Source organism: Schistocerca nitens, chromosome 4 (assembly GCF_023898315.1).
Source record: "Schistocerca nitens isolate TAMUIC-IGC-003100 chromosome 4, iqSchNite1.1, whole genome shotgun sequence".
Taxonomy (NCBI): Eukaryota; Metazoa; Arthropoda; class Insecta; order Orthoptera; family Acrididae; genus Schistocerca; species Schistocerca nitens.
In genome coordinates, this window is record NC_064617.1 from 767,424,046 (window position 1) to 767,496,134 (window position 72,089).

Sequence of the window (72,089 nt, forward strand, 5' to 3'; positions counted from 1 at the left end):
TGCGCGCTCTAATCTCTCTAATTTTACATTCGTGATCTCCTCGGGAGGTATAAGTAGGGGGAAGCAATATGCTCGATACCTCATCCAGAAACACACCCTCTCGAAACCTGGCGAGGAAGCTACACCGCGATGCAGAGCGCCTCTCTTCCAGAGTCTGCCACTTGAGTTTGCTAAACATCTCCGTAACGCTATCACGGTTACCAAATAACCCTGTGACGAAACGCGCCGCTCTTCTTTGGATCTTCTCTATCTCCTCCGTCACCCGATCTGGTACGGATCCCACACTGATGAGCAATACTCAAGTATAGGTCGAACGAGTGTTTTGTAAGCCACCTCCTTTGTTGATGGACTACATTTTCTAAGCACTCTCCCAATGAATCTCAACCTGGCACCCGCCTTACCAACAATTAATTTTATATGATCATTCCACTTCAAATCGTTCCGCACGCATACTCCCAGATATTTTACAGAAGTAACTGCTACCAGTGTTTGTTCCGCTATCATATAATCATACAATAAAGGATCCTTCTTTCTATGTATTCGCAATACATTACATTTGTCTATGTTAAGGGACAGTTGCCACTCCCTGCACCAAGTGCCTATCCGCTGCAGATCTTCCTGCATTTCGCTACAATTTTCTAGTGCTGCAACTTCTCTGTATACTACAGCATCATCCGCGAAAAGCCGCATGGAGCTTCCGACACTATCTACTAGGTCATTTATATATATTGTGAAAAGCAATGGTCCCATAACACTCCCCTGTGGCACGCCAGAGGTTATTTTAACGTCTGTAGATGTCTCTCCATTGATAACAACATGCTGTGTTCTGTTTGCTAAAAACTCTTCAATCCAGCCACACAGCTGGTCTGATATTCCGTAGGCTCTTACTTTGTTTATCAGGCGACAGTGCGGAACTGTATCGAACGCCTTCCGGAAGTCAAGAAAAATAGCATCTACCTGGGAGCCTGTATCTAATATTTTATGGGTCTCATGAACAAATAACGCGAGTTGGGTCTCACACGATCGCTGTTTCCGGAATCCATGTTGATTCCTACATAGTAGATTCTGGGTTTCCAAAAACGACATGATACTCGAGCAAAAAACATGTTCTAAAATTCTACAACAGGTCGACGTCAGAGATATAGGTCTATAGTTTTGCGCATCTGCTCGACGACCCTTCTTGAAGACTGGGACTACCTGTGCTCTTTTCCAATCATTTGGAACCTTCCGTTCCTCTAGAGACTTGCGGTACACGGCTGTTAGAAGGGGGGTAAGTTCTTTCGCGTACTCTGTGTAGAATCGAATTGGTATCCCGTCAGGTCCAGTGGACTTTCCTCTGTTGAGTGATTCCAGTTGCTTTTCTATTCCTTGGACACTTATTTCGATGTCAGCCATTTTTTCGTTTGTGCGAGGATTTAAAGAAGGAACTGCAGTGCGGTCTTCCTCTGTGAAACAGCTTTGGAAAAAGGTGTTTAGTATTTCAGCTTTACGCGTGTCGTCCTCTGTTTCAATGCCATCATCATCCCGGAGTGTCTGGATATGCTGTTTCGAGCCACTTACTGATTTAACGTAAGACCAGAACTTCCTAGGATTTTCTGTCAAGTCTGTACATAGAATTTTACTTTCGAATTCACTGAACGCTTCTCGCATAGCCCTCCTTACGCTAACTTTGACATCGCTTAGCTTCTGTTTGTCTGAGAGGTTTTGGCTGCGTTTAAACTTGGAGTGAAGCTCTCTTTGCTTTCGCAGTAGTTTCCTAACTTTGTTGTTGTACCACGGTGGGTTTTTCCCGTCCCTCACAGTTTTACTCGGCACGTACCTGTCTAAAACGCGTTTTACGATTGCCTTGAACTTTTTCCATAAACACTCAACATTGTCAGTGTCGGAACAGAAATTTTCGTTTTGATCTGTTAGGTAGTCTGAAATCTGCCTTCTATTACTCTTGCTAAACAGATAAACCTTCCTCCCTTTTTTTATATTCCTATTAACTTCCATATTCAGGGATGCTACAACGGCCTTATGATCACTGATTCCCTGTTCTGCACTTACGGAGTCGAAAAGTTCGGGTCTATTTGTTATCAGTAGGTCCAAGATGTTATCTCCACGAGTCGGTTCTCTGTTTAATTGCTCGAGGTAATTTTCGGATAGTGCACTCAGTATAATGTCACTCGATGCTCTGTCCCTACCACCCGTCCTAAACATCTGAGTGTCCCAGTCTATATCTGGTAAATTGAAATCTCCACCTAAGACTATAACATGCTGAGGAAAATTATGTGAAATGTATTCCAAGTTTTCTCTCAGTTGTTCTGCCACTAACGCTGCTGAGTCGGGAGGTCGGTAAAAGGAGCCAATTATTAACCCAGCTCGGTTGTTGAGTGTAACCTCCACCCATAATAATTCACAGGAACTATCCACTTCTACTTCACTACAGGATAAACTACTACTAACAGCGACGAACACTCCACCACCGGTTGCATGCAATCTATCCTTCCTAAACACCGTCTGTACCTTTGTAAAAATTTCGGCAGAATTTATCTCTGGCTTAAGCCAGCTCTCTGTACCTATAACGATTTCAGCTTCGGTGCTTTCTATCAGCGCTTGAAGTTCCGGTACTTTACCAACGCAGCTTCGACAGTTTACAATTACAATACCGATTGCTGCTTGGTCCCCGCATGTCCTGACTTTGCTCCGCACCCGTTGAGGCTGTTGCCCTTTCTGTACTTGCCCGAGGCCATCTAACCTAAAAAACCGCCCAGTCCACGCCACACAACCCCTGCTACCCGTGTAGCCGCTTGCTGCGTGTAGTGGACTCCTGACCTATCCAGCGGAAGCCGAAACCCCACCACCCTGTGGCGCAAGTCGAGGAATCTGCAGCCCACATGGTCGCAGAACCGTCTCAGCCTCTGATTCAGACCCTCCACTCGGCTCTGTACCAAAGGTCCGCAGTCAGTCCTGTCGACGATGCTGCAGATGGTGAGCTCTGCTTTCATCCCGCTAGCGAGACTGGCAGTCTTCACCAAATCAGATAGCCGCCGGAAGCCAGAGAGGATTTCCTCCGATCCATAGCGACACACATCATTGGTGCCGACATGAGCGACCACCTGCAGATGGGTGCACCCTGTACCCTTCATGGCATCCGGAAGGACCCTTTCCACATCTGGAATGACTCCCCCCGGTATGCACACGGAGTGCACATTGGTTTTCTTCCTCTCTCTTGCTGCCATTTCCCTAAGGGACCCCATTACGCGCCTGACGTTGGAGCTCCCAACTACCAGTAAGCCCACCCTCTGCGACCGCCTGGATCTTGCAGACTGAGGGGCAACCTCTGGAACAGGACAAGCAGCCATGTCAGGCCGAAGATCAGTATCAGCCTGAGACAGAGCCTGAAACCGGTTCGTCAGACAAACTGGAGAGTCCTTCCGTTCAGCCCTCCGGAATGTCTTTCGCCCCCTGCCACACCTTGAGACGACCTCCCACTCTACAACAGGTGAGGGATCAGCCTCAATGCGGGCAGTATCCCGGGCAACCACAGTCTTAGTCCGATCGGGGGATGCGAGGGACGAGCTGGCCGTCCCCGACAAACCCCCATCCGGACCCCCACAGTGATGCCCATTGGCAACAGCCTCAAGCTGTGTGACCGAAGCCAACACTGCCTGAAGCTGGGAGCGAAGGGATGCCAACTCAGCCTGCATCCGAACACAGCAGTTGCAGTCCCTATCCATGCTAAAAACTGTTTTGCAAAGAATGTCTGAACTAATCTACAGAGAGCGCAAACAAATCGACAAATTTTAAACGGTTATTAAAATACAAGATTGCCTAGTAAATGCAGTAATGCTGCTACTTGCGCACTGCTGACACACTGCTCGGCAGCGGAAGGAGACTACGCGATTTTACACTATTCAGGTACTAAAACGCGATGCTACAACTCTCAAATACTATAATACGCCCGAAATTTATGTATGAAACAATGCAAGTACCAAAAACACGCAAAGAAATTAAGAATTAAACTATGTAAGAAATGAGTGAGCTAGGAGTATACGACTTGCTGCTGCAGCTGCTTATCCAACGGCGGCAGGGAGCACACTGACTGTGACCAACCGACACTGGCCGTTCAAAACAAAAACAAAAGACAAACGACTACGCGAATTTACACTATTCAGGTATTAAAACGCGATGCTACAACTCTCAAATACTATAATACGCCCGAAATTTATGTATCAAACAATGCAAGTACCAAAAACTCGCAAAGAAATTAAGAATTAAACTATGTAAGAAATGAGTGAGCTAGGAGTATACGACTTGCTGCTGCAGCTGCTTATCCAACGGCGGCAGGGAGCACACTGACTGTGACCAACCGACACTGGCCGTTCAAAACAAAAACAAAAGACAAACGACTACGCGAATTTACACTATTCAGGTATTAAAACGCGATGCTACAACTCTCAAATACTATAATACGCCCGAAAGTTATGTATCAAACAATGCAAGTACCAAAAACACGCAAAGAAATTAAGAATTAAACTATGTAAGAAATGAGTGAGCTAGGAGTATACGACTTGCTGCTGCAGCTGCTTATCCAACGGCGGCAGGGAGCACACTGACTGTGACCAACCGACACTGGCCGTTCAAAACAAAAACAAAAGACAAACGACTACGCGAATTTACACTATTCAGGTATTAAAACGCGATGCTACAACTCTCAAATACTATAATACGCCCGAAAGTTATGTATCAAACAATGCAAGTACCAAAAACACGCAAAGAAATTAAGAATTAAACTATGTAAGAAATGAGTGAGCTAGGAGTATACGACTTGCTGCTGCAGCTGCTTATCCAACGGCGGCAGGGAGCACACTGACTGTGACCAACCGACACTGGCCGTTCAAAACAAAAACAAAAGACAAACGACTACGCGAATTTACACTATTCAGGTATTAAAACGCGATGCTACAACTCTCAAATACTATAATACGCTCGAAAGTTATGTATCAGACAATGCAAGTACCAAAAACACGCAAAGAAATTAAGAATTAAACTATGTAAGAAATGAGTGAGCTAGGAGTATACGACTTGCTGCTGCAGCTGCTTATCCAACGGCGGCAGGGAGCACTTCATGTTTATCTTGATTTTAAATAAATTTTCGAACTCTGATATCGACTTCCATTTATGAACCCTACTTCCTACAACTCCTCCCGTGATTATGTGACCCTTATTTAACAAATACAATCAGGAGCGAACTAGCGTACCGTTTCAGTGTGATGGTTTCACAGTCGTGTGGAGCAGCTAGATGTTTAATGGAATGTTGCATAACATAATGGTGACGAGTGGGTAACGCTTACAGGATTTTATCCCATAGCCTAAAGAGTTACTAATGCAGATTAGTTTCAGAAGTGCGATAATTCGTTTTCTGCATTTGATGTGGAACAATGTTGAGTTGGTGGAAATATACGATAGCAATTGATCATTATATTCCACGGTTACCGTGGGTTGTGTTTAACGGAACTATGGTGCATGAATTTCAATTACATTCCTATTCTCTTGCAATTTACTCTTTATTTATGCCTATGCAACTTGTGGTTGTTCCTTTTCTAGGCACATCTCAGCCTCTTACTGTATGATGTGGTTCTTGGTAAAAGAGTTTTACTTATTAAAATCGGTCCCCGTTAATTTGTGTGTTTAATAGTTCTACATTGACCATGAATCAATTTAGGATCGTACGGAAACGCTTTACCTCGGACCAACAAATTTAGTGCAGGAGAGGAGGGGGTAACCTTTTGATTATTCATGGCCATTACTAAAATTTCATTTATTTTGCCCCCTAAATGCTACAACAACTCGTTCAGTAATCTCCTAGTTTATCTTCCAGACCATTCTTTACAATGGAGTTGAGAAAACTCCTTAAAAATGGTTCAAATGGCTCTGGACACTGTGGGACTCAACATCTTAGGTCACAAGTTCCCCTAGAACCTAGAACTACTTAAACCTAACTAACCTAAGGACATCACACACCCATGCCCGAGGCAGGATTCGAACCTGCGACCGTAGCAGTCCCGCGGTTCCGGACTGCAGCGCCAGAACCGCACGGCCACCGCAGCCGGCAAAAAACTCCTTAAATTGAAGGACGCAAGGTAGTGGTAATTATGTTATATCGTCAGCAAATCGTGATTTGTTACAAGTATCTACTTTTATTATCCTCGAAAAAACTTTCAAAATGAGGTTATGTAATATAGATTCTTGGTACAGCAAACACATCGATCGTTACGGCTCCAGATAATGAACACAATCAAGATTTCCTTTTGGTCTCCTATGTACGAAAGAATTTCGCTCACACTTCAGGAGTGAGGTATGGGGTGCTTTCACATCTTTCATTATATCAACATACAACATTCCCGCATTGGCACGCAAATATAGGGCAAAGGTAGGAGGGAGGCTGGCGTGGTTAATATTGAGACTAATTGTGTCAGCTTACACTGTCGGGAAACGAAGTAAAACGGAGATTCTTAAGGGGCCTTATGCAATACTCATTGACTGATACTCAGATTATGTTTTTCGCCAGTGGAATGGGGCACCGTATCTGATATTGTTCCCGTAGAGAAGCAGGAGTAGCTTGGCTAAGGAAACAAAATAATATCTTACGTGAAGTTTGAATCATAAATACTTAAATTAACAAATTTAGTTTGGATTGGTCATTTTTTCATGCCAGGGGACTGAAACAAGTAAGCAAGGTGGAGATACGGCGCACGTCAAGTCCGCTGGTACCCACAAAGAGAATTAACCGAGAAATACTATACCGTTACGTGAAATGGAGCTGAGGGCTATCAAAATCAGTATATGAGACTGAGATTCTACATGAAGTATTGCTGCACAACGTGGTCAGATCTTTCTTGCAACGAAACAAGTTAAACTTGAACGAAAATTCTCACATAAAGTTGTCTCAAATTTCTCTGAATCACTTTTAGAAATCATTAAAACAATTTACAACAGTTTACTGCCTTATGAGGACTTGAATAGATTTCACGTACAGACCTGGGAAGCCCTGTGGCTTCAGCAAAAGTTACAGAAAGAAAATCACAAAATAACAATAAAAATGATCTTGCCTCGCTTCTGTTCCCTTCAGCAAACATTTAGCATGGCTAAACATAAGCAGAACTTTGAATTTCTACTCGTTAAGTTCTACTCCCACAAAATGGCGCTAACAAGTGGTCACACCCTCATTACAAAGATACTTGCCTAAAAATCAATTTTATCCCGCAATAATCATGGTTAAAATTCAGCATCATTTCACGTTCTGTCAGACTACCAAATTTCACCCGTAAATATTAACGGAATAGAGAGAAGATCTGATGGCTGTCACCACGGTCACAACTACGATTAGTACTTCACTTAAATCATTAAAATCATCGCAATTAAACTGTCAACACTTTCCTGACTATATTGACTGTAAAAGAAACATTGCGAAAGCTATCGACGATGACAGAAATCATTCTGACACCTTTCTCTCGCCATACCAACAAGAGCTTAACAAGAGTGTCCTCAGGCCAACCAGTTTAACAGTGCAGAAACATGGTCTATGTCTAGAGACAACGTCCCCTTGTTCAAACTCCAGGGAGGCAAACGTCTTCTGTTGGCTGTGACCACCTGACACACTCGATTCTGTCGATATTTTACGAAGCCCTCAAGCAATCTCTTTAGTTGCCTATGGCCACAGGTTTTACTTTGGCAAAACCACCACCCTCTAACTACCTATGGTTAATCCCTCACCCTTCTGTGTCCCACACACTCAAACTCCATGGAATCACTCACTCATGGATAGGTACAGACAGGAAATTTAAAGTGTGATCCATTAAATGAAATCACAAATGTGTCCATTCTCATATCCAAAGGACGTACTTCATGAGTATTAAGTGGAGGAAATTCTCCTTATAACACGGAATACAACGGCAATCAATATAGTTACACTCAAATAATACTGGCAAGCAAGAGTCAGGTGGAGAGTACTGACAGTACCGCTTCAGTATCACGCAGTGATTACACCGAGGTGACAAAAGTGATGGGATAGCGACATGCACATATACAGATGGCGGTAGCACAATGCGTTCACAAAGCAAAAGAGGGCAGTTTATTTGTGGATCTGTCATTTATGCCCAGGTGAGTGATGTGAAAAGATTTCCGTCGTGATTGTGGGCGCAAGACGTGAATTAACGTATTTTGAACGTGGAATGGTAGTTGGAGCTAGACGCATGGACAGTCCATTTCGGAAATCGTTGGGGAATTGAAAATTCCGAGATTCACAGAGTGAAGAGTGTGCCGAGAATACCAGATTTCAGCATTACCTCTCACCATGGACAACGCAGTGGCAAACGGTCTTTACTCAACGACCGAGAGCAGCGGCGCTTGCGTTTAGTTCAAATGGTTCAAATGGCTCTGAGCACTATGGGACTCAACTGCTGTGGTCATAAGTCCCCTAGAACTTAGAACTACTTAAACCAAACTAACCTAAGGACAGCACACAACACCCAGCCATCACGAGGCAGAGAAAATCCCTGACCCCGCCGGGAATCGAACCCGGGAACCCGGGCGTGGGAAGCGAGAACGCTACCGCACGACCACGAGATGCGGGCTGCGTTTAGTTGTCAGTGTTAACAACCAAGTAGCACTCGGTGAAATAACAGCAGAAATCAATGTGGGGCGTACGAAAAACGTAACATTAGTACAGTGTGGTGAAATTTGGCGGTAATGGGCTATGGCAGCAGACGACCGACGCGAGGACTTACATGAACAGCACGACATCGCCTCCTGGCGCCTCTATTGGGCTCGTGATCACATCGGCTGGACCCTAGACCACTGGTCATGTGGATCCCGATTTCAGTTGGTAAGAGCCGATGATAGGATTCGAGTGTGGTCCAGACCCCACGAATACATGGACCCGTCAACAAGGCACTGCGCATGCTGATGGTGGGCTCCATAATCGTGTGAGCTGGTTTTGCATGGAACAGTCTGGGTCTTCAGGTCTAATTGCACCAATCTGACTGTAAATTGTTCAAAAAATGGCTCTGAGCACAATGGGATTTAACATCTGGGGTCATCAATCTCCTAGAACTTAGAACTACTTAAACCTGACTAACCTAAGGACATCACACACATCCATGCCCGAGGCAGGATTCGAACCTGCGACCGTAGCAGCAGCGCGGTTCCGGACTGAAGGGCCTAGAACCGCTCGGCCACAGCGGCCGGCTGGAAATGGTTATATTTCGCTACTTGAAGGCTAATTGCAGCCATTCATGGAATTCATGTTCCCAAACAACGATGGAATTTTTATGGGTGGCACAATTGTTCATAAGTGGTTTGAAGAACGTAATCGAGAGTCAGTTCGTGCATAAAATGCCGCACCGGCAACGCTTTCGCTTTTATGGACGGCTATAAAGGCGGTTTGGCTCAATATTTCTGCAGGAGACTTCCAACGACTTCTTGTGTCCACACCACGTCGAGTTTCTGCACTACCCCGGGCAAAAAGAGGTCCGACAGGATGTTGGGAGGTTTCCCACGACTTTTGTCAACTCAGTGTAGGTGGCGCAGGCACTTCCAGTGTGATCAACCAAGTCTGGATGATGAAAAACTGGCAGATCATCTCTGAGAATCATCGGCAATCTCAAGAGAAGTGGAGGCTCTGGTAAAGACCTGAATATCAGAAACGAGGCAATATAGAAGAAGCTGAACAGCAGTCACCGATCAGTTTTCAACATTTTGCACAGCATCTACAACAGTACATGGCCGCCACCACTTGTCTTCGCGACTGCTCACACCCCTTCAGAAAGCCCGATTCACTGAAGCAGCGGAGCAAATGTTACAGCTGTGTCATGCCAGTCCAGATGACTAGACACTTCCCTTAGCCGCTTAAATACGGTGACGGGTGTTGAGTGTACCGTTATGAGCGGGAGACAAAGGAGGAAAGCAAGACATGGATTAACCACTTACAGGAGAAGACGAAGCAGAGTGTTTTTGGGACTGCTGCTATTATTCTATAGATTACGATAGCAAGAGGAAAACAGTCACAGCAGAGTACTAGTGAAAACCTCTGACGAGGCGTGAAAGGCTGCCAAGATTAGGCGTCGCGGAAAGCTGTTCAAGGCGAACGATGCAGGTACCCACTTCCAGTCATGCGCATTAGTTTCTCCTTTTAGAGTAAGCCGCAGCTGAGTTGTACCTCCAGAAAAAAAGATGCATCGCTCTGTTACGATCAATTTACCAGAATGGTGTTGTGTGGCTACACGTGTTTCCTAATTTCAGTGATACTGAGAACATCTGAAACATGTGACACAAAAGAAAGGACAGAGAAAAGGAAGGAATGGATCACTAATGACCTACTAAATATGATGGAAGAAAGAAGGAAATTAAAAAATTCTGTGAAGAGGGAAGACCAAGAGAAATACAAGAGTCTGAAAAACAGAATCAACAGAGAGGCAAAATAAGCAAGGGAAAGTACGTTGATGATCTCTGTATTTCAGTTGAGGACAACATGAGAAAGGGAAATATTGACAAGGCCTATAAATGTGTGAGACATTTCTTTGGAGACAGAAGAAACAAGCGTAGGGCTGTAATGGATGAAAATGGCAATATCTTGGATGACGATGATGAAGTTGCAAGAAGATGGAAACAATATATAGGAAAACTACACAGCGGACCAGAACTGTCTGAAAACATCATGGAAGAAGGAACAGAAGTAGATGCACACAACATAGGTGAACCTATATTAAAGGAATACTTTGAACTAGTCTGAAAAAATTGAAAAACAACAAATCGCCTGGTATAGACAATATCCCAGCTGAACTTCTGAAATCTGGAGGAGCAAAACTGAATCAGGAGTTGTATAACCTTGTTTTCAACATATACGAGCAGGGTAAATTCCTACAGACTTTGGGAAAACATTATGATCCCCATTCCAAAGAAGGCAAATGCTACAAGATGTGAAAATTATAGGACGCTCAGCCTACTTACTCACGCCTCTAAAATAGTAACCTCAATTATCCTAAAACGCATAGAACAAAAAGTCGAAGCTATACTCTCAGAAGACCAGTTTGGATTCCGGAAAGATAGAGGAACCAGAGAAGCAATATTTGCTCTAAAAGTAATAATAGAGAAACGACTAGATAAGAACCTGACAACATACATAGCTTTCATAGATGTAGAGAAAGCCTTTGATAATGTTAAATGGGATAAGATGTTTGAGGCACTCAAAAAAGTAGGAATAGACTATAAAGATAAAGAAATGATATGGAACCTGTACAAAAACGACACAGCAGTTATCCGTGGACGGACAAAACAAGAAGAGGTGCAGATACGGAAAGGTGTCCGACAAGGTTGCACACTATCACCTGTTATCTTTAACCTATACATTGAAGAGGCGCTGAAAAAAGTAAGGGAAAATTCACAGACAGGTGTAGTAATTCATGACCAACGAATAGATATGATAAGATATGTCGATGATATAGCTGTCCTAGATGAAAGTGAAGAAGATCTGGTAGTCCTACTGAATAGAATGGATAAAGTTAGGGGGGAAGAATATAATATGAGAATTAATCGAGCAAAAACAAAAGTAATGGCATGCGACAAAAAAGATCAAGTGAAAGTCCAAGTTCATGTAGGCAATGAACTGCTTGAACAAGTTGATAAATTTACTTATCTGGCAGTAATTTACTTATCTGGCAGTAATTTACTTATCTGGCAGTAATATTACCAGGGATGGAAGGAGCAAGGCAGAAGTGAGAAGTAGAATTGCTCAAGCAAAGGCTGCCTTTAACAAGAAGAAAAGCATCTTAACATCTAAGAGCATCAGCCTTGAAATCAGGAAAAGATTTTTGAAATCATATGTGTGGAGTGTGGCATGCTATGGGTGTGAAACATGGACTCTCGGGACAGAGGAAGACCAGAAGCTAAATTCTTTTGAAATGTGGTGCTATAGACGCATGCTCAAAATAAAATGTATCGACAAGGTCACAAACGAAGTGGTTCTGGAAAGAGCAGGTGAGAAGACAAGTTTCTGGAGTTTCATTGTTAAAAGAAGAGTGCAATTTACAGGTCATCTATTAAGACATAAAATAGGACTCCTCAACACAATCATAGAGGGATATGTCGAGGGAAAAAGACCAAGAGGAAGACCACGGCTGAGGTACATGGATCAAATCGTGAAAGATGTGGGATGTAACACCTATAAAGAAATGAAGAGAAAAGCTGAAAGACGCACAGAATGGAGACAAGCTGGCATTGTAGCTGTTGCAAACCAGTCCTTGGATTGACCACTACAGAAGAAGAACAAGAAGAAAAAGAAGAACACATCTGGGACGAGAGTTGTCATTGAACAATACGTACATCCCTTGGACCCTGTTCTCGCCAATCTCTATAAGCTGTTGGCCGTGAGTGGCCTAACGTTCCCATGGTGTGGTGGATGGATTGTATGCGGAATGAGAGGCTACTAGAAATGTGTCCCTATGCGATTGATCATCAGTGAACGTCACACTGCTCTGAATGCAGTACAACACACAGAATGTTTACTAAGCAAAGTTGCTTCTTACTGAATTAAGAGATATTCCTGCTGTTCTTCCGGTGAAAGCAATCGCTTTTAAGTAAGGACTGTAAGCCTACACTGCCTGTCTTGTTCTGAAAGTAGATTCTATGCAACATAAGCAATCGCAATGATGCTGTAGGTATGCCCGGTGTAGCGAAGCAGCTTAAATTACTTAATAAAGGCAAGTCTTCTGGTCCAGGTAGCGTACAAGTTAGGTTCCTTTCTGAGTATGCTAATACATCAGGTCCATCCTTAACAATCGTTTACAACCGCTAGCTCGACAACAGATCCGTACCAAACGACTGGAAATTTACACAGGTCACGCCAATATTCAAGAAAGGAAATAGGGGTAATCCACTGAATTACAGACATATATCACTGACGTCGATTTGCAAGAGAATTTTGGCATGTATAGTGTGTTCGAGAATTATGAAGGTAACGGTCTATTGACGCATAGTCGGCACGGATTCAGAAAATATCGTTTTTGCAAACACGGCTAGCTCCCTATTCGCACGAAGTAATGAATGCTATCGACAGGGGACCTCAAACTGATCCCATATTTCTAGATTTCCAACAGGCGTTTGACACCGATTCTTACAAGGCAGTTTTAATGAAATTGCGTGCCTATGGTGTATGGCTTCATTTGTGCGGCTGGATTCCTGGTTTCCTGTGAGAAAGGTCACAGTACGCACAAATCGACGGAGAATCAAAGAGCAAAACAGAAGCGACATCTGGCGTTCCTGAAGGAAGTGCTATAGGGCCTCTGCTGTTGCTAATCTATATAAACGATTCAGAAGACTGTCTGAGCAGCCGTCTTAGGCTGTTTAGCAGATGATACTGTCGTTTGTCGTCTAGTAAAGCCATCTGAAAATCAAAAGGAATTGCGATATGACTTAGACACGATATCTCTGTTCTGCGAAAAGTAGCAATTGTCTGTCAACAAGAATAAGTGTGAGGTCATCCACACGAATACGAAAAGAAATCCGTTGAATTTCGGTTACAATGTCAAACCATTCATCACTGTGGCCTTTACAATGCATTAAACAGACCAGAACATTTCGATATAAATAACTGAAACATTTGTTACCACAGGCAGCCCAATTACATAAAGCATAAGGGAAAGCGCTTATACGCTAAACAAGGACTGCATTAGTGGTAACTGTTACATACAATAGCTACTCATTTAAAACTTAACAAAAAACGACCAATTTAAGGTCGCGAGACCGTTCAAAAGTTCACAGGAGAGTAAACACATCACTCGGAATTCAAATGTAGCCAGGGCGCGGGAATAGTACAACAAGCATAATAATTCTCATTGGCTTCTGGAGAATCTGGAAGAAGTGAGACACCGCACCGTAACTTAGCTCTCAAGACCAACTAGAAATAACATCGTGGTCACAAGCTGCCAGAGTGAAGCAGAACTGACAAGGCTCCTGTAACACTCCCCTCTAACATCACCAACTCACTCCGGGCTCCACAAGACTCCGCGCCACGAAATTCCAGAATGCTACGGAGCACCTTGACTTGTTCTTCGGGATGCCGACAGAGCCTCTACCAATCACATAGTGGACCACGCTGTTACTCAAGAGACGGCCACATTGAACACACCTGTCACTCGCGGCCAAACAACCCAGGTGCTGCAATCCAAGTCTCTCCAACGGCAACGCGCACGCGCCCGCTCTCTGCACAAGAAATCGTCTGACGGGAAGTTTCGAGAAAACAACAGAACCAACCAAGGAGGTAGAAGGCGCAGCAAAACCGTCGCAAGAACGATTTGCTATAAGCTAGGCGCGGACGACTCACCATGTATGTTGAAAGGGGTGTTAATAGATGTTCACTTTCAACCTCCCTTATAACTTGGATACCCAGACGGCATTCGCGCTTCCTTTGTTTTTTCAGATAGCACGCAACGTCATCTGCGATACTGCGCGTCTGCAGTAAAATCTCTCCCCCGGCCTCTCGTCAAGGATGCTAGTCGTAGAGACAGTCCGCATCGTGGAATCGTAACCTGAGCCACCGCTGAGTAAGCAACATAGCAGGAATGATGAAAATTTAACTTTATTTTGGAAACTGATTTTATAATATGGTTTTTGATATCTTTACTGCGATAGAGAAAGATCTTTTGATTGATTCGAAGAAGACTTCATGATAAGGTAATTATTACCTTTCTTTGTTTTAATTGCACCTAAACTACTGCCTGCATACCATTATAACAATTTAGTATCCAACATAGAACTTTCCTCCTCTTCTGAACTAGGTCAAATTAGCGACAATTCAGGATTTACTCAATTAATGTAAGTTTTTGTAATCAACAATAAACGTATATATTTTGTAATAATTCTTTGAACATGACACTGTTGAACGAATAACTTTAAAATATTATCAGAATTTGTTATTTCTTTGCGATGAACAATACTTTTGTAAAGGGACTTTTTTAAATTTGCCAGTACACCTTTTAAAGGAAGCAGCATTAACGTAATTTACCAAGAACGTAATTTACCACAACATCATAGATTTCCCAATCTCTGTCATTCACTAGATAAAGTTTCACAATTGTAATTTAAAATGCAATCGCTTTACGTGGACTCATTGCGCACGGAGTTCACGTGCACTTAGTTTGCCGCCCTGTAAATGAGACGTGCCTTTACAGTACCTTTCAATAGCAACAGCAGTTTCCAGTTGCCCCAGCGGTATTCATTGCAACAGGTAAGCCAAAACAGAAAAAGAAATATTGCGTTTCAGATTTCGACTTCCTTTCTTATGACCAAAATTCAGTTAAGGCCTTCTCAAATTTCATGTCAGAGAAGTAAAGACGTATAAAACAGAGTGTTACGATTTTTTAAGGAAACTTGGTTAGAATCTGGTTTTCTTTGTTAGGTGACTCAGTACACGTTCTTGGAAACAACGCAGTCAGATTAACGTATGTTTCGATTCATTGTTTGCAGTAGACGCAACGTCTCAAACAGCCTTTCAGGCATTTCAAGCAAAGCAACTGCGAATGCAATATCAACAAAAGGAAACTACGAGTGAAAATAAAAATAATTTTTTAAAGAAACTTTCAGTGCCAATACATTCAGTGACTATTTGCCTCCATGTCACAGTGAACAGAAGAGTGAATTCAATTGGAATGAACGTTTAATAATTTAACATCCATTATGTGATGAAAATCTCCGCAGATATTTATAAAATATATCGGGCTGATGCTTCATGGTGTAATACTGCCTTGCATTGTCTTCAGTGTACTAACATTATCATTTCTAGCCACTGGAATTTTTGAATCTGTATGCAGCTGTTAAATTACTTTTAGTGAGTGGCGAGGTGTGCTTCTCGAAAACAGGAACAGAGATCTTGACATCGAGTTGAGCCTTTCTCTTATATGAAAGGTACAAACGCTAGTCTCAGACCGCTCACCAAATCCTCAGCGTTTCCTTCCTGCTGAATAACTGCACTCTTCACCGTCCTCAGGAAAAAAGGCCATCAATTCCCTCGGCTACACAGCGGAGCTCTGAAGGCCGGATCCATGCCTTACGTCATCACAAGCACATATTCACGGACGACGTCTGTTGATCGAGTATAGTATGATTCTCAGCTTTTCTTTTTCAGCAGTGGGAGAGGCGAGGATTAATCTGATAGCATCGGGTCATTACCCAGACAGCACTGGCTAACATGGACAACTATTGACCGGGTACTTTTACAGTTTTCGCCTTCAGTAATCACCGAAAAACTCAACTGAATTAACTCAAAGTCCCTTCTCACTAACACGAACACCATTTGCGATAACTTACTAGAGCTGGATAAAGTAGTTATGAGGTGGCTTCTAGCGCCTGTTAATTCAGGACGTTCTTAAAGTCAGATGCCACCCAGTTGGGTAAGGAGCAAAATGATTCGCAGTCCGCCTCCTTAAATAAGTAGTCAGCGTGTCTGCTAAGCGGAGAAACTGTGTTCGATTCCCCGTATTGAAAGGGGCACTCTCAATCTCGAGATGCCAACTGAGGAGCTACTCGCATGAGTAGCTGCTCCAAGATCTAGGAAGCTGACTACATGTCCCTTCACCACACATAATAATGATATGCCTGCCGATCGGGATCGAATGTCACAACAGCGCCAATATACTAAGCTTTACATACTAGTTACGTATCCAAAACGTCTTAAACCTTTCAAATCACAGTTGTACCTGTGGCAGAGGGTCGTAACACCAACGACCTTGCCGCAGTGGTAATACCAGTTCCCGTCAGATCACCGAAGTTAAGCGATGTCGGTCTTGGCTAGCACTTGGACTGGTGACCGTTATGAATCTGCCGAGTGCTGTTAGCAAGCGGGGTGCACTCAGCCCTTATAAGGCTAATTGAGGAGCTACTTGAATTGAGACGTACAGGCTCCGGTCACGAAAAGACAACGGCCAGGAGGAGGTGTGCTGACCTTATGTCCATCCATATTAACACCTGGTGACGCCTATGTCTGAGGATGACATGGCGGTCGGCCAGTACCGTCCGACCCTTTTCGTTTTAGAGGGTCATAACCCGCCACTCCACTCCCCCATCAATCATAGACCTTTCGGTGGTGGGGAGGCGTGTGTGCCTCAATGATACAGATAGCCGTACAGTTGGTGCAACCACAACGGAGGGGTATCTGTTGAGAGGCCAGACAAACGTGTGGTTCCTGAAGAGGGGCAGAAGCCTTTTCAGTAGTTGCTGGCGCAACAGTTTGGATGATTGACTGATCTGGCCTTGTAACATTAAACAAAACGGCTTAGCTGTGCTGGTACTGTGAACAGCTGAAAGCAAGGGGAAACTACAGTCGCAGTTTTTTTCCCGAGGGCATGCAGCTTTACTGTATGGTCAAATGATGATGGAATCCTCTTGGGTAAAATATTCCGGAGTTAAATAGTCCCCCATTCAGATCTCCAGGCGGGGATTACTCAGGAGGACGTCGTTATCAGCAAAAAGAAAACTGGCGTTCTACGGATCGGAGTGTGGAATGTCAGATACCTTAGGTAAGAAAATTTAAAAAGGGAAATGTATAGGTTAAAGTTAGATATAGTGGGAATTAGTGAAGTTCGGTGGCAGGAGGAACAGGACTTCTGGTCAGGTGAATACAGGGTTATAAATACAAAATCAAATAGGGGTAATGCAGGAGTAGGTTTAATAATGAATAAAAAATAGGAGTACGGGTAAGCTACTACGAACAGCATAGTGAACACATTATTGTAGCAAATACGGACACGAATCCCACACCTACCACAGTACTACAAGTTTATATGCCAACTAGCTTCGCAGATGACAAAGAGATTAAAGAAATGTGTGCTGAGATAAAATAAATTGTTCAGATAGTGAAGGCAGATGAAAATTTAATAATCATGGGGGACTGGAATTCGACAGCAGGAAAAGGAAGAGAAGGAAAAGTAGTAGGTGAATATGGAATGGGAGTAAGGAATGAAAGAGGAAGCCACCTGGTAGAATTTTGCACAGAGCATAACTTAATCATAGCTAACACTTGGTTCAAGAATCATGAAAGAAGGTTGCATACATGGAAGAAGCTTGGAGATACTAGAAGGTATCAGATAGATAATATAATGGTAAGACACAGATTTAGGATCAAGGTTTTGAATTGTAAGGCAATTCCAGGGGCAAATGTGGACTCTGACCACAATCTACTGCTTATGAAATGCAGATTAAAACTGAAGAAATTTCAAAAAAAGTGGGAATTTTAAGAGATGGGACCTGGGTAAATTGAAAGAACAAGAGGTTGTAGAGAGTTTCAGAGAGAGCATTAGGGAACAATTGGCAAGAATGGGAGAAAAAAATACAGTAGAAGAAGAATGGGTAGCTTTGAGAGATGAATTAGTGAAGGCAGTAGAGGATCAGGTAGGTAAAAGGACGAGGGCTAATAAAAATCCTTGAGTAGCAGAAGTCGCGCGGTTCCACACTGTAGCGCCTAGAACCGATCGGCCACTCCGGCTGGCGAGAAAATATGTAAATGCAGTAAATGAAGCAGTCAAAAAGGAATACAAACGTCTCAAAAAAGATATCGACGGGAAGTGCAAAATGGATAATCAAGGATGGCTAGAGCACAAATGTAAGGATGTAGAGGCATATATCACTAGGGGTAAGATAGATACTGCCTATAGGAACATTAAAGAGAACTTTGGAGAAAAGATATCCACTTGTATGAATATCAAGAACTCAGACGGAAAACTAGTTCTACGCAAAGAAGGGAAAGCACAAAGGTGGAAGGAGTATATAGAGGGTCTATACAAGGGCGATGTACTTGAGGACAATATTATGTAAATGGAAGAGGACGCAGATGAAGATGAAATGATACTGCGTGAAGAATTTCACAGAGCACTGAAAGACCTAAGTCGAAACATGCCACTGGAGTAGACAACACTCCATTAGAACTACTGATGGCCTTGGAAGAGCCAGCCCTGGCAAAACTCTACCAATTGGTGAGCAAGATTTATGAAACAGGCGAAATACCTTCAGACTTCAAGTAGAAAATGATAATATCAATCTCAAAGAAAGCATCACTGAACTATCAGTTCAATAAATCACGGCTGCAAAATACTAACACGAATTCTTTACAGCCGAATGGAAAAACTGGTAGATGCCGACCTCAGGGAACATCAGTTTGAATGCCATAGAAATGTTGGAACACGTGAGAAAATACTGACCCAACGACTTATATTAGCAGATAGATTAAGGAAAGGCAAATCTACGTTTCTAGCATTTGTAGGCTTAGAGAAAGCTTTTGACGATGTTGACTGGAATACTCTCTTCCAAATTCTGAAGGTGGCATGGGTTAAATACAGGGAGCGAAAGGCTATTTACAATTTGTACAGCAACCAAATGGCAGTTATAAGACTCGAGAGACATGAAAGGGAAGCAGTGGTTGGGAAGGGAGTGAGACAGGGCTGTAGCCGATCCCCAATGTTACTCAATCTGTATATCGAGCAAGCAGTAAAGTAAACAAAAGAAAAACATAGAGTAGGAATCAAAATCCATGGAGAAGAAATAAAAACTTTGAGGTTTGCCGATGACATTGTATTTCTGTCAGAGACAGCGAAGGACCTGGAAGAACAGTTGAACGGAATGGACAGTGTCTCGACAGGAGGATATAAGATGAACATCAACAAAAGTAAAACGAGGATAATGGAATGCAGTCGAATTAAATAAGGTGATGCTGAGGGAATTAGAAAAGGAAATGAGACACTTAAAGTACTAGATGAATTTTGCTATTTGGGGAGCAAAATAACTGATGATGGCTGAAATAGAGAGTATATAAAATATAGACTAGCAATGGCAAGGATAGTCTTTCTGAAGAAGAGAAATTTGTTAACATCGAGTATAGATTTAAGGGTCAGGAAATCTTTTCTGAAATTATCTGTATGGAGTGTAGCCATGTATGGAAGTGAAACATCGACGATACATAGATTAGACAAGAAAATAGAAGCTTTCGAAATGCGGTGCTACAGAAGAATTTTGAAGATTAGATGGGTAGATCATGTAACTAATGAGGAGGTACTGAACAGAATTGGCGATAAGAGGAACTTGTGGCACAACATGACTATAAGAAGATATCGGTTGGTAGGACATGTTCTGAGGCATCACGGGATCACAGTTTAATATTGGAGGGCAGCGTGGAGAGTAAAAATCGTAAAGGAGGACCAAGAGGTCAATACACTAAGCAGATTCAGAAGGACGTTGGTCGCAATAGTTACTTGGAGATGAAGAAGCTTGCACAGGATAGAGTAGCATGTCGAGCTGCATCAAACCAGTCTCCGGACTGACGACCACGAAACACAAGCTACTTTGTAAAAGAATTCAGTGGTCGGAAATTAACATTTAGCTTTCTTTTACATAAACAACTTAAAACCAGAATAGCATCTTAATCTGACAGCAACTCTTCAAAGTAGTGGTCGCCGATCTCAAAGCACGCATTACAACGTCGTTGGGTAGCACTGAAATCTGGTTTTAGAATCGTTTGACCTAGTCGTTGAGGCACTGAGAACCAAAAGAGTCCAAAGCACAGAAACGAAATTTTCTGAAAATCAAATTCGCAGGCAAACCACTAGTCAGTTTTAAAACAAGGCCCCAACAAACTATATATCTACCTCAACAGACTAAGATAAAAATGCGAGTATCCAGCAGACAAAATGTCAATAGCAACAGAAAGAATATACCCAGGAAGGCACACAGGTAATAAGGACAATAATAGAAGATATAGAACTACCAAAACACCTACTGGGTGGTTATAATTAAACTGACGTTGTTCCGAGTGCTGTAGCGCCGGCTGTAAACGTCACAGGACACTGAAACATCGTAGGTATGTTTATTAATCGGAGTATGCTGAAAATATAGTAGTTCCCCTTTCTTCCACCCAGTGAAAATATGGCGCTGTAATGAGTGAGAACGCGGTGTGGGTGCAGGGGAAGGGACAGAACGATCAAACGCATGATAACGTTGTCTGCCGTGTTTATTAGGATATGCTCACAACATGTGTTCACGACTCAGCAACATGCTGTATCCATAACATGGCATGGTCGACAGTTTCTCGCAGCAAAACCGATGTAGTCAGACTGATATGTCGTCTTAGTTCAGGAAGAGTCCGGATACATCCCCAAACCAGAAGTCACATGGATTTAGGTCGGGAAATCTGGACGGCCACACATCATGAAATTGCGGTCATTACCGAAGGTTTCTCAATAAGATCTTTCACCTGGCAAGCACCATGTGGTGTCAATTGATCTTGCATGAAATCAGTCTTGTAGACACAGTTACGTTCTTGCAAAACCAGAATCACGTGTTGCACAAAGAGGTCCTTATAACGTGCAGATGTCACTGTACACCTAACAGACCCACGAGGTGTCATCTCCTCAAAGAAAAACGGAGCGATAACGAAGGAGCTTGTCAAACCACACCACACAGTCACATAAGTTGAGGTCAGTGGATGTCCCTGCATAACATCACTGCCACAGTTCTGTGCATTCACGGCACCGTGCAGAGCAAAATGCGCCTCGTCCGTCAAAAGCATATTCCCAGACCACATGTCATCCACTTCAATCCGTGCCAAAAAATGAAGGACAAAATCACGGCGTTATAGTCTATCTTGGGGCTTCATTTGATGCACGTTCTGAATCTGGCGTGGATACCAGTGTAAAATGCGCCGAAAAATATTTTGAACTGTTGACCAGGGAGGAGACAATCCTGTGACACAGCTAGAGTATTGGCTGCAGAATTTTATATGTATGCTGGACGGTCGGTTGTAGTTACAGCAGCTTCATCAACAACTGCCGTGGGAATGGGCCACCTCACTCTCCCAACTAATTCACCTTTTTCTGCAAATTTCTTGACCATATTCCTCGCCCATTTATTGACAAGGAGCCTTTCCGCAGCTGTTTCTCTCGACGATATTCGAGTAATACAGCGCTGCTATTGCCGCCGTTCTGATAAAAATAAATAAAATAAATTAAACTTTACCAGGAGTGCACTGTTTTTCTTCTCAATAGCCTTAGTGTCTTGTACGGAAAACTTCAACCTTCTTAATACTTTACACCAACATTTACTTCACAAAAGAAATCAACATGAGTCGCCAAGCGACAAACAGCACACTGATGATAAAATGGAAACATTTCTCATTCTGACTACTTATGGCTCATAGAGTCACCTGGTGGTAGAAAGTGGAACTATTATTTTTTCAGCATATTGCACGATCACGCTGATTAATGAACAAACATACGATGTTTTAGCGTCCGGCGAAGTATACAGTCCACGCTGCAGCACTCAGAACACAGTTTAGCTACAGATATCCGATACGATTACAATAATGTATAAAACGAAAGGAAAGAACAAAAAACGAAAATCGCCCAACTCCGGCTAAAGTTTTAGGGGTTACCTCAACTGTAAGGCAAATGCCCAAGTTGTGTATATCCCGCCCTACCCCCCCCCCCCCCCCCGTCCCCAAACCAACAAAGAAGAAGTAAACCAGAAAATCACAAGAAAACCAAAGAAAATGACGAGATCCCTTCCAAAATTTCCAAAATAAAATGTAAGATAAGGCTCCAAAGGGAATTTAATCCTCCATGACACGCCCCGCCCATCCGGTATGTGGAAAGGAAAACCTCTCTCTACCGCTGGCCTTCGCCCACTATTTCTCTTGCCCAATAAATGTTACTACGTCTATGCGCTTATCGCCTTCGGCACAGTCCCTCTCGATATGCTTACCAAACTTGCAGTAGTCGGCACGCTTGGTCCAGTAAAATCCTTTCCAGACAGCTTCTCAGTTCGGAAGCCAGTTTCATTTCTTGTAAATTACACGAAAAATTATGTGCCACACCACCTAGTGTACTTTAGGAGTAATTCTCTTTAATGCAACAACAATCCTGCGTTTCGGAACACAGGCATCCACATTACGTTTCTAAAATTAATTACCTTTGAGTTCTCTTTTTGATGCCCTGAGTACTATAGAGACAGTGAGGCTTATTTTCTAATGTACATTACACAGCGTTGCACAAGGAGTACGCCGCTTTCAGTTTTAATTAGCGCATGCAAAGCTTGTAGTATCTGCTGTGTGGCGAGGTGATTAACTACTGACATTTACATATATATGTTGAGTAATTCCTCTCTTCTTTCCGACATTTCAGTTTCACCTTCCCATGAGAGTGTGTTATTTGAAAAACCTTCACCGAAAATACCACAACTAAATTAGTGAAACAAAGAGGTAGTTGGTTAATACGTTATTTTCAGCCAGTCACTAGGTGCGTTCCTGGTAAAATTACATTTTGGGTGGCTTATTGCCTTTTTTCGTCTTGTAGATGACTTTTAATTGAACTATCTAAACGACTTTAAAAAGTGTTTGGGAGTGAAATAATGTGTTATAGATGCAAATGGAATGAAGGAGGGTAAATCAGTTTTTGTTATTTAAGCTTTGTGTTAAACACCCATATATTATCCTTAGTCACTTTCTAGATAGGGTACTATTCCAAGTGCTACCATATTTGCGAGCATCCTATTTTATTGAACTGAAAAGTAATTACCTTCCTTAACAAAAGCTAATAAACTTTGTGGATTAGTAAATTTTATAATTACTAAGTGGGCTTTATGTTGGAAGTACTCAACATATTTTTCATAAAAGGATATTTATTCACCAAAGTACAATTACAAAGTATTCAGCTTCTTCTTACTGATATCTCAGTTCAGTATCACAGTTACCTGCGAAAACTGTAGTGGTTTATAAGAGCTGCTGGCTGGTCGATTTGGAGGGATAGAGTAAGGGTTAATTATTGTGCAGGTTTGGGAGTAATAACGTTTTGATTTTATTTGTATATAGTTAATAGCGTTTCTCATATTGTGTTCTGACTAAAATTTCAGTCTTGATCTGAGACTACTGATAGATTATTTTGCGTCACCATTCTAATTGTCTAGCCAGACTTAAATTTCATATTACAACTACGGCATAATGAAGTGCACTTGTCAGTCTCTAACATTTGTGTGCTGTAGTAAGCAGCTGGCTGCAACCATTCGAACTATACTAGATCCAAGTTCCACATATCCCATCTAATCTAAATAGTATAAGGCACTGAATGCTTCCTTAGAACATAAATAATAATCAGTAAAAATAATAGAAATTTCTGAAAACCATTTCAATGCCAGTTTTTCCAATAATTCAACTGATAAAAGAACCTCATGTCCAAGTTAGTAGTGCTCCACCATAAGCAAATCTTTTACTTGTGATGACCTTTGTCTTGCTGCTTTATTGTACAAATAGTAAGTGTTATTGAGAGCCAGTTGTTGCAAAAACGGTTAATATTCCTGCTGTGTTGTTGGTGCCAAATTACTGTTACACTGCTTGTTAAAGTGTACTACTGTCTTCTACCAAAAAACAGAAATTCAGTGCCAAGTAAAGTCAACGTTAATAATTAACCTTCCTTATTAACAGTGTTAGTATAATTTCCATCTGACAGCTGGATAACCATCAACAATGTCACATGCCCTCACTCCAAGAGACACTTGGGAGAGGTTTGGAATTTAAAATTTAAGCCATGGCTTTGGCGCAAAGACTGACAGTCAGTGACTTTATGCCACCAAGTACAATTTTGCCTAGTTAGGTTGGCGATCGTTCTCCTTTACATGACTGCAGTTTAGTTATAACTAATAAAATCTTGTTTCGAATGTCGTTTGTTCTGCTATTGCTTCCTTTCGCTAATAATTGCTTCACAGGAGTATCATTGTCATTATGCTGCTAAGTTAGTAATAACCGACAGTGTTCTACTTGGGTTTTCCCGAGACAGGACTAACACCTCTGTTAGGGCAGAATGTTATACATAGCCGCCGACGGCTGCCAGCGGTCAGAGAACTCTGGTAACCGTGCACACTCTAGCAACGGCTGTACACCCTCCCCCCCGTCACCACGAACTGCTTTTCGGCATATGCTTGTTTACTAAGATTGGCTTCTACGTGATGCGTATGGTCTGTGCATTGTTTTGCAGCATAGTGAGGGGCGATCTATTAGCATGGACTCATATAGTAAACCACTCATTTACGAGCTGGGCTCGGCATACGATTTAAATGCCATAACAACTACATGCGACCACCGCTCGTCATTTGATGCGATTTGGTAGACGTTACCATTGAGCGAGTACGTTTCTTCAAAAATTGGTGCAAATGGCTCTGAGCACTATGGGACTTAACATCCATGGTCATCAGTCCCCTAGAACTTAGAACTACTTAAACCTAACTAACCTAAGGATATCACACAACACCCAGTCATCACGAGGCAGAGAAAATCCGTTCCTTCACCCCAAGTGACGTTTTGAAACTGATCGTTAGGCCGTTTCTGTAAGTGAATATCTAGTTGTACTTCTATCTTCATCTCAGAAACAGATACACAAACAAAAGAAACACAACGGAGTTGGTACGATTGCATGTACCGCATTCATCTGTTTACATTAATGTGGGTGATTTTAGGAAGGTCCTCTTGTCATAAAAACAAGTAACAGCTGTGGAAAATAAGCAATGGAACAAGGAAACAGAGCGATTTGTGCGTCTAGGATTGGTGAGAGGAAGAAGGCGAGAATGAGGAAGACAAGAAATAAACATATGCGGGCTCTAATTCCACAGGGACACATCATAAGGACTTGTATATTAGGAGTGTTTCTGCTATGTCAGCAGCAGAGTTTTAGGGAAAAACTTCTTTAACGGAAAATACGATAAAACGTCAACATATAAGAGTTCTCGATTTCATTAATGATGTGCTATTCCGGCACGGTCCCTAGAATTGGTAGAGCAGAGTACGTGGTGGCTAATGTTACAGCTGTCAATTACTACATTCCTGCGTTTGACAGTATCTAAATGAGTCGCTGCGGCTGATTTTGCAAGTGACGCAAATAACCCCACGTTACAGAGTTATACCGTGGGTGGCATCGAACGGAATGTGTAATTCGGTTGGCACCGCTCACCGGAGCATTTAATGCCTACGCGCCACCCACACGGAACAAAGTGCAGTCTCCGACTGCTCTGTAGCGGTAGGCTGTTGATTACTTTATACCAGTTAGAAGCGCACAGAAGAAAAAAAAAAGAGTGCGAATGCTAACCTTCGCGCTACTGGGAAAATTTTTCACGCTGAGCAAGGTGCTACAGAGGTATGAAACTGAACATGTTGGAAACTTTGTCAGATTGTCTTAATGGGTTTCCTATGATATCTACGACTGAACTTAGCGAACTCTAGAGACATTAAAAGTGGCGTTTCCTTGCTCAGGTAAATTGAGGCACTGACACGAGAAAGGTGGTAGCTCAAGCCGGCCGGTGTGGCCGAGCGGTTCTAGGTGCTCCAGTCTGGAACCGCGCGACCGCCTCGGGCATGGATGTGTGTCATGTCCTTACGTTAGTTAGGTTTAAGTAGTTCTAAGTTCTAGGAGACTGATGACCTCAGATGCTAAATCCCACAGTGCTCAGAGCCATTTGAACCATTTTTTGGTTAGTCAAAATAAATCATTTTTTAGTTTTTTTTATAGAAAAGGTAGTAAGACATGACACCAGTGGTACAGAAGTAGCAAAATGTCAAAGTTGCAAGCGGTTGTGTTCTTACAAATGGCGCAAAATGGCACTTGTAGTAACATCACGTGAGCTGACATGGATATGGGAATAAGTTAAAAAGCCCCCGAGTTACCAGCTTTAACTCTGTGACTAATTGGTGATTATTGTAGCACTGATTCGATGTTAATGTTACTAGGAGTTGTTAGTACGACAAAATGCCTCCGAAATCCGTTTCATGCAAACTGGTACGTCATATTTTCCGTCTCCAGTGCCATTTACTTGATTACATTCAGTGGTAACATCTAGTTTTGCGTTTTATTATTACCTAATGAATTTGTATACTTCCTTTGTGCAGCATACTTGTAAATTCAAATGTAACTGCCGTAGTTTCGAAGAGAACGACGCACGGAAGCTGCACTCAGAGTTTTGGAACCAAAATTTGATAATCCAATTTTTTTAATCGGCTTAGAGAAGACAAAACAAAGAAGGCTGCGTAATATCGACGATCCTGCTTTGAACAAAAGACAAATAACTGTCACTGACTCTGAGTGTGTGGTGTGACAACTGTGCCAGCGAAAACAAAAACAGGATGATTTTAAAGGCTTTAATCTATGCAGTGGTAAACAGTATGGTTGATATCGTCAGTTTGATATTCCTGGTGTAAGGGTATTCGTACATGCCTTGTGATCGAGGTTTCCCCATAACAGAGAAGAGAAAGAGGATTTCACAGTCAGTGACTCCTCACAAAATAGTTGATGTGATTGAAGAAGCAAAGAATGTACAACCACTCAGTGCTGTAAAGATGACTGAGGAAGATTTTTTGGTCTCTCTCGATACGTGATACGTTATTGCATGCCGCACTAGTGAAGATCAGTTCCACAGCTTGGATTAGATTGTGAAGGTGTAAAGTAACGCGCAATTAGGCGACATACGGGCCGCCCAGAATTGCTACGAGGCAAGGTGTATTTGACGTACGGCTGGACGCTAATGGTCCCAGGTCTCAGGGCGCGCCGCGGCAGTGCTGGCTTCCGGTTATCTGACCGGTACGAGCGAGTCCAGGTACAAAGAAAAGCAGCGTCGCCGGAAATGAGGAAATCCCAGTACGGAGAATTTTGACGGCTGTCGCTCCTATGGCCTTTGTGCAGGAGACAATGGGCCGAGACATGGTGGGAGTCAGACAGGCAGAAAGATATCTTCTCACAGCCCTTTGAGAGTCTAGAATAATTGACATCATGTAATAAAGCAAATCTGAATACATCGGCGATCTCAGATAAATGAGCCGCAGGCAGTGACACAATAATATTTCAATATGTTTAGAACTACAGAAGTTAATAATTCATAATGAATAAACATCCACACAATGGACCATTAAAGTAACAACTTCACATCACTTCATGCGATTTCTACAAACGATATCTCAGATGGTAGCATTGCATCATAGCTATCAACACTGAAAGCTACAAATTTGCATCTATTTTATTTAATGATTTGCAACGTCTTATATATCTTCTTCATTATGCAAATGTCTGTCATATCATATTCTCCACATATAAACAGCAAATGAACATAGCATCAGTACCTCATATTTTGTCATATTTGTGTTTTTAGTTAATGAGCAGTTTACTATTTTGTCAGTAACTTTATTTATATGTTGATTCCAAGTGATATTAAAAAACTGTACTAATTTGAAAGCGGTCAACAGCATGTGTTAGCAGAAACCATAATTCAAGAGAGACCCAAAAGATGCTTCTGTCAAGAAGGCACAACTTATTATTTAGGTAATATTGAACTACAGTTAGTTGTCATTTAACATGAGCGCACTTGCGAAAGAACACCGGATATTTACTCACGGAAAAATCTTTGTTGTTGTTGTGGTCTTCAGTCCTGAGACTGGTTTGATGCAGCTCTCCATGCTACTCTATCCTGTGCAAGCTTCTTCATCTCCCAGTACCTACAGCAGCCTACATCCTTCTGAATCTGCTTAGTGTACTCATCTCTTGGTCTCCCTCTACGGTTTTTACCCTCCACGCTGCCCTCCAGTACTAAATTGGTGATCCCTTGATGCCTCAGAACATGTCCTACCAACCGATCCCTTCTTCTAGTGAAGTTGTGCCACAAATTCCTCTTCTCCCCAATTCTATTCAATACCTCTTCATTAGTTATGTGATCTACCCATCTAATCTTCAGCATTCTTCTGTAACACCACATTTCGAAAGCTTCTAGGAAAAATATTTATTTATAACTATTGTTTATTATTTGAGTGTGACCCAATGATTGTAACATTTCTTTACTTAAATGTTGTTGTAATATATTAGTTTAGTCTGGGAAGCGGATGAGTTAAATCATATCTAGAACGACGTATTTTTGTTGAAGATGGCCTTCAGCCAAAGGAAAAGCAGACAGTAGCAGACCACTGGGCACTTCGAGCGAAGAGCTCAAGGCAGTGATTTGACACTTTTACGTTTGTTCTTGAAGAAGGCAGACCTGCCTGTGATATAGTGCTTTATACGGTCTTGTCTGGGCGGTGAACGACCGCTACAAGATTAACTTTTATGTTACGTGTCGAAGGAGGAATAGAGGAAAAAGGCAGAGCTGCCCATGGTAACGTGCATGATTCAGTCGTATAGGTGACTGATACTGGGCGGTGAATGGCCGCTACAATACTCTAACTTTTGAAAGAACTTTATACTTAGAGAGATTTGACTGTGCTCCAGAATAGGACTATCTTTTTCCACTTGTATTACGGAACTGAGGACAGAGTACGAATTATTATTCTTTGTATCACTGTGATAATTTGTGACTCAACATGTTGAACTCTCAGCAGTTTTGAGCTGGTGAATATTTCATGTATTTTGTTTACGAAATGGACTTAGTTTTCGATTATCTCTTATGACTGTTTAGTTTGGGAAGTTTGCTACCATTCTCGATGTAACTTTATTGCATTTGATAAGGGTATTTTCTGTCTGTACCACTTCCCGTTTATCCGAGCTATCCTTTCTTGAATAGACATTATTCAATATAATCCTCTGTCGTCTGCATCGAGAACCATTTTTATTAAATTATTCATTCAACTTCTATTTTGTATTTCTGACTATTTCATTAACTCGCAATTCTAGCCAATGCACAGATTATTTGACTGCAGGATCACAGGCATAGATTATTATTTGCAGCGTGTTAGCAGCAGGACATGAAATCAGACGTATATGGTTCGACCCTATGACTACATCAAAGTATTCTTTTTAAACAGAACCTGGCATAGCCCAAGTACCTGAACAACGGGTACCGAAGGCAAAGAGGCAGCTGGTTTGCTGGTATGGACTGCTCTTTAGAGCAGCAGTAACTCACAGCAGTAAACGTTAGCTGCACATCATAGAAGTAAAAGATTAATTCAGTGCAATGGAACCATGGAGGGATCACACAATTCTGAAAAAGGGAAAATCTGTGAAGAACATGTCTGTAATTCGTTCTCTATCATCATCAGTGATAGTGAAAAAAGACCACCTGGAGATGTTGGACTACATGGGCATCAAATACCATGCTTTTCACCCCAGTCCTTGTACAGCATAATAACATTTCTTATATAAATGCGACAGTTTGCAGTAAATATATTTGTAAAGTTAATTTGGAGTTTCTGTAACCATTTTGTAAATACAACTTCATATTTCGTAGTGTCAAAACTGCTTTTTTGCTTCTCGTATTAAATTTGGTTTTCATGACTTGCTCGATTCCACGTCAATGCCTCAATTACACTCATACACGTAACACCAGGTATCGTTTTATATCTTTGCTTAGCACAATAGACAGTATTATCCCAGAGAGCAATTAAAAATAACTCCAACCCTCTGTTTCTAACCAAGGTTTCCGAAAAATTTTTATTTATTGTAAGGCAAACTCTGATTTAGTCACAATTAGGAATCTATCTGCCCAACTAACAGCTCGTCTTGTAGTTGCCTGAAAAGAACCCCAACTCCATAATGCGACAGGTCTCAAACAGTCCATTCTGCTCTGTTTAGTAGACGATGAAAGGTTCAAAGATTCCGGGGTTTACCAATTGCAAGACTCTGGCAGTGGTTGCCAATTGTAATATTCTGGCAGTGATTGCCAGTTGTAAGGTGGTGGTTTTTCTCGTCAACAACTGCAAGCTGTTGCTGGGCTTTAAAGGAGAAGGATCTGACTGACAGGGTGCCACTGAAAATTAATACCTCAAATAAAAATAATATTCTTGCTTATTAATCAAAATATCAAAAAAATGTTAATGGGTATGTTCAATATGATTATGATTGAACTTTGGTTTTTGACAAATCCATGACTTTAATACAATGGCAAAGGTAATGTAAATCAGAATACTGGGAGAAGTTGTAGTCTAAATAACAACTGATTTATTCTTTCTTTATCTAATGACATTTTATCTCAGAATCAATTTCAATAATATGCGGTCTATGATAAAAATGTGATCAGCTGGGGATCAGCATACCCACACTAACCAGAACTAATCGCTTTATCTGACTTCATAAATGTGATTCTGTGGTATGGCCCAAAAACTACGCTACTGTCAAGCATCTGTACTCAACTGTTGCACAAAGAAAAACACGGTTCCAAGGAAAAGGGGTCTGAGAAGCATATATTAGAGCCCTACGCCATAGCAGCGAGTACTCTACCCTTGTGCAGGAGAGGACAGCAAAGCACGACGCGCTCTCCGAGCGCAGTCGCGGACAGCGGCGGTCTGTTGTTAAAGGCGAGTGCCACGAAATATGCAAGTACGCGGTCTGACGTTCGGCTGCTTCGCAATGTTTCATTAAGAGAGCCTCTGAAACCCCGGTGCATTCCAGTGTGCAGGTGGGCACGGTTGCTGGTCTGCCAAGCCAATAACGAGCTAGAGTTCGGCATTCGAAGTTGGGAGACCGCATCCCTGCTCTGCATACAAAGATTTGACCAACGAGCGACTTTAAAAATTAATTGGGAGAAAAAGGAAAAAAGATTCAGCTTCGCTCCCTCTTTCCCACGCATTTACGCTGTGTCTCTGCTAAAAGCATGATCTGGATGGAACCACAGCCCTCCATGAAAAGATCTCCCCTGTTGCGTCCATTTCTAACTTTCTAAAGAATGGCCATAAACTCGTTCAAAGCCTCGTGCCTTCACAAATATGTTTTGTAGCAGAATCTGGACGTCTGGGCACCACTACCCTGTCGCCCGGAATTCGTAGAACTCTCGGCCGTATCATCCGCTTTCTACCTAACAAAGGCCCATACTCCGTTTTATTGCCGCCCATCGGATCATACGGTGCACAGGTCAAAGCTGCGGCGACTCCTCGGCCCTATTCAACCCACCTGGACGCCGACCGACCGGCGCCACCCCCTATGTCTGCACAATGAGACCGGGGGACTCGGCTGTAGGCAAACGTTTCCACCCAGGTACTCTCGTCCAGTCTGCAGAGAAAAGCTCCCGTCAGCTCTCAGCCGCGGTACGCTTTTACTGCTGCCAGTTAAGTCGGCACCCTCTTCTTTCGAACACAAGTAAAGCCCACCGCTATGCCTTCTCTAGAGCACACAAGCAAGATCGTCAACTACTGCCAACCATTTCACGATATGAATGAAGTCAGATCGTATCAAATGAAGAAACCAAGTAATATAGGTCACCTTCCCTATGAACATTAAGCAGCATGACTCAGTATCAAAAGTGAGAGTGCCCTGCAATCTCTCACAACCTCCCCGTTCCTCTCAAATTTATTCTTGGCGAGTGTCAGACTTTATAATGGTTAGTGTGACATGGAACAGAATAAACAGTGACACTTTAGTAGGGTCATTATCAAAGAAATAAATATGAATCAATCTTTGTTCACCATAAACCCCAGCGCCAAGTTATACCCTGTCTTTACCACATTCAACTAGGGGTCATACATACGCTGCATTCCCACAAAATTAAAATGAGAAAAAAAATATGATGCACATACCATGGGGTCATATACTTGTATACCCAGACTTTGATGACAATTACTAAACGTTTACAAGGATATGCAGACATTTATCTACTCATTCATCCTGAACTTGGGGCCAGAGAAGGATATTTCCCTTACCAGAAAATAATATTGTTGTCTTGAGGATTCTCTGTACCATAGAAAATTACTACACCAGCTCCATTATACACGTGGCTGCATTCATTCCTTGACAGAACATTGATCACAAAGTTCTCACATTCATCCACTATAAAAGAATCAGTGTTCTTGAGGCATGTGTCTTTTTTCATCTTATTTCTTTAACATGTGTCAGTTTATTCCTTTAGTACAAAGATGTAATTAGTGGTTCAAATGGCTCTGAGCACTATGGGACTTAACTTCTGAGGTCATCAGTCCCCTAGAACTTCGAACTACTTAAATCTAACTAACCTAAGGACATCACACACATCCATGCCCGAGGCACGATTCGAACTTGCGACCGTAGCCGTCGCGCGGTTCCAGACTGTAGCGCCTAGAACCACTCGGCCACCCGGCCGGCTGTAATTAGTGTAAACACAACAAAACAACATGTAAGTGACACATAACAAGTGAATCTTTACACCAAACGAGAAATAATACTTGAGTTCATTAGTCAAATAGTTTTGTATGCTAGTTTATGTGTCAGGTTTGATCTCTCCTCATCCTTACTTATTTAGATGAGAGTTACCTTGCATCCCAACACATTTTGTAAATGGCGTTGCCCTTCTAAAAGTAAATCTTGGTAAGAAAACACAGAAAATACATGTAATCTAGTAAAAATGGAAACAGCAAGGCACATATAAAACAAATTAATGAAAAACAACAAATATCTCCTAGAGCTCCCTTCTCAAAGGTCTTTTGGGAGTCGAATTTTAAATTTACAATTCTCACACGAATAGACTCAGCACTACACATGTAGTGTAACAGGTTGGGTGTAGCAGCTATGCGGGATGAGTTTGCCACGATGGATTACCCTTTTTGCTCGACATGTACAATACAGGCGGCAGCCTGGGTGTGGCAGGACCTCTACCTTGTCTGTGGGCAGCAATCAGTGGCGTCTCGATTACTGACCTTCTTGGATGACATGGTAGTCGGCAGTGTGTTGCGTTCATGGGATGGGCCAGGCAGCATACGGACACAGGTTTGAGGTGAATCACCATCTGCCATTGTCGTCCGCGTCGTCCCATGTCTCCAGAGATGTAAGATCCTCCATTCGGCACTCCACAGCTCAACCCCTTTCGCAGCGCACGCCCTTTTATTTAGCGGTAGGTCACACGGGACCTCGGAAGCTGGTAGCAGTGGTGAAAGTAGTCGCTTGCCACCAGAGCACCAGCCCCTTGTTGACAGCTCGTGGAGTGCAGAAGCTCATCCGCTCCCGTCTCCCTTCACACAGCCCTATGATGCTGCTGCTATGTGGGTCACTGCCGCCTGCAGCCAGCAGCCCCCCCCCCCCCCCCCCCCAATGGCTCTCAGGACTGGTGGACGAAGTTGACTGCACCGCTTTACTCGGCGCGCTGTCTGTGCCAGCTGCTATGGCCGCCCCAATGTCAGCGTCCTCTCCAGCTGCCTGATGCCATCCACTCAGCTCCCATAAGCTGCAGAATGCATACATGTGGGCTTAGTGCCGTTTTTTTGCAAATATGTTCACAGGATAAATACAGAGAGAATTATAACGAAATTGCTTTGCATGATTACGCCAAGAAAAATTAAAAAAATAAAATGATTTATGGAACTCATTTGACCAAAAAAATCTGATTCTGTCCTACAACTATTCTTTGTTTGTATTACAGCAATAATTTTAAATGATTAATTTTCTCTGTATAAATCTTCATAATCTTACATAGTGGTGAGGTGTTGACGGTCTTATGTATGATATTATAGTGTTAATTTCCCACTACCTTTCACACAACTCATAGTACTAGGCTGGCGTAAACTACACATTCACTTAAGTCACTCTCAAACCAGCTAAGTCAACTACTTATTCAGGCAATGCAACTACTATGAAAGATATACGAGCTACCGAGGGTACTAGAGATTACTTCCCCATTACTTAGTCGTCATGGTGGCACTAACGCTGAGTATGGCCTGAGTCTCGATGGGTGCTGCCGTCGACAGTCTGCTCTCTGTGCTATGTGGGCAAAACAATTCTGCTGCGAAATTCTCTTTTTGCTGAAACTGACACAAAAATTTCTCAGACTGCAGTACAAATTTTCCACTTCAGCTGCTGAAACAAACATTTAAAAACACAAGATATTATCGACATTTGACTGCAAAGCTACATTTCTTCTGTTCCACTCTTTCCCACAAATTGATGGTATGTCTAGCTCACTCTGCAAAAACGTATCAAAGTGACTCTCACATTCCGTGCTCACGCCACATAGTACAAACTATCGCCCTAGATCTACCACTCGTGGAAGTCCACATGAATATCATCATCAATAGTGCGAAAAACCACATACGAAAAGTACAAGCGAATACCACAGTGAAAAACCATCGCATAAGACACGATAGCTCATCTGTGTACCCACACTCGAATAACATATCGCATTCGCGACAAACATCGCACCAAGAGCGATATTCATAGACGAAACACACACCAAAAATACGTCGCTCCATTGGCAATAATAATAATCGACCCACAGCGATGACACACTGCACTACCAATGGTCACAAACCACGGCGAAAACACACAAGAAAGTCAACACGCCTCTCGCGTGGACAATACACGACCATCCTTAAAATCACCTCCATCGGTCTCGCAAACTAATCTCAACGACGCCTCTGCCACACACTATGCTACGAATTGTATAACGGATCGTACAAGGGCGTTTACTGCAATACACACACAATAAGCAGAGGAAATTTAATTGTAGCTGAACTCAAAGACGTTACGAGAAGAGTTCCGTCCGCAATACTCGTGTACTTGTTTCAGACTCGAAGACATAAAATTCTAAAGTTGTTGTGACAACTGATTCCGTCATACCGTGCAAACTGCAAAACTGCTTTGAGAACGTATTAACTCACGCGAAACTGGACTCAAATAAACAACAAAGTTTCCGTCGTGTAATCGGCTCATTTCTGCTCTCAACAATTTCAATTAGTCAGCTCTGGAATGAACATCTGTATATCTATAAACTTTATGCATTTCACGAAGAAATACTTGTACAGTGAAATTCTATCCATGCGTAATTCTTACAACTAGTAGTAATGGGAGAAGTTCCTATGCTAATTACCATAGTGAATCACAAAAAAATCTAAGGAAATGATTTTTGTCTCAAACAGCATTATAACTAAACAAAGCTTATTCTATTATGCTTATGTTCAGCTGTCACTGACCATCAAATTATCTATGGCTTGTTCAGAATAGGAAATTGCCACCATATGTTCCCCTTCTATTTTCTTTTCTCCTTCTTCCTACTCTAAGTGCTGCTATCGTGACCTTCAGCTTCATTCAATGAAGGGTTTAATGTGCGATGTGTGATGCACTCCTGCTGATCGTCCAGATCTCAGGAACTCCAGCTGATATGCATTCTCGCGCGCAACATGGCATATCCAAAGCGGTCCATTATACAAGTCGAAGAACTTCTGGCACTGCTTCTTCTGTTTGTTGGGGAGCCTAAACTATTTGACGAGAATCTTCTGTCCAATTTGAAATTCATGGACCCTTGCCTTCTTATCTTCTCACTCCTTTCTCCTTCCAGCTTCCCGAATCCTTTGCCATGCCGTCCCAATTATCTCCCAGTGCGGATTCTGTTTCCGCTGGGGAAATTCCAATAGCTCCCTTACATTCTCTGGTGGGTCTCTGTTCTTCAACACCGTTTTCGGTGCCAAGAGAGTTGAACCACATGGAAGTTCATTCACTACATTTTGGAAATCCCGCAACATCAGGTCCTGTGTGTTGTGCTGTCGATGACATTAGATACGACACAGATTCCCCAGGTTCTTCATCCATCGTTTGATGGGGTTCCAACTCGGGTGATATCCTGATATGTAAATGGGTGCCGTCCTATATCTCTCCAGAGTGGCCTTCCATTGTTTTGACTTGAATTAAGCCCCGTTATCTGTAATAATTTTGTCTACTCTGCCTACTTGGGTTAGGAAGTCTTTTGTTAACCCTTTGCAATGACTGCCATGGCTCGTCGTAACAGAGTAAATGCACCAGACGTCGATGTTAATTCAAAGACTACTAAAACGTATCGGAAACATGCCGAGTGACTGGGAGCGGTCCCATTGTGTCTGCGGCCGCCATGTGTCGCAGTTTGTTTGGAACGATTCGATGGAGGGGTGCCTTCATTGTATGGCTGTCTGGATTTCACTTCTGACAGGCCTTGCATACGGATAGAACCTTCCTTAGCATCTTTAGATTTGTTTAAAATTACACAGGTCCTTCAATTTAAGGAAACATCTCCGTGGTCTGAAGTGACAACAACTTAAGTGGGTGTACCAGGTTAACTTGTTAACTAACTTGTGCGGTGTACAAAGGCTCCATGTCGTGCTGGTAGGGTCTTTTCAGTGGAATAAGATCCCCTTCCTTACAAGGTAGAACATTCGTAATTCGTCTACCTGGCGGTTCTTCCAGTGGTCTTTCAGCTGCTTCAGTTCTGGATCTTTATACTGATCTCTTCTTATATCCTTTAATGATGTAGTCATTAAGTTCTCAAAAGCAACACCCCACAGATAGAATAGACTGAAGTAACTATCCTCTGCATCTTCTCCCTTTGCATCTGGTCTCCCAATAGGCGAATGTGAAAGTGCATCTGCAGTTACATTTGTTTTTCTGGGCACATGTGTAATGCTGAAGTCAAATTGCTGGAGGAATAAAACCCACCACGTCAGTCTACCGTGTCCCAATTTTGCTGACAGTAAAAATTTCAAAGCTCTGTGGTCTGTGTAGTAATGGGTCTTGTATCCAAGCAGGAAATATTTAATTTTTTGAAAGCCCACACGACAGCCAACGCTTCCAACTCGGTCACTCAATAATTGCTTTCGCACTTTTTAAGGTCCTGGCTCCCAAATGCTATGGTCTTGTTTATTCAAAATTGGTTCAAAATGACTCTGAGAACTATGCGACTTAACTTCTGAGGTCATCAGTCGCCTAGAACTTAGAACTAATTAAACCTAACTAACCTAAGGACATCACACACATCCATGCCCGAGGCAGGATTCGAACCTGCGACCGTAGCGGTCGTTCGGCTCCTGACTGTAGCGCCTAGAACCGCACAGCCACTCCAGCCAACTCTTGTTTATTAATGCGCCCTCTTCCATAATTTATTGGAATATCACTATGCTAAGACCTGTTTTCGATGGTCTCTGGACTCAGGAATTAGGCTATTGCTTCGAGTTTTTCCAGGTTAGGTGCAATCCTTTCTGCTGAAATCACATGCCCAAGAAAATCCACCTTCCTCATTCCGAAACAAGATTTTTCCAAATCAGTTGTGACACCAAGTTCCCTTACTGTGCCTAGCAGTTCACCAAGGACCTTGCTGTATTCATCCCAATTGGACTTTGGGATGAGGAAAGCACGCGATGTTGTTCTTGAACCTTTATGTCAAAATTCTGTTCAACCCCCTAATGAATGCTGCAGACAATATATTGAGGTCAAAGGGAAATCACTGAAACTGATAGCAGTGTCCTTCAAGTAGGAAAGTCATGTATTGATGATATGAAGGATGAAATTCTACTTGCCAGAAACTTAAACAGAGATCTATGGACAAAACCAGTTTGACATCATGAAATATTTGCAAGAGATCTTCCAGCTTCTCTAGATGATCTGTTCCCAGCAAGATTATCATGTTGATTTGATTCAAATCAAGCACCATACGTATTGACACATCCTTCTTTCCAACTACCTGCAATAGGTTATTGTAAGGGGACACACAAGTTTCAATGATCCCTTCTTGCAGCATCCTCCATACTTCTCAACTGACTTTCTCTCTGTATGCAATGAGAATGTGGTGAGGTCGGATGAAGAACTTCTGATGTTCTTTGACATGGAATGAATACTGGAAATCATTGATTGCTCATGTCTTAGATAGGAATGTTGTGAAATAAGATGGTTTGTAGTTCTGCCCTCCCCTCTTTGGTAATATTGTCAGTACCACAAACCTCCTCTTGTATCACATGACAGATCTCGTCCTCAGTGTCCTCTGGGTCGTTATCTCTTGATACTGATTTCGATTTACGTAAATCCCAGTCTTCTAAATCTATGCAAATCTTAAGGCACCTCGCTGGGACTTGCACCCATATCGCCTGATGAATGAATCAAAGCATGATGCTTTTATCCTTATTTAATGTCGCTGTACTGCATCCTAGATCCAGTGTTGCACTGTACTCGCTTAGAAAATCGGTTCCAATAATCAACTCTGTTGTCAGTTGTGGCACAATTGGGAAGTTTCCCACCAGCAGGTGACCTTTACAAAGTAGCTCTAACCTAGTCTGCATGTACACTTCAGTTACCTTCCCTACTGTTGCTCCTTTTATTTTTAATTTCTTCACCGATAGTTCTGCCCAGTCTCGCAGTCCTTTACATTGTCTATAAGGCCCTTCCACCATGGCCGAAATCTCACTACCATTACCCATGATTCCTTTAATTTCCTTTCCCCCTATGGTTACCATAATGATTGGATGCACGTCATTATGAGTGAGCCCCGCTCTTTCCTCCAGCAAAGTTTCTTCAGGATCGTTGTATCTAATAACATTAATGAGGCTAGGTCCAAGTTCAGTTGCAGATGCGTTTTGTGCCTCTTCTGCATTTTCAACTAGTCACTGACGTTGGTTGTCATTTCCTCAATCCCCTCACCCTGGGTTCGGTCCCCAAATTTCAACTTCCTCAGCCTGACCTCCATTTCCGTTTCCTCCATTGTTCATTAAACCACATCTTCCATTGTCATTGAAACTGGATCCATGGTTTCAACATCCATTGTTTTGTGGGCCATAGCCTTCATTCCTCCTTCAATTCCAGCCGCTGTTCTGCAGTACATAACCTTTGCAGTTCCCATTCCAGTCTCTTCATTGTTCCACTTCATTACTCCCGAAATTTCCTGACCATGAATGGTTTCCATAAGGCGTTCCACTGCGTACATTTACATTCCTGTTATTATAATTGTTATGTTGTGGACGCGACATAGGGCCTGCAACATATCTGTCAGGGTTTCTTTTGCATTCTCTGATATTCTCTGCTCGTAATGCGTACTCTGATTCGTAAAGAGTGTTACAGGAAGTACTAAGCTCCACATTACAGCTGCCAGCTAATACTTGGTGATATGCTGACGAAAGTTTGGTGTAACAGTGACGTGTGATTTCACCAGTAGAGCATGGTACGTCAAGATACTGGTTCTTCTCAATCATTGTATCAAGGAACTTGACAGAGCTTTTGTAGCCTGAATTCTCGAAATATTTGCCAACAATCATTTCGTAATTTATGCACTCTTGCGTCTCCTTGGACCAGTAGATATTTAGGGAGCTGTCCTTGAACTCCTGGTAACTTCTACACGTCACTGATATTCCGTGCATTTTCTCCACAACTGACCCTTGCATGTGTCAGTAAACAAAGTCTAATTTGTATTTTAAGAGCCAATTTGGATGTAAAGAGAGGTCAATTGCGATATCCAAGAGCATGGGTGAGTAAAATTAACCCTAGTCAGCCTACTTGGATATGGCCACCGACCAACCGGCGCTGCCCCTCTGTATGCACAATGAGACCAGGGAATTTGGCTGTAGGCAAACGTTTTCACCCAGGTACACGCGTCTGTTCCACAGAAAAAAGCTCCCCTCAGTTTTCAGTTGCCATATGCTTTTATTGCTCTCAATTAACTTGGCAACGTCTTCTTTTGAACACAGGTAAAGTCTACTGCTCTGCCTTCTCTAGAGCACACAAGCAAGAGCGTTAACTACTGCCAACCATTTCATCATATGAATGAAGTCAGATCGTGTCAAAAGTAGAAACCAAGTAATAAAGCTGCATGACCCAGTATCAAAAGTGAGAATGCCCTGCAATCTCTCAAGGTATCAAAGTGAAAAGGAAAGGTCCATGACTATAACAGTCCTGCCTTTCTAGAAAATGAGAGCAACGCCAGCATCAGTCACCGCTGAAATGCCTTCACTTTCACATTTATTTGTCTTGATACAGGTTCCAGTCATATTAATGTAATGAATAACTGACTGCCAACATCAACCAAGAGGCTACTATCAGTGTCTCCTCAAAGAGCTTTCAGTGAACATTGCTATGCATAAGGCCTCTGCAGCAGGCTCCTGGTTCATGCATTGATGCTGACTGACTGCTGTTCATCAGTGACAAAGGCTGGAATTCACACATCAACACCATAACTGGAGTAGTAGATCAAATTGTGTTCTGGTCCACATTTGATATCAAATTGATATCAGTTATACAAATTAATTAATTGATCAATTAATTACTCCACCCCCAAAGGCATCATGGGTTTTTCCCATCCGGCGAGTGGGTCCCTTCCTCCAACCACACCACCCACCCCAACCCTCCCCTCCTCTCTCCTCCACTCCCCTCCCCCTACCACTGGAAATGTCAGAAAATGGAAACTTTCGTGGGAAATACAAAAACGGTGGGAAATTCAAATCCGTTAGTGGTAATATCAAATTTTTTGTGTTCACTTTGAGGTTCAGAGACCAACTGACCTAATTCACCACAATAAACCACCAGAGGGCGCTATTGGACTTCCCCATTCCTCTAACTCCCCTGTGGCCTCTCTCCTCCTCGACTTGTGAGCTTCAGTCTGTGCTTAGCTGATGGGTAGAATGGATGTAATTCTTTATTTTGTACACAATATGGATTATTGTTCATTTATTGTTTGGCAGAGGTAGCTTCACCCAGTGTTAATGCGTCAGGATTGGCCAGGAGGGGAAAGCGGTAGGCACCCGTTGAGGTGAAGAATAAAACATAGTTTAACCTGTGTGATGTTTTAATCCTGTAAAGAAAGGCAGGCCTGGAGAAGCCGCCAAGACTGAATGGGCAGCCGCCCAAGAGAGTAAATTAGGAGGGCGTCTGATCGGTTTAGAAGCCAAGCGTCCCTATTGGTCGGTCAGGTCGTAAGACGCGCAGTTCGGTAGCGTTACCTCGTCAGCAACACGTGAGTTTAGCTGCTGATGGTTCAACACGTGAGTTTCAGGGTGGTTCTATCTGGTTCTGGGCAACGTGATTGAGACGCTACAGCTTACCGCCAGGCAGAAGGCACTGACGAACATAAAGTGAAAAAATAAAAATCAATTTTTTATATTATTAAACCCATTCAGTAACGGTCCGCTACTGTACACTTGAGGTGTCAGGTCAGAGGGGTGTTCTGAACACAATTTCGACACAAAGCAGCCCAATAGGCTGTGGAGTGGAGGGGGCAGGCTAGCAATAGATCAGTGCATCACCATTGACTAGACACTCATTTATTGAACACATAAGTCAGGTATTACCCAGAAGGAACAATCAGTACAAATTACACAATAATATTCTTTTCCTTTAAGTCACTCAAACATTTAAACAGCAAACAGCAATCATTTAACTGAAAGCCTTTTAAGAAAGAAAGACTAGAAAATTTGAATGATGAGTTAGAATCATATTTAAATAGGCTCTGACCGAGCACATATTTTAAAACGAAATACTTCCTTTAAGGAACCAGCGATCAAAATTAATTACATAATCCTCAAGAACCATATTACATCCAAGACATTTAAGATTAAACAGTAATGTATAACATCAGAGAGCTGCAGTCCCAAGTTTTAAGCAGCACGTTTCAGATGGACTGCACTGCAACAGTACAATACAAGTCCCTCAGAGGATCTCCCCACACAGGAAGTTATTGACGCAATCGACAAAATATCAACATCATTCCATGTACAGACCTAAAACAAACTAAAAGCCCTCTTAAGTATGGTACAGTTAATTCCCCTTCAACATACCATACATCACAAGTCTAGCCCTAGGATGGCACTGACACCCCGCAATTTAGCACGCGAAAAACTACAGCGATGCACTCATCACGTATCCTTACAAAATCCAAGAACAGAGAGCCCGCTCCCCAATAGCGGAACATTTAACCACGCGCAGCGTGTGGGTTTGCTGGATGCTGATCTCGCCCTTAACCTCAACACCAGTTCAGATACTAGTCAGCCCACAATCTTGAACCACCACACACATTCCTTCAGTTACTGCATAGAAAGCCAATGTGATAGGCAAACAGACCAGCATATGATAAAAGCTTAAGCAATTTCCTTACTAGACAACCCTTATGAATAGTAGCCGTAATTTTTTTTTAAACGTGAGCACACCCACAATCAAAAGACAAACAACGCCAATCATAAGGACAGTAGCACATAAGCAAGTAGCAATGGTAACTTCTGCTTAGATTGGCAACAAATCAGCGCGTGATTTAACACACCAGAGAACAGTCTTTACAACATAACCATCAATACAATAGCAAATTACTCACACGTGTACTCCCCCATGATTTCGATTCGCAAAGCCATAGACAAAACGTGGAGAACGAATCACTTAGACCAACATAATGGTGCTCCCTCAGTTACCCCAAATAACTGACTCCCTTAGTTGCACAGCAAAGAACCAGACCTAATGAAACCACCACAGTTTTCGCCTCTAAATTGTCACAGTACAAGTGAGACTCAATCACAAATGTAATTTTACATCATCAGTTCCCGTATAGTCAATACAAGCGCCTGATTTTCACCCGTTTATAACGGCAGGCAGTAACATCGTACCGAAAAGAGCGTAGACACAAGCTCTTACCAATTCTCTTCTCCGAAAGCAGCCACCGGAAACCACTGGGACATCCAATGCAAAAATCGTTACTCCTTCACACAAATTACAGGACGCCCGCTTCCCGCTGCTTGCTACGGCACCTTCCGTTCAGAGCCAACTTGTGTATCTCCATGCGATAGGTCCGGTCCCACACTCGCTGCGTCAACCCGACAACCGTCTTCCACCACGTCCCGGAGCACACCCCCCACAGGACCTCGCCTCGTTACGCCTCGCGTAGGCCCCAGAGGGCGCTGCTTACCGCCCTGACCGGGGCAGGAAAGATAAACCACCAGAGTGGCACTATCGATATGAGCCGCCACGACTCAACACTCAGTTTCAGAAATAACTGCTGGATGTGGATATTTTCGTTATTTGTTTAGCACGAGATTTGCTCCAAACGGTCTAGCCAATAGCCCTATATGGAAAGGATGGGTGATCATAATAATAGAACAGCAAGCAGTCTCTGAAGCACAGGGGAGTAGCTTCCTGTCGGACTACAAGCGAGTAACTGTTGCATGTGGAGATGGTATTTTCGATATTGGTCTAGCACTAGAGAGTTGCTCCAGCCAGCCTAGGCAATAGCAATATAAGGGAAGGATGAGTAATTATGATAGGACAGCAAGATATCACTGAAACACAGGGGAGTAGCCTCCTGCTGAGCTACAAGTGAAGTGCTGCTGTGAGGAACATAAGGGTGGATAATAATATTAAAACGGCGACTCACTGTCTCACTGTGCCTGCAACACCCTGCAATTATATATAGGAATCCTGTAGTAACACCATGTCGGAAAGAAACATACTTCCACCTACTTACGAGTCTCATGTTACATCCTAGCCAACAAAAACACGGGAACGATATTTTTTACGAATGTGGTGGTCATTATGTCACCGGAACACTGGGTCTCAAGACGAAAGAAAAAACTGACCCGTCACCTGTAGTCAGTGCAGTGCCTTCCACCGAGTGTATTGTGTACCTGAGGAGCTGGCCAGCCAAGAAACCGTGGGTCGCCACAGCCTTAAGCTCGGCTTCTGGTCGCCCAACACCTCTTGACCACTCCCACGCTGACCATGGCAGAATGCGGCACCGACTTGGAATAACTGCAGTCACACCCCTGACATAGACTCTTCAGTTTAAAAAATCCAAAACGGGGATGTTGTTTCGTCAATAAACTTCGAATTTATTACGAAAAATGTAAATTGCTCCCTTTTATATGAGTTATTTTCAAACATAGAACAAATGACCACATACGCATTTTCACATCGCTGAAGTATTGCTCTTCGTGTGAAAATCCTGTACAACACTATGGCATAGGCTGTATTTCCTCTTTCTCTCATCAGATAGAAAAATCTGTTCTTATCAGCTTAATATTTGCCACATCCTGCATCACAGGACTAGAATGATAATTCAGTTTTGGCTCGTGACAGCATGCTTCCCCACTTCCGAACTCTCTCAGTAAACAGATGTCTTATCATATACAAAGTCTCAAAAGGTAACAGCAGATAAGTTGTAAGTATCAGGTTTATGCTATGTATCACTTTATAAATTCGATAATATATTTTTTTTAAATATGTAAAAATCTGCCAACCGGTTGCATAGGTTTTCTATATACCTTGACCAGGTTTCGTCACCTCTAAGGGTGACCTTCTGATGAAGTCATCCTTATAGGTGACGAAACCTGGTCAAGGTATATAGAAAACCTATGCAACCGGTTGGCAGATTTTTACATAATTTTTAAATTTGTGTATACGGTTGCTGCAAACGTCAGCCATGTTCAAAGTTGTTCGATAATATAGCTGATTTTATTATGATGATTACCTCTGCCTGTGTACGAGGGAGATTGAAAGAGACTGTAATTCCGTTAAAAGATTTCGCTGCAACGAAAAAACGCCTGATTACATCTCCCATTCTTGAATTATATCTGTGGTACTTTCTCCCTTGCTTCCATCCACCGGTGGCAGGTCGTTAATCAAACTGATAGGCTAATTATTTAAATTGATCATAAGAGTGCCTTTACGTGGTGAATTACCTTTCTCCTGCAGTCAGATTACCCTCTCCAAGCAACCGTTACAGACGCTTACGTGTCGTCTCTGTGGGCTTCCCACAGGGTTGTTAGTCACTTCCTCTCACAAAAAAATGGGTGGTAACCATCGTGAAACAGCTAAAGTCATCCAATGCTAACTGCGTTCTCTACCTCGGGTGTCTTGCCACGCTGGTGGAAGTAAGTTGCACATAATTCTGGTATACTGTTAGTGAACTAATCCTGCTGAGACCTGCCAGTCTATGGGGTTGTAGGATGTTCCACTTTCTTCTCCACAACCTCGACGTTTCCGCCACCAGACTGCATGTAAACAGCTGCCGTGGGGTCACGAAACTCCGCCCGTTCCTCATGGCTGCCAACAACAACCTCCCCCCCCCCCCCCCCCCCCCACAGTGTTGGGCAGTTGTTAATGATTCGAGAGTCACAACTGTTGTCCTAGTCTTCTCCGAAGGACTGGGCACTTAAATGTCGCTAGGTTGGATATCACGATGTTTAACAATATGCTTCTCCTCATCCCTCCTGCAAACCGAAACTTTCTGAGAAAGGCTGATGCAGTGAGCAATAACAAAATATCTGTCTACTGATCATGATATCCCATACATGTACCAGTCTACAGACCTTGGTTTCCCTCAGAATACAGCCCTGTAGAAGAGTTCCTAATGGCTCCCGCCAAATTATTGAGTGTATACTTCGGGAACTCAAATGCGAATCCTTGGAGGGAAGATGTTCTTTTCAAGGAACGCTACTGAGAACCCACGTTTGAAGCTGACCGCAGAAGGATTCTACAACCGCCAACGTACATTTGGCATAACGGCCACGAAGATAATATACGAAAAATTAGCGCTCATAGGGAAGCATACAGGTAGTCTTTTTGCCTTGTTCTATTTGGAGTGGAGCAGGATATTTAATGACTAGTAGTGGTACATTTACCTTCTGCCACACATCGTTCGATGGCTTGCGAAGTAAGCATATAGACGTAATGTCAATTTAGTCTACCTGTTAAGATGTCAGTCTATCCATCTACACCCAATCTAAATTCGTGGAAGAATGTTTTCTCTTATTTTTCGAGAAATCAAAAGGCGGAATTTCTGCTGCTGATTGTCTGTCTGCAGACACCTTCGCATTATTCCCTAATTATCTCATTGCAGTAAGAGGTTGAAATACTTTTGCCCACAATAATTAGAAAAAACGGTATAGAGCTTCCCTCTCAATTCCCCTTTCTTCAGAGTATCACTTGCCTGTCGTATTCTCAGGAATCTTCCAGGCTTCAATATATAGCAGATGAATCGACCTAATTTCGACGAGTAAGAGATGTCTCCTACCAATTTACAGTCCCAACAGCACTGTTCCATTAGTTAGAAGGCTGATAGATAGAGAGATATCGCAACGAGAAAAATAGCACACCTACATACAGGAGAAAATTGGCAACCATACACAGTACACGTGGACTGCACAAAGAAATTCAGAAGCACAACACCTACAATTCATCGATAACGAATGACGGTTCATAAATATCATTCTGTACTTGTCCCAATCTCCTTTATCGTGTTCCTGTGAATACCGCACCAGAAATACGACAGTGTAATAGTGTCAGAGTCTTCGTTGATAGAACAGTTTCTCTCTCTCTCTCTCTCTCTCTCTCTGTCTCTCTCTCTCTCTCTCTGTCTCTCTCTCTCTCTCTCTCTCTCCCCTCGTTATATTTGTAACATTAAGAGCAGTAAAACTACACACCATAAAATCTTCGCTAACGTTATCTGTAGAGAACTCAATAAGATTTTACCGCATTACTCTCTTACAATACAGCGGGAAACAGATACCGTCTGCGTGTTGACATCGACCATACGTGGAGATCCCATTAAATAGACACTGGAGCAGGCGACCAGTGACCGAAGTCGTTTCCACCGACCTGCGCAAAGCCTTGTCACCTGAACTGGAGGAAGAACGTATCGCCTACCAGTCACAAAGAATGGGTTCTTCCGTTATTATTTCATAAGCAATTTGATACGTTGTTTTTTGCTGTAACATCTCGGAGCAGTGAATGACTACAGCTGTGTACGCAGCCATACATTTCACTTTTCTACCATGACTTCGAGGTCTGTGTCAGGTGCTAAACCGACATAAACACGTCTGGATCCATTGTCTCTCACAGACAGCTGGACATGGTGTAAACTGTGCTGCTCCCACAACACCCTGGACAGTTGAAACAAAAGACATGGGCAGTGTTTCTTATTGGCAAAAATATGGAAGACATCACAACGTATGGAAACTGAAGGCGCTTGAGGCTTCGTGGAGCGTTTCCAAACAGCTGTCCGAAGGTGATGACCTCTACATTTAATCTCATCTTAAACAGTGATGGAGTAGCAGATGTTTTGGTGCTCCGCTTCGAAGAGACAAAGAGCATTGATTCCTCACACTGCAACCATGTACACGATCACTGTTTCAGTGCTGGCCATACCTGGAAACTGTTGCTCCTACCAAAACTCTCCCCATCTCAAACAAGTGGTCTCAGTCAATAATTACCCGGTAGTCAATAGCATACCAGTGGATGGATGGGATGGAAAAGACGCTACTGATATGGGATAATGTACTATAATATTCACCACAATTGATAGTGCGATCAATTTTAGCAATTTTACCAGTATTTCCGTAATTTCATAGCCGACCAGTTACACGGCAGCATGCTTCCCAATTTCTGTACCTTTGCTACGCCATCCCTACTCCACTTTGCGCATACACTAGATTACGAATGAAGATAGATGACTGCGCAGTACATCCCTTCAGCTCTAATTCTCGGACATATACACCAAAGTATACACGACCGCGTCTTACACTGATGCAGTTATGTTATCTACATATTTTTAGTACTTAGATCATAGTGCAGAATTTATGTTTACAATTAACCATCTCCCCTGTGTGGATGTGTGTTACAGAGTATTCTCGCATTCATAGGATAAAGTTGGATATTGAAAGATTTCCCTGCACTGTCTTTTCCAACCCTCCCTGGAACACGGCCGACGATTTAGTTTGTAACTGACAGTAAGTAGGAGGGTGGTACACCCGCTATACCACGTCTTATGAAACAACAGAGTGAGCTGAGCCCGTAACTACTGTTCACTAAAGACAGTTCCACACCAATCTTTCTCATGGCACCCATCAAAGTGTACAAAATCTCTCCAGATGTATGCATGTCTAGGAAGTTAGCACCCCTTATCGGTGTACAATAGATATGAGAGTGTTGTGGTGATATGACGGACGGAAAAGAAGAAATGTCTGGTTTATGCAAGATGGAGCACCAGACGGGCGGATTTTGATGCATTTTACATACATCAACTCTGCTATCAATTCTGAAGTATTGTTCTAGTGTCTGGGGTCAGTACCAAGAAGGTACTGGCAGGAGAGAAATTATCATAGAACAAAACAGATGGCTCCTAACGTTACACAGTTCTGCAGCTAAACAAGCTATAATGTTAAAGCAACGTGGTTTCTGAAATCTTAGTTATGTGGAGTGCAACGCTGTTAATACTTTAATGCAGAACGTATCTGTCAAACATCTGACATATATCCACCTTGGTTGTTTTCTGTCCCATACACTACAGTGACAGTCTTCAAGATTATAAGACTACTTCCTTCTACACCAAAGAAAACATGTATCCATTGTGATACATGTACAGTATATTTTCTGGAGATGTATAGCGTCCCGCAGTCATCTTATTATGGTTTAGAAATTTTACTATGCTTGCATAAGTCGTGTAAAATGATGGTGAAACATTCTACAGAAGTGGTGTCGAGGTGAAACGGTCATGTTATCCTGAACATGAGCTGTACAGCCTAACATCAGACCATGACTTTCGTGTGCAAGAGGAAGGTTACCAGGGGCGGTGGTAAATTGCGAAATGACTGTTACGTCTTCTCTGCCTATGGATCGACGTCTTTATTCCCCATAATATGTCGCTATTTCTTCGAATGCATTTTCATCTTCCGACTATCATTTTATTGGACTGTTGTGAACATATCATAATTTACGAACCACAATCAGGCTTGAACAGCAGGCGTCATACACCTCCGGAAACCTATGTGGTGTTTAAGTTACAAAGAATCGATGTTTTCCGTGGTGTGAAATGTAGTTGTTTTATGACCTTTGAATTTTTTCGCCGTAGTTTATCGGAGAGAAACTTCTGGAGAGAATGTATGTCACGCACTGGAACTATATTTCCTACATTGGAATATTAACAGCGTTGCATACCACACGATTAAGAGGTCAGAAACCACACAGTTCTAGCATTAGAGTGTGTTTCAGTGCAGAACCGTGTAGCCCTTGGAATGTGTTTATATGTTCCATGATCATTTCTCTCTTTTTGACACATTCTTGGTATAGACACTAAACACTGGAACAATACTTCAGAATTGTTAGCACAAGTCATTTTTCATAAAATGTTTAAACTCCTTTTCTACGTCACGGACAGTAGTGCAGCATGGTGCGCAATTTCACACGTCAGACACCGCATGCATTTGTCTGTTCCCTCATAAAATTCATTTTCCATTGCTGGTGATCACTTTATAGGACTTAAGCAAGCATAACAAAATTTCTAAACCATAATCAGATGAGTGCGGGCGCTATACATCTCCAGAAAATATATTGTGCATGTATCACAAAGGATACATGCTTCTCTTTAGTGTAGAAGGAAGAAGTATTATCATCTCAAAGTCTGTCACTGTAGTGTGTGGGATAGAAAACAGCCTAGGTGCATGTATGTCAAATGTTTGACAGATACGTCCTGCGTTAAAGCATTAACAGCGTTGCACTCCACATAACTAAGATTTCAGAAACCACATTACTTTAACATTATAGCGTGTTTAACTGCAGAACTGTGTAACCTTAGGAGTGCATGTGTTTCGTTCTATGATACTTTCTCTCTTGCCAATACCTTTTTGGTACTGACCCCAGACACTAGAACAATACTTCAGATTTGAAAGCACAGTTGATGTATGTAAGGTGCTTCAAAATTCGCCCGTCTGGTGCTCCATCTTGCATAAACCAGACATTTCTTCTTAACCGTCCGTCATATCACCACAACACTCTCATATCTACTATACACCGATAAGGGGTGCTAACTTCCTAGACATGCATGCATCTGGATTGATTTTGACACTTTGATGGGTGCCATGAGAAAGATTGGTGTGGAACTGTCTTTAGTGAACAGTAGTTACGGGCTCAGCTCACTCTGTTGTTTCATAAGACGTGGTATAGCGGGTGTACCACCCTCCTACTTACTGTCGGTTACAAACTAAATCGTCGGCCGTGTTCCAGGGAGGGTTGGAAAAGACAGTGCAGGGAAATCTTTCAATATCCAACTTTATCCTATGAATGCGAGAATACTCTGTAACACACATCCACACAGGGGAGATGGTTAATTGTAAACATAAATTCTGCACTATGATCTAAGTACTAACAATATGTAGATAACATAACTGCATCAGTGTAGGACGCGGTCGTGTATACTTTGGTGTATATGTCCGAGAATTAGAGCTGAAGGGATGTACTGCGCAGTCATCTATCTTCATTCGCAATCTAGTGTACAGCATCCGTGAAGTAGAGTACGGATGGTTTAGTGATGGTACAGAAATTGGGAAGCATGTTCCAGTGTAATTAGTTGGCTGTGAAATTAAGGAAAAATCGTAAAATTGTTAAAATTGATCATACTATCAACTGTGATGTTTAATACACTACACTGTCCTTTGTCAACGAGGTCCTTCCCCCCTATCTGTCCACTCATACACTGTTGATTATCACATAATGGCTTAGAGACACCACTTACCTGAGATGGAGAGAGTTTTGGTGGGAGCAACAGCTTCTGGGGATGGCCAGCACCGAAACAGTGATCGTGTGCATGGTTGCAATGTGAGGAACCATTTCCCTTTCTCTCTTCGAAACGGAACACCAAGGCACCTTCGGACAGCTATTTGTAAATGCTCCATGATGCCGCAAACTCTTTCAGTCTCCATACGTTGCCCTCTCTTCCACATTTTTATCAATAACAAACACTGCCTCTGTCTTTTATTTCAACCATCCTGCGTATTGTGGGAGCAGCACAGTTTACACCATGCGATGTCCAACTTTCTGTGAGAGACATTGGATCGAAAATTGTTAAGTCGGTTTAGCACCTCACACAGTCCTCAAAGTCATATTAGCAAAGCAAAATGTATGGCTGTGTACATAGCTGTAATCTTTCACTGCTCCGGTGTGTTACAGCAAAAAACAGTGAATGAAACTGCTTATGAAACAACTCCTCCGGATGTTTTAAAAATAACGAGGAGAGAGAGAGAAACTGTGCTGTCAACAAAGACTTGGACGCCAATACACTGTCGTATTTCTGGCGTGGTATTCGCAGGTACATGATCAGGACATGTACAGGGTGATATTTCTAGACCGTCAATCGATATCGATGAATTGTTGGTGTTATGCTTCTGAATTTCTTTGTGCAGTCCACGTCTACTCGGTATGGTTGTGCATTTTCTCATGTAAGTAAGTGTGCTATTTTTCTCATTGTGATATCTCTCTACCAGTAGCCTTCAAACTAATGGAACGGTGCTGTCGGAACATGATGGGATTTCGAGAGAATTAGCATGGGACCGTAACTTGGCGGGAGACATCTCTTACTCATCGAAATCAGGTGGATTCAACTGCTATATGTCGAAGACTGGAAGATTTCTGAGAATACGGCAGGTAGGCGGTAATCTGATGAAAGGGGAATTGAAGGACAAGCTCCACTCGGAGACAATTAGCAACTCGATAAATAAGAGAAAACATCCTACCATGAGTATTGTTTACCAATATATGGATGGACTGACGTCTTAATAGATAGACTAAATTTACATTTACATTTATGTCCTTATTTCGCAAGCCATCGTAGAGTGTGTGGCGGAGGGTACCCTGTACCCCTACTAGTCATTGCCTTTCCTATTCCGCTCCAAACAGAGCGAGGGAAAATGGCGACCTATGTGCCTCCCTAAGATCGCTAATATTCGTGTTCCTTGTGCGAAATGTATGTTGGCGGCAGTTGAACCTTTCTGCCGTCAGCTTCAAAAGCAAGTTCTCAAGAATGTTCCTTGAAAAGAACGTCGTCTTCCCTACAGGGATTTGCGTTCTCGAATCATCTACCCACTAATTCGGTGGTAACCGATAGGGCTGCTTCTACAGTGCTGTATTTTGAGGGAAACCTAGGTCTGCAGACTCGTACATGTTTGCGATATGGCGGTCAGTAGACAGGTATTTTGTTACCGCTTACTGCATCTGCCTTTCTGGGATATTTCGAAAACACACCTCAGGACCTTTCGGTTTGCAGGAGGGTTTACGGAAAGCCTATTGTTGGACATCCTGATATTTACTGCAGCAACGTTTACGCTTCCAGACATTTGGAGAAGTCTAGGACAACTGCTGGGAGTCTGGAATCATTAACAGCTGTCCAGCTTAGTGAGCAGTGCTTTCTACCAGTAGGAGCACAGCCATTACGTGTGGACGGAGGTTCATCATGACATGGTGGATGCTGTTCACATAAATTCCGGTTACGGAGACACTGGGGGGGGGGGGGGGGGGTGTAGAGGACAGTGAAACATCCATTCGGAAGTAGTATACCGGAATACTAAGCGACTTACTTCCACCAGCATCACAAGACAACCGAGAGACACAACCCAGTTAGCATTGGATGTCTTTAACTATTTGACGACGGTTACCACCCATTTTGGTATCAGCGGAAGTGAATACCTACCCTGTGGGAAACCTGCAGAGCGTCTATAATGGTTACCGGGGAGGGTATCCCGACTGCAGGAAAAAAGGGTAATTCATGACGCAAATGGACTCTCATAATCAATTTAATTCATTAGCCTATGAATTTGATATCAATGACGTGCCTTCGAGCAAGTGGAAGCGAGGGAAAGAGTACCACTGATACAATTCAAGAGTTGGAGCGGTAAATCAGGCGTTTGTTCCTTGCAGTAATCATGCGTTTTTTGTTGCAGTGAAATCTTTTAACAGAATTTCAATATCCCTCCTACACAGGGACAGCCATATTTTTGACTTTATAAAGCGTTACATGGCATAAAAATTATATTTTAACTCCTCTGTGGTATTTCCTTGGGAGACTTCGTATGTTTAAGAGAGTTCTAAAATGGGGAGGCACGCTGTGACAAAGGTAGACCATGGTCTTAGTACTCTGTCATGAGCCGAAAATGAGTTTAATATGCTAGTCCTGGTGCTGCAGGAAGTGACACATATTAAGCTGGTAAGAACAGATTTTTCACCTGATGAGAGAAGAAGAAATATAGCTTATCTCATAGTGCTGTACAGGATTTTTACAACAAATAAAAATACTTCAGCGATGTGAAAATGCGTGTATTGTCATTTTTTCTGGTTTTTTTTTCGTTATTGTTTCGATTTCCCCCAAAGGGGGCGGGCTGGCAGCAGCTTAGTATGCCGCTCTTCAGCCTACAGAATTTGTTTTAAAAGGATGAAGGTAATAAATAATAAAAACAGGCGATAAAATCGGAGACTTAAATGGTAACATGGCGGAAAAATCATGGAACTTAAAACATAGAACAAAGGGATGATGATGCTAATAAAATACATATGAAGCAGACAGGTAAAATAATAGACAGACAATTAAAAAAAAAAACACGGCGACAGTCTGGTTTCTGTTCGCAAGAGACATAAAATTCACACCCAGCGATAGCATGATTTCCATTCGCAACACTTTGGAAAGACGAACAACACTGAACATTCACTTGAACATTGCACTAAAGAGTTGGCAAATATGACATACCACAGCCGAGGGCAGGTGGGGGGAACCTGGACAGATGATGGGAAAGAAAAGGGGGGAAGAAGAGGAAAAACGAAGGGGGGCAGGTGGGCAGACGTGACAGGGAGTGGGGAAAGGCAGAGGACAGGAATACAAAAGGACTCAAGGGGGGGGGGGGGGCGAAGGGAGGTAGGGAGAGGTTAGGCTGGGAGAAAGTAGGATGGAAGGGGGGGGGAGAGGGAGCCCAGGGAAAGGACAGAGGAAAGGAGGGGGGGTGAGGATCAGAGTTGATAGGAGGGATAAATGGAGGGGGGGAGGGCATCACCCGGGACGGGGAGTTGACGGAAGCCACCTTGGGAGAGGAGATTAAGGGTGTAGAGATGGAGGGTAGGGGGGACACAACAGTGAAGGCGTGGCAGAGGGCGTGGACGGGAGAGGAGAGGAGCAACCAGGGGGTGAGGGGGATCAAGGCAGCAGGAGGTGTAGAGTATGCGGATATTTTCGAGGAATAGGAGAAGATGGGGGAAAGGAATGAGGTCATAGAGGATCCGTGTGGGAGACAGGAGGCATATACGAAAAGTGAGGCGGAGTGCATGACAGTCAAGGATCTGGAGGGACTTATAGAATTTGGGGGGGGGGGGGGGGCGGATATCCAGGCAGGACTGGCATAACAGAGGATGGGACGGATTAAGATTTGTAGGTGTGGAGGGTGGTAGAGGGGTTGTCCTGTTTTGAAAATAACTCATATAAAAGGGTGGAACCTACATTTCGTGTGGGAAATTCGAGGTGGATTGAGAAAACAACATCCTCTTTTCCGATTTCTTAAACTGGGGAATCTACATCAAGGGTGAGACTGCAGTTAGTCGAAGTCGTGCCGCATTGTGCCATGGCCAGTGGCAGTATTGGTGACAAGGCTGTGGTGAGCCACAGTTTCTCGGCTGGTCTGCTCTTCAGCTACAGAATACATTTGGTAGATAGCGTTGATCTAGATGGGAAGTGACTGATCTGTTTTTTTCTTTCGTCCTGAGATGCCATTATCAGGTGAGATAATGATCACTACATTAGTAAAAAATATCGTACAATACATTTCCCCTGTTTCTATGGGCTAGGATGCGACTTGTGGCTTGAAAATAGGTATAAGTTTGTTTCATTCCCAAATGATGTTGTTACAAAAGTCCTGTATACAGGGGCAGGCTTTTGCATCTAATTCAATCGTTATCATATCCTTTAAAAAATCATCGTTGTCATCCATGTTTCAAACGTGATGATTGTCTTCGATATACTGGAGGTGTGAATTAAAAAACGCCTTCAGTCACAAAGTTTGGTGTAAGGTTATCAACTTTTTCGTGACCACAATATGCATTTCACCTCATTCAAGATAAAAAATAAAGCCTGCATTTAGACGAATTATACCTGTTGATAGACCCAATGGGTCCGAAATGCATCATGTACTTAATAAAACACGAAATGTTGTGACAGAAGGCGTTTTTAAACTCCTGCCCATCCTTACGTTTCTCCAAACAGCTCTTCACTTCACGATCAGCAGGAGGTTAGTCCCCTGTACTTCAGAGATAGATTGCTGTCCTATTGTTATTACTCATCCTTCCTATATAGGGCTATTAGCTAGATGGACTGAAGCAATCCTCTAGTGCTAGACTAATATCGAAAATACCCTCTACACATCCAGCAGTTATTTACTTGTATATCGACAGGCAGCTACTCCCCTGTGTTTCAAAGATAGCTTGCTGCTCTGTTTTTATAACCTCATCCTTACTATATAGGGCGGTTGGCTAGAGTGGCTGGAGCAATCCTCTAGTGCTAGACTGATAGCGAAAATATCCCCTAAGCAGCCAGTAGTTATTGATGAAACCGGGTGGAGCTACTATCTAGTGCTCGACCAATGGCAAGTATCCCTGCCCAACTCAAATAGTTGAAATAAATAATATTTCGCTCTGTGTACAAAATAAATAATCATGTCTGTCCTATGTGGCAGTTCAGCACTGAAACTCCCTCACAAATGGAGATGGAGAGCAATAGATGAGGAGTGGCGAGGGTCACTAGATGAGGTGGTGTTGTGTACTTGTTTAGCTGGTCTCTGAACCTCATCTAGGAGAACACACAAAATTCACTCCAAAAAATTTTAATTTCTCTCCACTTTTTAATTTCCTGTCATTTCCAGATGAGGAGGTGGGGAGAGGGCATGGCGAGGGGTGGGGTGCTGTAGTGCGGTAATGAACCCATGTGCCAGCTGGGGAAAACCTATGATATCATCAGCATAGTTAATTTGATATCAGTTTAATGCAAAAATGGGCCAGAACACAGTTTGTCCTACTAACTGGAAGCCCGAAAGAATATATTCCTGTCAATTCCTGGGTGGTGCTTCTATTCTTGAAGGCACAATGGATCAACACAAGTCTGTAGCTATCCTTGAGAACCATATCCAACCCTAAATGCAGTTTTTTTTTTTTTTTTTTTTTTTTTGTCACTACGATGGCATCTACCAGCAGGACATTGCAATGTGTCACACAGCTTACACTGTTCATAACTGGTTTGAAGAGCACCAGGATGGGCTTACCACACTCTCCTGGCCACCAAAATCCCTGGATGTCGCTAGTGGTTACATGGACAACCGCCAGGGTACACCACTAAATGTTGGCTTCTTTCACTTTGTCTTTATGGCAAAGTGGAAGAACGGTGGTGACGTAAAGTCACTGTTCACCAATACATGCATCCATGCACTGGATTAAATTCCAAACCTCGCCATTGTGCTTCTTGAAGTGAGGGTATGTGATACTGCTGACGGTTACCAATCCTTCGGATGGAGATGTTAAGCTCAGCGGCCACCTTGGTGTAATTTTTCAGCAATTTATCTCATTATCACCGGTCACAATCGCTGTGCCACACTACACACATACCCAGTATAGTCACTTCCACTTACCAGATACACTTGAAATCCACAACTCTCACACTTTGCGAGTGAAAGGAGACGTGTACGTGAAGGGTAGGGAAAACCTTTCCAATTAGGCAGCTGGACCTGCCGTTCGGGGTTTCCCAGCCAACTATGACATATGACTTGGAGGGGGGACAACGATTGATTATGTGAGATCAACAAGGCCACATTGCATACCTCTCGTCAGCATTCCAGCCCGTGTGGTTACATCAGCTTCACTTGAATTTCTATACAGGGTAAATAATAATAAAACTGACAAATAGCAGGGACGGAATTGGAGGAAAAAAGGTCATATGTACATATGTCCAAAAATGCAGCGTTGCCACGGCAGATGGCGCTGATGAATGAAAGTTCCTCTGACTACGTGCAGTGCGTTCATTGTGTTGCAGGCTGCTTGACTGACGCAGTGTACTGTAGGCAGTAGAATGGTCCGGTATTCATGTTGGGAACAAACCGAGATAGTGTTTGCATACCGCCAAGGAGATGGAAACGCTCGAGAAGCAGCACGGCTACCAAAACAAGTACCCTCACAGACACTAACCACATCACACAACATTTCAAGCCGCTTTTGGACATTTGTGTGATCATGGGTCGTTCAGACAGACGAACGTGCAGGGAGGCGGCGGACTATGCGTACACCAGATATGGAGAACTGGGTTCTACGGGATATTGAGACGAACTCTAGTGCAAGCTCCAGGCAAGTGGCCTGCCAACATGCTGTAATCGAAACTACAATTATATGTGTCCCGCATGGCAACCGCTAATACCTCTATCACCTACAATCCCACAGAGGTCACTTTGAACATCTGTTGTGACGTGGATGCAACGCAGCTCTGTACTGTGTTCCGGGACGATTTGTTGTCGTTGTATGCACACCATCCATTTCCAGACGCATGTCCAGAGGGCCTTTTTTTCCTCTACTTCCAGTCAGGAAACCGTCCTTGCAGTTTGTCGGTTTTATTAAGGGTAACGAGAAATAACTCTATTTAGTGAACTGTGGTTCGAACGCTAACTGTTGCGCTAATTAAAGTCCAGAACAAATATATAGTACCTTCTTAGCACAAAGAAACCATTACAGTACTAGCTTTCTGTGACAAAGAAAGGTTGTAAATCTTTTGCTTAAGCAAGGGAGGGAGAAAACGCTTATGGCCAAGCGGTGTTAGAAGCTGGTTTCCTAACGTAAAATCTGAACGTGTGTTGTACAAATGGAAGAAAGATTTCCACGAACTACGAAACATGTGCCACAATAAAACTCGCAACAGTGTGAAAGGAAAACTACTCTAAAGATTTAGAACTGCTCGTGGGAGTCAGTACACAGTAACTGAGAGAGACCTATAATAGAAGAATGGGCCATCTGACAAGGGGAAGGCCTCAGACACGGCCAACCGATTCGGCTCAAATTTGGCACGTCGCTTGTGTACAACCTAAAACGAAGGCCTCTAAGATATTTTGGGTCAACACTCCCGCAATTTCGAGAAAATCACCCCTAAAGGTTATGACGAGCAACCTCATTTTGTTAGTTATAGTTCGTTGCAATTGTTCGTGGCAGACGTCCGCCGACGCCCGTTGAAGTTCATTACTGATCCACTCACTCAGTTTTTTCATTACAGAGGGCGGCTAACCCACTGACCGAACACACTGACCTGCCGTTCCGGTTACCTTGGCCGTTGCGCTATCGGCGCAGTCGGTGAAAAGCGTCTACCATGTGGGTACAGAAGTGACAGTTGTAAAAGTTTCTTACCTCGATGCGCTTTCGGACCCCATACTTGATGATGAAAAATGCTCTATTTACAATTATCTATCGATCCCGCCAATTCTGAGTCGATTTCTTTTCATAGCCGGCCGCGGTGGTCTCGCGGTTCTAGGCGCGCAGTCCGGAACCGTGTGACTGCTACGATCGCAGGTTCGAATCCTGCCTCGGGCATGGATGTGTGTGATGTCCTTAGGTTAGTTAGGTTTAAGTAGTTCTAAGTTCTAGGGGACTGATGACCACATCAGTTGAGTCCCATAGTGCTCAGAGCCATTTTTTTTTTGATTACTTTTCATAACTTTCAGGGGTGATTTTCTCAAAAACACGGGGGTGTTGACCCGAAATATCTTAGATTCCTTCGTTTTAGGTTGTACACAAGCGGCCTGCCAAATTTGAGCCGTGTCTGACGCCTTCCCCTTGTGAGTACCAAGTGACTGAAAATTACTGATTTTCAGGATTCTTTGAACAAGTAAATAACACAGAAAAGAAAGTCGCAAAATTACAAAGTTTTCTTCGAGAGAGGTTTCTTTAATTGATACACTATGTGATCAATTGTATCCGGACACCTGGCTGAAAATGACTTACAAGTTCGTGGCACCCCTCCCCCCCCCCCCCCCCCCCAATCGGTAATGATGGAATTCAATATGATATTGGCCCAGTCTTAGCCTAGATCACAGCTTCCACTCTCGCAGACATCCATTCAATAAATGTAACTCCATCTTCTGGTGGAGTATGGGACTGAGGCTATTCAATGTTCAATAAAAACAATACCAATCGCCGCTGTATAGGTTTATTTCTAGGCAACCAGTTTAAACGTTACTTCAGGCCTAAACTGTGGAGGATATAACAGAGCAATAATTACATATTGAAATACAGAGCAAATTGTTGTGTACGTTCAATAAGGTGCTGGAAGGTTTCAGCATAATGCTATTCACGGAGCGCTGCACTGAAGAGAGGTATCGATGTCGGTCGGTGAGGTCTGGCACGAAGTCGGCGTTCCATAACATCCCAAAGGTGTTCTATAGGATTCAGGTCAGGAATCTGTGCAATCCATCCATTACAGGAATATTAATGTCGTGTAAACTCTCCGCCACAGGCCGTGCATTATGAACAGATGCTCGATCGTGTTGAAAGGTGCAGTCGCCATCCCGAATTCCTCTTCAACATTGGGAAGCAAGAACGTGCTTAAAACATCAATGTAGGCCTGTTCTGTGATAGTGCCACGAAAAACAGCAAGGGGTGCAAGCCCCCTCCATGAAAAACACGACCACATCATAACACCACCGCCTCCGCATTTTACTGTTGACACTACACACGCTGGCAGATGACGTTCACCGGCTATTCGCCACACCCACACCGTACCATCGGATCGCCACATTGTGTACCGTGGTTCGTCACTCTACACAACGTTTTTCCATCGTTCAGTCGTCCAATGTTTACGCTCTTTACAACAAGCGAGGCGTCGTTTAGCATTTGCCGGCGTGATGTGTGGCTTAGGAGCAGCCAATCGACCATGAAATCCAAGTTTTCTCATCTCCCGCGTAACTGTCATAGTACTTGCAGTAGATCACAATGTCGTTTGGAATTCCTGTGTGATGGTCTGGATAGACGTCTACCTGTTACACAATACGACCCCCTTCAACTGTCGGCAGTCTCTGTCAGTCAACAGACGAGGTCGGCCTGTAGGCTTTTGTGCTGTACGTGTCCCGTCACGTTTCCACTTAACTGTCACATCGGAAACAATGGACGTAGGGATGTTTAGGAGTGTGGAATTCTCGCGTACAGACGTATGATACAAGTGACACTAACTACCTCACCACGTTCGAAGTCCGTGAGTTCCGCGGAGCGACTGTTTCTGCTCTGTCACGAATGTCTAATGGTTACTGAGGTCACTGATATGGAGTACCTGGCAGTAGGTGGCAGCATAATGCATGTAATATGAAAAACGGCATGTTTTGAGGGGTGTCCAGATACTTTTGGTCACATAGTGTAATACCATACAGAAATTCGTAGCTGACGTAAGACGAAATTTCTTACTATCGCTTAAAATGCTGTGCATATGAGCAGTCACTCAGGTTTCGTACAAAACTGGGTGCAGATCGGATTCTACTATTTTGAGCGAAAGAAGACAGAATCACCTTGCAGCCACTGAATGCTGTGACGCATTCATATACAACAACGCCAGCGATAACTATCAGTGGATTACTATTTTCGCAGCTTTATATCTCTCTTCAGTATCTCCATTTCATATTTGCACCAAAAATTTAAAAAAAAAATTTAAAAAGGGAAATGGATAGGTTAAATCTAAATATAGTGGGAATTAGTGAAGTTTGGTGGCAGGAGGAAAAAGACTTCTGGTCAGGTGAATACTGGGTTATAAATACAGAAATCCAGTCGGGGTAATGCAGGAGTAGGTTGAATAATGAATAAAAAAATAGGTGCACGGGTAAGATACTGCAAACAGCATAGTGAACGCATTATTACAGACGAGATAAACATGAAGGCCAAGCCTACCACAGTAGCAGAAGTTTACATGCCAACTACCACCACAAATGACGAAGATATTGAAGAATTGTTTGATGAGATAAAAGAAATTATTCAGATAGTGAAGGGAGATGGAAATTTAATAGTCATGGAGTCTGGAATTAGATAGTAGGGAACGGAAAAGAAGGAAAAGTTGTAGATGAGTATGGAATGTGGGTAAGGAATCAAAGAGGAAGCCGCCTGGTAGAATTTTGTACAGAGCATAACTTAATCATAGCTAACACTTGGTTTAAGAATCATGACAGAAGGTTATACACGTGGAAGAGGCCTGGAGACACTGGAAGGTTTCAAATAGATTATATAATGGTGAGCCAGAGATTCAGGAACCAGACGTAGACTCTGACCACAATCTATTGGTTATCAATGGTAGATTAAAGTGAAGAAACTGCAAAAGGTGGAAATTTAAGGAGATTGGACCTTGATAAACTGAAAAAGCCAGAGTTTGTAGAAAGTTTCAGAGGGAGCATTAGGGAGCGGCTGACAAGAACGGCGGAAAGTAATACAGTAGAAAAAGAATGGGTAGTTTTGAGAGATGAAATAGTGAAGGCAGCAGAGGATCAAGTAGGTATAAATACGAGGATTAGTAGAAATCCTAGAGTAACAGAAGAGATACTGAATTTAATTGATGAAAGGAGAAAATATAAAAATGCAGTAATTGAAGCAGGCAAGAAGGAATACAAACGTTTCAATAAAGAAATCGACAGGGAGTGCAAAATGAATAAGCAAAGATGGCTAGTGAACAATTGTAAGGATGCAGACGTATATCTCACCAGGGGTAAGATAGATACTGCTTACAGGAAAATTAAAGAGACCTTTGGAGAAAAGAGAACCACTTGTACGAATATCAAGGGCACGGATGGGTTAACCAGTTCTAAGAAAAGAAGGGAAGGCAGAGAGGTGGAAGAAGTACTATATAGAGGGTCTATACAAGGGTGATGTACTTGAGGGCAATATTATTGAAATGGAAAAGGATTTAGATGAAGACGAGATGGGAGATACGATACTGCGTGAAGAATTTGTCAGAGCACTGAAAGACCTAAGTCGCAACAAGGCCACGGGAGTAGACAACTTTCCATTATAACTACTGATGGCCCTGGGAGAGCCAGCCCTGACAAAACTCTACCATTCCGTGAGAAAGAAGTACAAGACAGGCGAAATACCCTCAGACTTCAAGAAGAATATAATAATTCCAATCCCAAAGAAAGCAGGTGTTGAGAGGTGTGAAAATTACCGAACTATCAGTTTAATAAGTCACGGCTGACAAATATTAACACGAATTCTTTACAGGCGAATTGAAAAACTCGTGGAAGCCGACCTCGGGGAAGATCAGTTTGGATTCCGCAGAAATGTTGGAACACGTGAGGTAGTACTGACCCAACGACTTATCTTACAAGATAGGTTAAGGAAAGGCAAACCTACTTTTCAGCGTTTGTAGACTTAGAGATAGCTTTTGACAATGTTGACTAGAATACCCTATTTCAAATTCTGAAGGTGGCAGAGGTCAAATACACGGAGCGAAAGGCTATATACAATTGAAGGCAGTTAAGAGAAACGAGGGGCACGAAACGGAAGCAGTAGTTGAGAAGGGAGTGAGACGGGTTTGTAGCTCCTATGTTATTCAGTCTGTATATGGATTAAGCAGTAAAGGAAACAAAAGAAAAATTTAGAGTAGGAATTAAAAACCATGAAGAAGAAACAAAAACTTTGAGGTTTGCCGACGACATTTTAATTCTGTCAAAGACAGCGAAGGACCTGGAAGTGCAGTTGAACGGAGAAGACAGTGTCTTGAAAGGTGGATATAAGATGAACATCAACAAAACCAAAACGAGGCTAATGGAGTGTAATCGAATTAAGTTGGGTGATGCTGAGGGAATTAGGAAATGAGACACTTAAAGTAGTAGAGTTTTGCTATTTGCGGAGCAAAATAACTGATGATGGTCGAAGTAGAGAGGATATAAAATGTAGACTGGCTGTGGCAAGGAAAGCGTTTCTGAAGAAGAGAAATTTGTTAGCAAGGAATATAGATTTAAGTGCCAGGAAATATTTTCTGGAAGTATTTTATAGAATGTAGCCATGTATGGAAGGGAAACATGACGACAAATAGTTTAGACAAGAAGAGAATAGAAGCTTTCAAAATGTGGTGCTACAGGAGAATGCTGAATATTAGATGGGTAGATCACGTAACTAATGAGAAGGTACTGAACAGAATTGGGAAGAAGAGGAGTTTGTGGCACGACTAGAAGAAGGGATCGGTTGGTAGAACTCGTTCTGATGCATCAAGGGATGATCAATTTAGTATTGGAGGGATGCGTGGAGGGTAAAAATCGTAGAGGGAGACCAAGACGTAGTACACTAAACAGATTCAGAAGGATGTAGGTTACAGTAGTTCCTTGGAGATGAAGAAGCTTGCACAGGATAGAGTAACATGGAGAGGTGCATCAAACCAGTCTCTGGACTGAAAACCATAACAACATCAACAGGGAATAAACAGGGAACTGTTTCATTGTTAGTAAAATAAACATTACTGAAAAATTATCGAAAAAACTGTGCTAGAATAATTGTTATAAAATATTTCGCGTCAACAAATTTAGGTACTGACTGATGGAAACCGTATGTAATGTAACATCACATAATGGCTTGCTTTTTCACTTACATAACAATTACATATTCAAAAATTTAGCTGCCGGTATGAACTGCAAGTTATTAAAAAATTAATTATTTGTGCCAGTTTTGTACGATTTAAGTGCTCAAAATTCGCGGGTGTGCCCTTGAACTTCACACTACGTAGTGCTAAGTTCTCTCGTCGTGGGTGCATCTGCTTATTCACTGGTTCCGCCGCTAGGCAGGAAGGGCTGCACAAACCGCTGTTATAAGGAGATCTTTGTGTGGCAAAAATGAGTAATATTTTTAAAAAATACTTGCAGTGCACTTTAGCAGCCAAGAATCTGGCAATGCATTTCTTTCGGTGTGTTCTTCCTGTGTGAAAATTTTGCTGTAGATTTCGACATTTCAAATTGGTCTATTCACTTATCAGTCTATTTGTGACATGCATTGACAAAGTTAGACCACCACCTTGGCAAGCTTTGTTAAGACATCTGAAACCACTGTGAATTTTTCATAGTCATATAAAAGCAGACAATTCAGCTTGAAAGCTGTGTGTGTCTGTGTGTGTGTGTGTGTGTGTGTGCGTGTGTGCGCATTAGGAAAAACCTTAGACCACTTTCAAAGGTTGAGACAAGCAAGCCCTGATATTTTAGTGATATGCAGAATGATATACACACACACTCTCTCTCTCTTTCCTAGCATTTAATCCCGACTTGCGGGGCCTGCTGGTTAATCGGACGTGGCATGTTAGTTTGAAGGGGTGGTCGGATGCTCTTCCTGTCACCACCCCATACCCCACAGGAAGGAAATAGTGCACCCCAACCGTCTGCGTCTAGTGTAATCCATGGAATAGTGCGAATGTGTTCAGATGTCTGCGAGTCTTGTAACTGAGACGGAACGTGGTGACCACCCCGGTATTCAATTAGCAGGATGTGGAAAACCGCCTAAAAACCACATCCAGACTGGCTGGCACACTGGCCCTCGTCGTTAATCCGCCGGGCAAATTCGATCTGGGGCCAGCGCGCCTACCCGACTCCAGGAAGCAGCGCGTTAGTGCTCTCGGCTGGCCGGCCGGAGTGGCCTTGCGGTTCTAGGCGCTACAGTCTGGAACCGAGCTACCGCTACGGTCGCAGGTTCGAATCCTGCCTCGGGCATGGATGTGTGTTATGTCCTTAGGTTAGTTAGGTTTAATTAGTTCTAAGTTCTAGGCGACTGATGACCTCAGAAGTTAAGTCGCATAGTGCTGAGAGCCAATTGAACCATTGCTCTCGGCTACCCTGGCGGGTCAGAATGATATACACTGATCAGCAAGAACATTATGACCACCGACCTGCTATCGATATAAACCTGTCCATGTGATAGCAGCGTCACCTGGCAAGGAATGACAGCTAATAAGACACACACATGGTGCACGTAGTATCAGTGAGTGTGCTGTCCATCAGTAGAATGGAGAAGGCGTGCGATCTATCTGAGAGTGAAAGAGGGCACACAGTGATGGCCTGGAGGCTCGCCACTAGCAGTTCAAAAACTGCACGACTTGTCAGATGTTCGAGATGTGTTCTGGTGAGTGTCTTCAGCACGTGGCAAATAAAACAGGACAGGCGGCGAACTGTGGCGGAACTAACATCAGGCTTGGGCAGAGTACAAGTGCGTCTGTACACACAGTGCACTGAACACTCCTAACGATGGATGTTGGTGCAGTGGCTGAGCGTTGCATTTTCTGATGAGTCCCAATACCTTGTTCACTATGCCGATGGGAGGGCGTGAATCCGTCGTCTTCAAGAGGTACAGCTCCTTTACACCTGTACTGTGGGACGAAGCCAAGATGGCGGCGGCTCCATTATGCTCTGGGGAGCATTTACATGGGCATACATGGGTCTAGCGGAGCTCGTGCGAGGCACCATGATAGCCAAGGATTATCGTACACTGGCTGCAGACAACGCACACTTCTTCATGATGATCATATTTCTCGACAGCAATGGCATTCTTCAGCAAGATAATGCTCCATGTCACAAGGTCAAACATTGTGATGGAGTGATTCGAGGGACACAGCGGCGAGTTCCAATTTTTGAAGTGCTGGGGCCCCAACTCGTCATATGAACCCAATCTAACACATATGGGATGTGATTGAACGTGGTGTCACAGTACATCGCCCCCCTCCCAGGAATTTACGGGAATTAGGTGACTTGTGTGTTTACATGTCTTGTCAGTTCCCTCCAGCGATCTACCAATGCCTCTCTGCTTCCGTGCCATGATGCGTCTCCTCTCTTATCCGTGCCAAAAGTGAACATACCGGATATTATGTTGGAGGTCATAGTGTTTTGGCTGATTAGTGTACGTAATGTCTAAAGAAAAAGCTTCAATCGCTATCTGACTCTAGAAACACCTATAAGGTAATCACACAGCACTCACTTTTATATATCTTGCACAACGAAAATGGGGAAAGAACCTGAATATCTTAAAAACAGTACTTAATGCACAAATGAACAGTTTCATGAAAACAACAGGTTGTGTGAATAAGTGTTAGACTTTCGCTGATACACTGTGGCACAAAATGAGAACATGGATTTAAGCAGTAGACGTGAAATGGAACGGTCAGTCACCCCCTGGTGCTGTTATTCTGTCGGTCAGAACTTCCATTTTCAGTAAGAATGGCGCAACGGACCGTTCAGAACCGCATTTTCACTACTGAACATTATTTTACCGTTCAACAGCTTTTCCATACACAGTTCAATGTTAAGAGTAATGATTCGATACCTGATCCCAACACAGTATTTCGTTGTGTTAGATCGTTTTGCACAACTGGACCACATATGAAAAAAAAGTCGACTGGTCGTCCTCGTCTGGCGCGAATTCCAGAAAATGTCGACAGCGTAAGAGCGTTTGTTCTTCGAACTCCAGAATCCACTTGGCGGAGTACTCGGACTTTGGGCATGTCTCATCGTGCACCCTGAGGTGTCAGTTACAATTGTATCGTTATAAAGATGTGATCGGACTGACTATTTTGTGAGAGAAAGCTTGATGTTCTTGCTACTGATTGTTTTGTTAATGATGAGCGATGATGCTTTGGGGCCACAGCTTGAGGCTTTGGAGTCAACGTAACAGACATGTGGTTGCAACAAGGCGAAGCCACAGCCGATACAGCTAATGCGTCACTGACGTTTGTTCGAGAAACGTTTCTTCAGCACTCGATCTCACGTTTCGGCCATCTCCACTGGCCTCCACACTCTCCAGATCTGTCGGTTTGCGACCTCTTCTTATCGGATCACTTGAAATGCAAAGTCTATTGCATCAAACCTCGTTTACCTAACGACCTGAAGGTTGCAATATGTGAAGAAATTGCTGCTGTTTCACATAACACTATGACAGAAATTATGCAGAACTTTAAAGAGAAACTTTTAGTGTGTGTGGACGAAGAAGGACGTCATCTTTTAAAAAATTATTCCTGTTCTTAAATTGGATAACTTACAGATTGTATTGGTGTAAGTGCATTTTATTCGTTATCAAATTAAACTAATCACAACAGTTTGAAACTCATGCGTTCTTTTTGCGGCACCCTGGAGTGGCCAGTTGTGTTATGGAGCTGTTTCCCTGGTTGTGTACACATAAATTCAGAATGTATAATTCTTGCAAATTACCTAGTGCGCGAAGAGATGGTGCTTAACATTAATAATTTATTGGCAATTCTGCGATGAAATATTGGTTGAGGAAATTAAATAAGAGTTACACACTTGAATATCACCAGTAGACGGCCTGGTATTGTGGCACGTTTAAAGAAGGTATGAACAGGAAAATTTGTTTCTGGAAAACAAACGCTTGATTTCAATTCTAATGAATTCTCCATTAAAAACAAATCACACAGTTTACAACTCCGTAGGGATAACACAACCCACACTTCTCGTTATACAACAAAGATACTATCACCGCAAACATAAAGTTAACGTTGAAGAATTTAGATTTTGCGGAATGAAATGCAGTTTCAAATGATGTAGTAACCAGCGACCACTAACTTGATAATTCACAACCTCTCCGAACGTATTTCATTGCGTGTCAGCACGCCGAAGGACACCAGCACGCAAAGCAACTCTAATAAACAAACCCGGCTAACCTCACACGGTAAACCGTATTTAGTACAGAAAATAAATTGGATGATCTTACCAGACATCTTCCACATAATGAAGACTGGTGGATAACGTGGCTATCCTTAAAGCAAAAGTGACTTCTTTTTCTTTCACTTCCGTAAGTTTGATATGTTCGTATATTCCGCCACCGTCGTTTGGTTGTTGGTACTTATTCTACTCACGTACTTTGACGTTGCTGAGCACCGGTTTTCTCAGAGGTTATGTTATCTACTGGGCTGCCTAACAGCGTAGTTGTGTCAACAGTGTTTCAGGAATACCTTCGCCTTACGATTTTTCAGAAAAATTCTGTAAATGACACACTCGCTGAAAATTGCATTATTCGTGGCTAATAGGCTGGCTGTTTGTAAGTACTGTTCGACATATCGTTGAGGGCTCCTGTAAGCGAATCGACATTATGAGGGTTGCGTAACTTCCGTCTCGAAACACCTGCTGTTAATAAGGAATGGAACTGAATGGTTCAGACTGGAACCTTTTACTCATGAATTATAGCGATACCAGTCCAACCGGTATTTATACTGGTAATTGCTCCCTAACCTTGACGGATTAATCACAACACTTACCCCTGCGGCAACCTCCACTTTTTTCCTTTTTGTTTAACGTCGTTTTCCAGTCAGTGAAATATAACAGGGTGTTTATCGGTCCTGTAGGCCAACTGACGTCGGTACAGTTTCTCGCTACAACTCTGTCGTATTTGTAGTTTTCAAACGAAATTAGTCCATGGCATTTTTTGGACTTTAACTTTGAAGTCAACTTAATATGGGCATGCAGTGCCTTCATAGAACACAGAAGAACCGTACTTCTTTCTTTCGGTATTTGATGACTTACTAATTGTAAGACAGCTAAGGAGAGGCACATGTTCCTATCTTATAAGAATTGTTGGCGAAGTAAATAATCTTAGACTCATAGCAGAAACAATCTCTGCATTTTTTAAGCTCATCGTGTGAAATACTTATCAAGATCACCTGAACGATATTTGAAGCTTTTCCATTTACAGTGTGGCACTTTAACGTAATGTCTTTAACTCTGAACAAGTATTGCTTCCAAATACTCTGACACAAACATCATATTACGAACAGCGCTGCATGCTTTCTTTGGTGGCATTGCGCTAGCGACCGAAAGCGGTAATGTTGCCATCTTAAGACGAAACTAACACCTCAGAGGGAACTAAATAACTACAGAAAACATTTTCACCGAGCGAGGTGGCGCAGTGGTTAGCATACTGGATTTGTGTTCGGGAGGACGACGGTTCAAACACATGTCCGCCCAGTCAGATATAGCTTTTCCGTGATTTCTCTAAATAGCTTTACGTATCTGCCGGGATGATTCCTTTGAAAGGGCAAGGCATCCTTGGCACAGTCCGAGCTTGTGCTCTGTCTCTAACGATATCGATGCCGACGGGATGTTAAACCCAATCTTCCATCATTTCTTCCAGAAACTATTCTACTAACATCTTGAACATTGTAGATGGTACAGTTTTTTATTAATGGGGGGGGGGGGGGAGAGGGTGTCAGGGAAGTGGAGGAGCATCCTTAACATTTATCATGTAAACTTTTGTTCTTTCCACTAACTATAGTGGAGGAAGAACCAAGTCCTACTAAAATCTGCCAAGAGCTCTAAAAAAGCATAAAGGGTTGTTCTCACTGGTGCCGATTTTGACTGTGTTGTGCGTACTTCAGTAACCCTTTCGGCACAGTCGATCTCCCGATAGTTTCGGGAATGTAACTGTGCTCTATTTACTTTTTGTGCATAGCATTAGTGGAAATTCGTTTTCTGTTACTATTAATTATCGTTTTCCTAATTCCACTAGTCACTGTGGCTGAGATGTAATGTTTTTGTAGCAAATATTTCAAGATGCTATAAATTCCTTGTCCAGCATTGTATATTTCAAAGAAGGCAGTTTTCATTACGAAGTGCGAAGGTGAACACAGTATGGACTTCCACCTTTTTTAATTACGATTCAGTAATTATATGTAAGAAGTAGGAATACTATAGCCTGCATCCACAAAATACACAAAAGCATGGAAAATAAACATTGCCCACAGAGGATTTCAATAATGCTATTTGATAACGACTTGTCAGATTGTCCATCCGGCTAGTGCGTAGGAAGTAAGTGCCTGAAATTAATTCTTGTTCATGCCACGACTGATCACGTGTGACATTCCTGGTTGTGGCAGCAAGTATTTTATTTTACTAGAAGGTCGTCTTGATACAGCTTGATACACGTGAAGTAGCCTATGGTCCAAATGTGGAGTGAGGTACAAGCGACAGATGGTACAGCATGTACCAATCCCGTGGAAGAGTCCGCCAATTGTAGTGAACTTGCTTCTGAATGGTCTGCCCGTTCCGGTGCTGGACGCCAAAACGCCTAACTTCTCTTGTTAATTATTTAAATACTTTTCATTGCATTTAACCCAGTTTTTAGTGTGAGAAACATGGAAGCAAACGACACTGCAATCGAAGGGCTTCGGACACCTCCAGGTCGCTTTGGCGCGCCTGGGAGACGAAGTATGGTGCTTCGGCTGCGCTAGTCACTCGGTTTCGGGAATTCTGGAGGGCTGGACACGTATCCCAGTAACGTCCGTTACTTAGTTGTGAATATGTAATAGGCACTCTGTTATGGGTGTTCTTCAGAGCCAGACATGTTGTACGCTATATCCAGGGTAACTTAGTAGTGAATATGTAATACTCACTTTGTCTAGTGCGTACGGGAGAGCCGGACATGTGTATCATATTTCGGAAGTTGGATGGAAAACTAACGGTACAATGAATGAAGCTATGTCGAGTGTTGTAAAAGACAGTGGAAATTTATGAATATTTGAATAATAATCAAACAGGATACATTAATGAGAAGTGTCGCCTACCATCATTGTCAGTACTACAGATCTTGCCCTCTGTAGATACAGAGACTAACCTGGGCAAGTGGCATCCCGCAAAATCACAATCACAGGTTTGAACTGACAGTGTAGCAGCCTCCGCCGAAGAAGATCACACGACCGACGAGTTGTCTTCTGCGCCTGGGACACAACTTTGGAAGACGACAGGTTGGTGGAAAGAACGGCCAGAGACTCTTATTCAATCTCTCCAGATCTCTCCAGCTTCCAGATATGACTTCCAAGGGGACGCATAATTTATACACGATATGTTCGTGTATATTACACTGTGCACGTTTTCAAAAGTAACAATTTTTCGTCTGATTATGTACTTCAGCTAAGTTGCATGGAGTGTGGGACTGTGAGGAAACTGGAAAAGAAAAGAATTGGATCATCTGTCATGTGGTGCTGTAAAAGGGTGTTAAAAATCAGGTGGACTGATAAGAAATAAGGTGGTTCTCCACAGAGACGACGAGCAAACATGTACGTAGAAAACAATGACAAGAAGAAGGGGGAGAGTGACAGAACCTGTGTTAAGACATATGTGAATAACTTCCTTGATACAACAGCCCACAATAGAGAGTAAAAGCTGTAGGGAAAGACAACAGACGGTAATACATGCAACAAATAATTGAGGAGGTTGGGTGTAGGTGCTGCTCTGACATGAACTGGGTGACAAAGGAGAGATAGTCTGGAGGGCAGCATCATGCCAGATGACTAAAGACACTAAAAAATTAAAAAAAAAAAAACAGTTCAACGGAACGAGTAAACTTCGTCACAGTGTACGGCTGCCGCACCATTAAAATACCGGTACTACTGTAAATGTGCTGATAAAGTGTGAAAATCACCCGTAATGACCGGAACATTCTTGGTAATCGACTATATTAAATAGTAACCATGAAATACATAATCTATTATATCCGTCCAATAATTTCTGCGTCTCTCTACAGACACGTCTGATCCTGTCAAAGATTCTCATCCGCTGCCGTTCGCAAGGGGAGTGGGTAGGTGGTGGGAGGGGGGCTAAGAGGATTCATTTGACCTCCCCCTCCCTGGAA

General features: G+C 42.8%; 1 pseudogene; it reads right to left on the minus strand.

The window, feature by feature from the left end:
- Nucleotides 1-53,524: 53,524 nt before the first annotated feature.
- Nucleotides 53,525-53,697, minus strand: LOC126254354 (U2 spliceosomal RNA; annotated as a pseudogene).
- Nucleotides 53,698-72,089: the final 18,392 nt, after the last annotated feature.